This window comes from Cyprinodon tularosa, unplaced genomic scaffold (genome assembly GCF_016077235.1).
Source record: "Cyprinodon tularosa strain WSP-4 unplaced genomic scaffold, ASM1607723v1 ctg1310, whole genome shotgun sequence".
In the NCBI taxonomy this organism is placed as follows: Eukaryota; Metazoa; Chordata; class Actinopteri; order Cyprinodontiformes; family Cyprinodontidae; genus Cyprinodon; species Cyprinodon tularosa.
The window spans coordinates 368-72,456 of NW_024038127.1; the positions used below are offsets into that span (position 1 = coordinate 368).

The following is a 72,089-nucleotide window of genomic DNA, read 5'->3' on the forward strand; positions in this document are numbered from 1 at the left end:
CAATAAAGACACGATTTTGCAACAATATGTCTGAACCATTAAAAGCAAAAGTGAGACTATAAGAGCTTTTTGATTTACAACTTGTAGAACACAATCTGTGTACTTGTACTTAAAATTTGTACAGGTAAAAAAAACAACTAGTTTTGATTTTTTATTTTTTTTTTCATTCTACAATTACAAAATTTGTAATGTATTTACAATGGGTGCTTGAGGGTTCATGGGAGTTTGCCCAACCAGTCCACATGTGTTTTGTGGACTTGGAGAAGGCATTCGACCGTGTCCCCCGTCCTGCCCTGTGGGGGGTGCTCCAGGAGTATGGAGTCGGGGGCCCTTTACAGGTGCTGGTCATAAAATTAGAATATCATGAAAAAGTAGATTGATTTCAGTAATTCCATTTAAAAAGTGAAACTTGTATATTATATTCATACATTACATACAAACTCATATATTTCAGATGTTTATTTTGTTTAATTTTGATGATTACAAATGACAACAAATGAAAATCTCAAATTCATCATATCAGAAAATTAGAATATTGTGAAAAGGTTCAAAATTGATGGCCCCTGGTGCCACACTCTAATCAGCTAATTAACTCAAACCACCTGCAAAAGCCTTTAAATGGTCTTTCAGTCTAGTTCTATAGGCTACACAATCATGGGGAAGACTGCTGACTTGACAGTTGTCCAAAAGACGACCATCGACACCTTGCACAAGGAGGGCAAGACACAAAAGGTCATCGCTAAAGAGGCTGGCTGTTCACAGAGCTCAGTGTCCAAGCACATTAATAGAGAGGCGAAGGGAAGGAAAAGATGTGGTCGAAAAAAGTGTACAAGCAAGAGAGATAACCGCACCCTGGAGAGGATTGTGAAACAAAACCCATTCAAAAATGTGGGGGAGATTCACAAAGAGTGGACTGCAGCTGGAGTGAGTGCTTCAAGAACCACCACACACAGACGTATGAAAGACATGGGTTTCTGCTGTCGCATTCCTTGTGTCAAGCCACTCTTGAACCACAGACAGCGTCAGAAGCGTCTTGCCTGGGCTAAAGAGAAACAGGACTGGACTGCTGGTGAGTGGTCCAAAGTCATGTTCTCTGATGAAAGTAAATTTTGCATTTCCTTTGGAAATCAAGGTCCCAGAGTCTGGAGGAAAAGAAGAGAGGCACTTCATCCACGTTGCTTGAAGTCCAGTGTAAAGTTTCCACAGTCAGTGATGGTTTGGGGTGCCATGTCATCTGCTGGTGTTGGTCCATTGTGTTTTCTGAGGTCCAGGGTCAACGCAGCCACATACCAGGAAGTTTTAGAGCACTTCATGCTTCCTGCAGCTGACCAACTTTTTGGAGATGCAGATTTCATTTTCCAACAGGACTTGGCACCTGCACACAGTGCCAAAGCTACCAGTACCTGGTTGAAGGACCATGGTATCCCTGTTCTTAATTGGCCAGCAAACTCTCCTGACCTTAACCCCATAGAAAATCTATGGGGTATTGTGAAGAAGAAGATGCAATACACCAGACCCAACAATTCAGAAGAGCTAAAAGCCACTATTAGAGCAACCTGGGCTATCATAACACCTGAGCAGTGCCACAGACTGATCGACTCCATGCCACGCCGCATTGCTGCAGTAATACAGGCCAAAGGAGGCCCAACTAAATACTGAGTGCTGTACATGCTCATACTTTTCATGTTCATACTTTTCAGTTGGCCAACATTTCTATAAATCCTTTGTTTTTATTGGTCTTCAGTAATATTCTAATTTTCTGATATGATGAATTTGAGATTTTCATTTGTTGTCATTTGTAATCATCAAAATTAAACAAAATAAACATCTGAAATATATGAGTTTGTATGTAATGTATGAATATAATATACAAGTTTCACTTTTTAAATGGAATTACTGAAATCAATCTACTTTTTCATGATATTCTAATTTTATGACCAGCACCTGTACATTTTCTGACTAGTTTGTTTTGGAAGTTGGTTTGTTGGATTATTTTGGTTTGACAATGGATAATGTAGGTTCTTTCTTGTCTTTCCCAACTTTGGAAATGTTGGAAAAGCTTACAAAGGAGCAGATTCGTCAATTAGCTGAACACTTTAAAATTGATCATGAAGCTGCGAAAGGATTAAAGTTGCCTCAACTAAGAAGTTTCTTAAGAGACAAACTTGTAAAACTGAATGTCTTTACTGTTTCCCTTTCAGATGCTGCTGTGACAGATGTAACTTCTGATGGTTCATATTCTTTAACTGGTGCCTCAAAGTTGGAGGATGAATCATCAGGTCCAACAGTATCTCAAGCTTCTCAATTAAAGTTTCAATTTGAGAGAAGTGAGGTGAAAATGCAGATTGAGTTAAAAAAAATACAGCTAGCACATGAGCTTGAAGAGAGAAAACTTAGCTCATGAGTTGGAGGTGAAGAAAATATCTCTAGAAGCTGAGCGTTTGAAGTTGAGGTCTGAGGGCAGGTGAAGTGGTGGATCTTTCAAAAGGTCTCAAGGTGGTGATGGGTTTTCTGCATATAACTTGGTTAACATGTTGAAGCTGTTACCTAAGTTTAATGAGCAAGATCCAGATGTGTTTTTTCTCTATTTGAGGGCATGGCAGAGGACAATGACTGGAGTGATGTAGAATGCTCCATTCTGCTGCAAAGTGTGCTGGTGGGTAAGGCCAAAGAAGCTTATGAAGCTGTTTTTGAAGGCTTATGAATTGGTTCCTGAACATTAGAGGCAACAATTTAGGAACTGCAGAAAGGCTGAAAAACAGACAGATCTGGTCAGAGAACTAAACACCCAGTTTTATGCTGGTTATCAGCTGAACGTGTGAATGATTTTGAATCCCTCTGGGATTTGATGGTGTTGGAACAGTTCAAGAACATTATTCCAGATCGGGTTGCCACATATGTAAATGAACAAAAAGTAAAAACCGCTGCTAAAGCAGTCATCTTAGCAGATTAGTATATCCTGACCCATAAAGCTGTGAGGGATTATAATTTGAAAGGTGGCCATAGCTCTCGGGTAAAACTAGATTGGATCCTACTGGGAAATATAACGTAGAATATTGTCGCCAGAGGGGACACTGGAAAAACGAGTGTCCTCTGAATACCAAAACTAAATCAGGTAGGAGTAAACAAGAATATCGAAAACCTGTGGCTTTAGCCAGTGTTTCTCAAGGCTGATTTATACTTTGAAACCAGGTCCTCTGCTAAGACGTCCCCGCCCCCTCCGCTGCACCTCTACCAAATTTTAACTGACCGCAGACAGTGCAGCAGACAGGAGGCCGGCTTCTTTTGTTTTTATGACTGAAATTGGGGAAAACGACTCGTGAAGTTTGACCAGCTAGAAGATCGAGGTGCGCTTGAACGCCGGGACCCTTTTTCCACTTGGATCCGCTATTTTTCGCCCTCATGTCCCTCCATTGTCGGACTAAACTCGCCCCCACTTCCTCATCGGCTGTTTTTAGACCCATACCTTACTGGGCATAAATCGAAAATGTCCGAAAATGTTCTTGAGATTTTGAATCAATCTGGTGTAGTCCATCAACAAAGCAGTGCTTTTATGCTCAAAGCCAGGGGGCTCTAGAGCATTTTCACCAAACCCTGAAGACATTGCTGCGAGCATACTGCACAGAGTTGAGTAGAGAGTGGGAAGAAGGTCTGCCTTGGCTTCTTTTGGCAGCTCGTGAAGTTGTACAAGAAAGCACAGGGTTCAGTCCAAATGAATTAGTGTTTGGACATCATGTGCGTGGTCCTCTGGCTATTTAAAAGCTAACTTGGAGAGTTCTGATCCACCATCAAACTTGTTTGACTGCATTAATGGTTTTCGTCGCAGACTTTGCTTGGCTGGCAAATTAGCTTTGGAGAATCTTAAAAAAGCTCAAAGAAAGATGAAACAATGGTCTGACCAGAAAGCTGAAAGCGTTTCACCCAGGAGATGAGGTGATTGCCTTACTTCCCATTCAAGGTTCATCATTTCAGGCAAAGTTTTACGGTCCATATTCTCTGTTGCGACGTGTCTGCACAAGACTATATGGTTTCTACCCCAGACTGTAAATGACCAACTAAGCTTTGTCATGTAAACTTACTGAAACCTTATTTTGGGCATACTTTGGAAGATAAAGTTGTGAAGGCAGTTGCCTCTTCTGTGAAAGTAGACTTGAGCTGCACAGCAGGATTAGATGAGGATGTGCAGACTCCAGATGATGCCGTGTTCCAGCCTAGACCTAAGAACTCTGAGATTTTGGCTAATTTGCAAACATTATTGAGTCATTTGTCTTCAGAAAGAAGTGAGCACTTGAAGCCATTACTTTTGGACTGTCATGCTTTGTTCAGTGACACTCCAACATGTACTAACTTAATGGAGCATGACATTGATGTGGAAGATGCACAGCCCATCCGTCAGCATTTTTATTGCGATCCTCCAGAGAAAAGTACATTTTTTGAGTCAGAAATTCAGTACTTGCTGGACAATGGCCTGGCTAAAACATCTTGTTCCAGTTGGACTTCACCATGTTTGTTGGTTAAAAAACCTGATGCTACTTATAGATTCTGTACTGATTACAGGAAATTTAACAGCATTACAAAACCTGACTCCTACCCACTTCCTCGGATGGAAGATTGTGTTGATCGTGTTGGAACTGCGAAGTATGTGAGTAAAATTGATTTGCTCAAAGGTTACTATCAAGTACCCTTGTCTGCTCAGGCCCAAGAGGTATCTTCCTTTATTGTTTCATCTGGGTTATACTCTTATGCTTTAATGAGTTTTGGTCTTAGGAATGCACCTGCCACTATCCAGCAGTTGATGAATCAAATAGTGGCTCGGTTGGAAGGTTGTGCTGTCTACTTAGATGATGTAGTGGTCTTCAGTGACACATGGGCTAAACACATGCAATTTATTCGGAAATTGTTTCAGCATTTTCAGGATGCTCATTTAACTGTGAACTTCGCAAAATGTGAATTTGCGAAAGCTACAGTGACCCATTTGGGTAAAGTTGTTGGGCAAGGACAAGTAAAACCAGTAAGCGCTAAAGTCAAAGCCATTGATAGTTTCCCATCTCCTACCTCAAAAAAGGAGTTGATGAGGTTTTTTGGGTATGGTGGGTTACTATAGAAACTTTTGTGAGAATTTTTCTATGGTAGTGGCTCCATTAACTGACCGATTAAAGGCTAAGGTCCAGTTTACAAATTTTCCATTGATACAGGCATAAGTTCCTCTTAAGCACTGCACCTGTTTCGTCTGCTCCGAGATTAGAGCGGCCATTCAAAGTACGAGTTGATGCAAGTCAAGTGGGCGTTGGAGCCAATTTGTGGCAGACTGATGAAGGTGTTGACCATCCAGTGTGTTTCCTTTCTAAGAAGTTTAATATCAACGTAATTATTCGACTGTTGAGAAAGAGGCCTTGGCTCTTTCTCAATAGTCGAATAATTAAGTTGATGTTCTGGTATGTGGGTGGAGGTGCATTTCCTGTTGCGGTGTATTCAGATCATAACCCTTTGACCTTTTTGCACTCCTTACAGAGTCTAAATCAGCGGTTTATGCAGTGGGCTTTATTACTGCAACCTTACAACCTTCATATTTGGCACATTGGAGGCACTGAAAATGTGCTGGCTGATGCATTGTCTTGTGCCATTGATTGACAAGACTAACAGAAAAATGGCTACAGAGGTCCTAGTTTAGATCCTCTGTTTTAAGGGGGGGGGAGTGTTATGGCTGCAGTGGTTTTCTGCCCTTTTCCTTGCAGGGTTCTGGATGCAGGCCTTCTGCAGGTGTTCTGTTTTGCCCTAATTGGTGCTCATCTGCTTTAAAAGCTGTCATGCAAGCAACAGACACGAGGTTCACCCTCTTGCCTCCTCAGAACCCAGTTTGGTTTGTATTCTATGGTTGGGTTTTGTTATGTTAGCTTGCATTTGCTTGTTTCTGTTTTTGTTTCTTTAGTATAATTTAATAAATTCAATCTTTAGTTAATAAGAAAATCCTTGTGTGGTCTCTTTTAATGTTACCCCCACCAAACAGGCCTGGTGAACGTAACACCTCACAATGGGTAAAATAGTGTATTAATAAGCAACAGAGTGTATGTTGTAAATAGTGTGGAACTGAGTACCAAAACAAAGCTAAGAGAACTAGAACTAAGATCTAAATGCAGCGCGACATTGAACTTGTACTAAAATAAAGGAGGAAGAATGGTAAAGCTGAATACCAGTTTAATAAACCTTACTGGTCTGTATTGCACCAAGGACAAAGCACGTTAACCGAGCACAGTTAATTTTCAGCACAGTGGAACACAGATTGTAACCCACCCATAACTGGGTATTAATTACTTATCAAACGTAGCTGAGGGAACACCATTAGCTTTCACCCTCAGAATAGCAGTTCCAAAGATGGCGGCTCCCAGAACAACCTCGAGGGACGGGTTACTCACCCCACCATGAATTACCAGTTTTAGATAAATGGCAATAAAACTGCTCCAACGGTAAAATAGTCCCTTCCGGCTCACGAGCTTAGTTTGGATCTGCAGCTCCAACAACCAAGCAAAACGTTGAGTGTGGTCCGGTTCTGTTGCTCCAAAACCCAGGCAAAAACATACCAAAAAATGTTTAGCTCCAAATGAATAGCAAAAAAAAAAAAAAGTAGCAGTCACAGTAATATAGATCTGACCTCATCCATGAACGGCCACCGGCTGACTGCCAGTACGTAGCTGCAGGCAATTACACATCCCGTCTGGTTCTTTCCCATCCCAACAAAACCAATCACATTTCTTAAACTTGATTTTGCACTTGACTGACCAGAAAGGTACAGTAGCATAAATAAATAACAGTTGTTAACCAACACTACATTTTCTGTGTGTTTTCAAGCTGATAGAGAATGTCTGTATGCCCTATAGGGTTATGGATATTTGCAGTGTTTAAAACTGCTAGTGTGTGAGTTTAAAACATTAACCAAGCTAAGTAAAATGTGATTATTACTGTTTAAGGTAAAATGGTCTACAATGCACTGTATTTAAGAAAATGTTTACGGGGCGTAGGAGAAAAAAAATATTAATATAACCTGAAGGGTTACATAATGGGTTAGCTTCATCTGGATTATAGACAGATATAGCTGAGTATCATCAGCATAACAGTGGAAATTAATCCCATGCTGTCTAATTATTCTAGCCATTAGGGGCATATATAAAGTAGAGAGAATTGGTCCTAGCACTGATCCCTGTGGTACTCCACAGGTAACCTTTGAGCATGAGGAAGATTTATCATTAACACAAGCAAACTGAAATCGGTCAGATAAATAAGATTAAAACAGGTCTACTGCTGTTTTTGTAATTCCTACAAACTATTCAAGTCTTTCTTAAAGAAAATATTGATCAACTGTATCAAATGCAGCGCTGAGATCCAACAGGACGAGCACAGATAAGTTCATTATCTGAGGCCATGAGAATATCAGTTGTGACAATTCGTGATGGATCCTACCCTTACCCTAATGGATCTTGAAATAGTGGTCGTCATTGTTTTTGTGGCCATATTAGCCCCATGGGTGATAAATTGGTTTTAGCTTCAGACAAACCCTGATAGCCTATTTTATTGTATAGAGCCCACAAGCATTGTTGTGATGACTCAAAAATGTTCTTTCCCCACATATGTTAATGTTTATTGATCTTTTATTAGCAAACTCTGACAGAGCAAGATAGCAAGTCTTAAGCAAAATATCAAATAAAAAAATCAATATTAGTATGGTTTAATCATCTGACCCCTCCTTTATGTCTATTGGGGTTTCTTCAATTGATCTGGTCAAATTTCTTTTTCTTCGTTTCTTCGGAGCATCTTCATTTGGTTTGGTCAAATGTCTTTTTCTCCTGCAGTGAAAGCGAGCATCCTCCTCTGGAGTGATAGGGCTGAGTTACTTTGCTCCTCTGTAATGGGGAACCCAGACAAGAGTTCCCACATCAGCAAAAGCTTGCCTCTTTTAACATGTCCAGAATGGGACACTGCATTTCCATGTAAGGGACTGGAGGTGATCACCTCATCATCCAGGCCTTGCAGTCCTTCCTGCCTCCAGTACAGTCTAGACTTATGAACTACAGGCCCCAGCTAATCAGGGCTAAACCAATAGTCAAGGAAGTCGTAGCCCGTAACATCATCAATGACTCCTCACACCCCCACCATGGACTGTTCTCCCTGCTGCCTCTTGGAAGAGGCTTCGAAACATTTGATGCAGGTCCATCAGATTCTTCAACAGCTTCTTCACTGAGAAAAAAACCCCCGGAAATACTGCATATTTGCACCATATACAGTTGTGTTCGAAATAATAGCAGTGCCTTTAGAAAAATGAGTAAATGTCAAAATTCTTCAAAGAAATTGTACTTTAATGAACACAGATACATTGGGGACACAGTACATTCTATTCCAAAGCAAAACAATTGCACAAAGTCATCAAAACTTAAATAATAATAATAATATTTCAAATAAAGTAAGAAATGGCATGTTCAAAAGAATAGCAGTGTTGCCATCTTTCCTTGGAAACTCAAAAATGTACTGTACAAACAAAGAAATTCTTGATAAGTGAACCTAGCTGAGTATCCTAAACTAATATTTTGTTGCAAAACCACGGTTTCTGATGACTGCTTCACATCTGTGGTGCATGGAGTCAACCAACTTCTGGCATCGTTCCACAGGTATTGCAGCCCAGGATAATTGCACTGTATTCCACAATTCCTCAGCGTTTCTTGGTTTTGCCTCATGCACTGCACTTTTTATGTCAGCCCACAAGTTTTCAATGGGATTAAGGTCCGGGGATTGTGCTGGCCACTCCATCAGTTGAATCTTGTTCATCTGGAACCATGCTTTTGCTCGCTTGCTGGTGTGTTTGGGGTCATTATCCTGTTGAAAGGTCCACCTCAAAGGCATTTCCTCCTCAGCATATGGCAGCATGACCTCTTCCAGGATCCTGATGTACTGGAACTGATCCATGATCCCTTGTATGCGGTGAATCGGACCAACACCATAGTATGAAAAACATCCCCATATCATGATGCTTGCACCACCATGCTTAATGGTCTTCAGTGAGTACTGTGGCTTGAATTCTGTGTTTGCAGGGCGTCTGCCATACTGCCTGTGACCCTTAGACCCAAAAAGAACAATCTTGCTTTCATCTGTCCACAAGATATTATGCCATTTCTTTTCAGGCCAGTCAATGTGCTCTTTGGCAAATTGTAAACGCTTCTGCACATGTCTTTTTCTCAGCAGTGGGACTTTGCGGGGGCTTCTTGCTGGAAGGTTAACCTCAGTAAGACGTCTTCTGATTGTCACAGTACTCACTGTCAACTGAAGGTCTTGCTTGATCCTCTTGGATCCCATCATTGGCTGAGTTTTCGCCAGTTTGGCTATTCTTCTGTCCATTCGAGGGGTTGTCTTTCTTTTTCTTCCTCGTTTTTCAGTTTTTTGCTCCCATTTCAGGGCATTTGAGATCATTTTAGCTGAACAGCCAATGATTTTCTGCACCTCTTTGTATGTTTTCCCTTCTTTAATCAATTTTTTTATTAGGAAACGCTCATCTTCAGAACAGTGTCTTGAACGACCCATTTTCCTTGTTTTTTCAGGACAAATGCACAGCCAGCATGCCAGTTGTCTTGATCCTTAAATACGGATCACCTGTTAACACCCTTTTTTCCCAGAATACCCTCCCTAATTGATGCCCTCTCTAATTGAACTCACCACTGCTATTTTTTTGAACACACCCTTTTCAGTTAATCATTCAATTTCACAGAATCCACAGTATGCATGGCTGTCCTGTTGGGTTTGTTGGTTTTCTATACCTTTATTTTACCCCCCAGAAACTTATCTGGGGTATAGAGTTTGAAATGTTAATAAAACAAGTGATTTTCTTGCTGCTGTTGAGGCACTGCTATTATTTCGAACACAACTGTAGCTTAATGCTTTCAACTTCCATATCAATGTGTCTTTTTGCATCATGTTTTTTCTCCCTTGCTGTTTACATTTGATCACTGCTGCGCTTTATGGAATGGAAATGTTCATTTACTGTCTGGAAAGCTGTATTAAACAAAATTTTATTTTGTATACATTCTGTGTATAGAAAATGACAAACGTCTAAGTCTAAAAACTGAGTTCTTGTGTCACTCTGTTTTTATAACTGTACTAACTCCATTTTCTGTTTCAAACAGTTTTTACAGGGGAAAAAACAGTCCCTGCTGATTGCTTGATATTTAGCAAAAAATTAGGAAAGCTTTATTATTTAGGCCTGTTCTTCCTTTTTCTTACCTCAATGCTTATTTTTAATACGATAGAACAGAGAAATTTGATTAGAAAATAATTTAAAATCTGCTCAATCTGTGACACATTGAGCTGGGGTCTGTCTCTTCCAGGCAGAGGTGTACAGGAAGCTCTGCTGAGGGTAGGGTGTCTCATTACTTCCTCATTTGCCAGACAGTCACCGTGGTGTTGGATGTAAATGCTTTACAGACTTTAATAATTCTTTGTGAGGAAAACAAAATTAGGCCAGAAGGAACTTCATGTCTTCAGGTTGCTTGACAGGATCCATTCACTGCTCAACTGAAGGACAGAATTTGGTGCTTTTATGTGAGGTGTTGTTTATTTAACCACCAATAGAAAGTCTTTCTGCTGTTTGTCTTTCAGACCGCCTGCAGGATTATGTTGGGAAAGAGGAGGATTTCTCTGACCAGCAGCTCTGTGGACAGGAGAGGAATTCCAGTTTGGACCAAGAGGAACCAGAACCTCTGCAGATAAAAGAAGAGCAGCAAAAGCCAGAAGATCCCTGGAATAAAGAGGAAACCATGGAGCTCAACATAAGTGAGCAGGAAGAGCAGCTAAAGCCAGAAGATCCCTGGAATAAAGAGGAAACCATGGAGCTCAACATAAGTGAGCAGGAAGAGCAGCTTGTTCTGAAGCAAGAGACTGAAGATACAGGAGATACATTTTTCCCATGTTTGACATGTGGAGAAAACTTTCTTAAAAAAGAACATTTAATAGATCACATGAGAATTCACACAGGTAAGAACATTTATGAATGTCTGTCCTGTGGAAAAATGTGCATAAAGAAATGTAGACTTCAAAGGCACATCAGAATTCAAAGCCACCTACAAACATCTTAAAAGCATTCCTGCATTATCCTTTGTCAGCATTATTTTCTCTATATTTCATTTTGATTAAACAAAGAATCTCTCCACGGCCTCCTTTACTAAAACAGTGGTCGATTCATGACACTTGATCATCAGTGTGTAAGAGCTTAGAGTGCAACCGGTGAGGTAATGGTCAGCAGTTATGCTCTTCTTCTCGTAATACTGGTTCAGCAAAAAGTTAAAGGGTTATTCCACCTCTTTTCTTACAATCTTAAGTGTTGTTAATCTGCTCTTCTTTTAAAATTATAGCAATCAGGCGCCTCAAACCTGGTTTATATTATTCCAAGTACAGCTGGGGGGTAAATCAAATTCAATTATTTAATGTTTTTATAAAGTCCAGGATTTGAAATGTAGCTAAATTGTAAGATCGAGGAAGTCTCTTCTTCTGCATTTTTTACTTCTGCGTTTGCTTCTCTAAATTTTTCCTCCTTCCGCCTGATAGCATGCTGCACTGTTTACTCACACCATGGCCGCTGCTCAATCTGAACAGTTGGTACAGAGAAAAGGAACTCGTGTTCCGTCAATTATATGGAAAATGTTCGGCTTTGACAAGACAGATGTGGAGCAGACTACAGTTATTAAAACCAAGACTAGCAGAACAACTAACTCGTTTCAGCATCTCTGGCAAAGGCGCCCCACAGAACGGGAGCAGCAATCTCAGCTTTAGGAGTGCAGCGTCGGTAGCACGGGCAAAGATGACCAGGACAAGAAAACACCACAAACCATGGCTGCCTCGCTTTCTAAAGCGCTGCCATAAGACAAGTGTAGATCATGTCATCCAAAATATGACCTGCCGAGTCGAGTGACTACAAGGGCTGTATTAGAAGTTGCTTTGCTTTTTGCAACTACTACAGACCTTTGGTCCAGTGGATCTGTTCAGCCGTACACGAGTTTAACTGTGTATTATTTCGACATGAACTGGGCTCTCAGCAGCTGCTGTTTAACAAACCATCTACTTCCCAGAAGATCAATACAAGTTAACTGTTTGATAAATTGCATATTTCAGAAACTTAAGCTGTTTTTTCTTGCATTTGTACTGAATATATAGGTGTACATTTTTATTTTACTGCTAAAAAAATCAGTACAATTATTGTTGGGTGAACTTTGCACAATATATTTTGAATGAATTAAACCCATTTTAAAAAATATATGCATGTAGTTTTTAATACTTAAATTAAAATCGATTCAAAATGTAATCGTCCAAGATGATGATTTTATTTTTCGGCCATATAGCCCAGCCCTAATTCCAAGATAAATACAGAATTTTTAAACCTCCCTTTTTGTTTTGTGAAAGCTTTTTCTCCCTTGTGAAACTTCAATAAAGAGTCTTGGAAGGGCTATATATATATATATATATATATATATATATATATATATATATATATTTTTTTTTTTTTTTTTTTTTGCATCTGGTCCACATATTAAACCTTGCATTAGTCAGATATACGTGTATTTAAATTCAGTTCCTGCACCGTAAAGGGGAGGGACATTCAGTACTAATTCTTCAAGCTCATCAGGTAACCTCCTCTCATGTTGATATTTTAGCCAATCAAAACAGCTGCTGAGACATATCGGATTCTTGATTTGTTTTACGGTGTTAACTGATAATCAAATTATTAGCAAATCCTGTAGAGAGTAAAACACAAACATCTTTACCATCCATAAAGGCATAAATCGTGTCCTTTTTGTTAGGTTTAAACACCAAACACCTTATTCAGTAACCTGTACAAAGAAAGACACAGAGAATTTAGTATGATTTACTTGCAAGGAGAGTGATCAGAGACTGTTCAGTTACAATTCTCCAAAGCACTCTGAAACAGCTCTGCCCTCCAAGCATTTTATTAAGGAACGCCCTGGCTACAATGTTGGTTCCGACTGCTAAAAGGGAGGAGGGGGTGAAACCAGTCGGAACCAGAAGTTCTGCATAACATCATACAATATCATAAGATAAGGAGAGCTTTCACTCCTTATCCGGTGCTAGTGCGTGCAATTCTCCATTCTCCTTGACCTTGCTTCCTGCACACACTAATAACAAGCATTAGAAAGACAGCAAGCGAAACATTTCAACACTTTGTGTAATACAAGTATACAGGAATATGCAAATGTGTAAATATGAATGTATAAGTATAATATGATTAAAGTAGAATAACTTGTACAATTAATCCAACAGCATGGCATTGCAAAGAGCAGCCCACTGAGGCTGTAAAGCTGTTATAACTGTTCCATTGAGATCTCCTTGGCCATAAGGATTAACTCCACCATTTTGATCTCTACCTGTGTACTGGCTACCTATTTGTCCCCACAGAGTAGGACCAACAGCACAAAACAGTGCTTGTCCAAATTCTTGTCCATTTAGTTTGTAGGACATATAAATTCCTTCCATTCCTAAAATCCACTGTTCAACATCCTCCTGTGGACTAGTGAGACCTTCAACTGCACTTTTTGCTTCATTTAAAGTCCATGGCCTGAACACTAGCATTGTTCTGTCCTGTGCATTGTTGGATAGGGGATTTGGGACTTCTATCAAAGGCAATATTCTATCAAATTCCTCAGACAGTTCACTGAGTTCTGTAGCTAATTTTTTATAAGGAGACTGGTGGGTGGAGTCTTCAGTTTTCAGCCTTAGTCGGGTATCATAATCATGCTGGTATTTCTGTTCACATTTTACTTCTTGTTTTGCTGCTGTTGATGGTTCTGGAGCAGCAACAGCTCCAGTGTCATTACTTTGCGGCACGTCTCCTGACTTCAGGTTAGCTGGAGGGGTAGTAGGCCTTCTTTGAACAATTTCATTGTCCTCTGGACGGACAGGACTCAAATAAACTACTCCAACCGACAACAAGCAAGTAACAAGTAATCTCACGATATATGTTACAAGCTATATAAGTTAGTTATAAGTTAGGTCATCATGTTTATCATGGGAGGAGCAGAGAGGACGCTGGCGTTGGCTGTTCGCCGCTTCTCTGCAAATCCGTAAAAATCTGTCCTTCTCTGCAAAATCCATCCTACTGTACCGTATTCTGGGAACTCAGTTACTACAGTAAGAGACAGATTATTTTGTAGTACACACCGAATTTGTGTGGTACCCTGGACTTACCTGTCACTACGCTGGACACTGCTTGCTAAGTGAATCGTCCTTTTCTCTGGGCTTCAAATCCCCCAATCCTGCTGCTTCCTTTTTGTTTCCATCAAACTGGATTATTCCTATGGAGATGTCTAAGTGCTTCATGCCCTCCCTGGATTATCTCTGCATGCACATTGGCCTGTTAGCCCGTTGGCAACTTGTTTGGGTTGGCTACGCTAACAGAGTTAGCTGGAGCTACTCTTCTGTTTACAGAGTCCTATCAGCACCATCAGTCTTCATAAATCTTCCAGTGCCTCCGCCTTCCAGCGGAGGTCTGCGAATGGAACACCACCTCTGTTGAAGCTGTGGATCATCCTTCTGGGTATGGCTTTTTTCCACCACTGCTCACCTGGATCCTGGCTAACTGTTAGCACCGGCACGCCATCACGCCACTTGTTGCCCATCGACACCACGATACAACCACTTCGGATTCTCAACATTAACAGAGCTCCATTGGATCTTCCACGTCGACCCCGTTACATCCACCGGGGATCCGGGTGCCGCCTTGTAATGTCCAAACGCGGTGACCACAGCTCCATCGCATCCTTCTGGTCGGCATCACGTCCTGTCGCGCAACAGGTACGTCACCATCTGCGTCATCTGAGCGCCGCTATGCCTACCTCAGATATGGCTGAGTGGGACCGGCGAACTGGAAGACCTGGAGTGGATTTCAGCGTTCTCTGCACTCTGCATAAACTGGACTCAAATTCCCACATCACACTGTAACAGCTTAATGTGCAGTCACTGTCAAATAAATCCGGATTCATCCACGATCACATTCTGGAAAAAGAAATAGACATTCTCTGCCTCACAGAGACTTGGCAACAGCCGGATGTCTACAGCTCCCTGAATGAGGCCTGCCCACAAGGGTACTCATACCTGGACAAAGCCCGCACAACTTGGCGGGGTGGGGCCTTGCTGTTTTATATCGCAGCTACTTTGCAGTGTCCCTCCTGTCTGTTAGCCTGGGTGCCAGTCCGAACTTAGTCCCGCCCACAAGGTTTGAGTTCGGGGAAGTTCGGTCTGGCTCTGCTCCATAGTAGCGCGAGTATTATCGTCCACTGTCAGGCGATCCAATCAAATTGTCAGGGCGGGCTTTATACGATGATGGACAGATGATCAAGAGTAACGTAATCAACCACGTGACCAAAGCGCTTGGGTGACAACAATAATGGCTGCCGCTGGAGAGTTTGGGTGAGTAGATTCTGCTATTAGGTCTGTTCTAGAAGATATCGACAGCAAATTAATTTTGAAAGAGGAACAGAGAAACGCGATCAAGTCTCATCTTCTTATTCTAGGCGTGAAACTGCACGCTTTGATTTTTGTGGACAACAACTATGCCTCGCTTAACATACGTCACGCACTCCGTTGCTCTTATTGGTTGTAGGTCTATCCAATTGAGTGCAGAGGCATTTTTTTTCCTGGTTCGTTCGAAACACGCACCATAATCACAGCTCTATGGAGCAGTATCAGACTCATATTCTGACTAGAATTGAGTCGGACTACGTCAGGCTACCTGTCTGTACCTGGTACTTCCTCCTTTGAAAGCCTTGTTTTTAAATGCAATAATCCTTTCTCTGCTACAGTAGCTGTCATATATCGCCCCCCTAAACCACAACCAACTTTCATTTCTGACATTCATCAGTTCCTAATCTCTCTCCGCACTGCACACTCAAATATTCTTGTTATTGGTGATCTCAATATACACATGGACTCACACACTTCCCGTCTAGCTGCCGAATTCAAACAGGTTTTGGACTGTCTAAATCTTCAACAGCTCACAGATGGCCCCACCCACAGCAAAGGGCATACTCTGGATCTTGTTATAACTGACTCTCTTCCACTCACCAGCATCAACATATATGATGTTGGTGTCTCAGATCACCTGGCAGTTACATTTAGACTCCCAATAACCTTTTTCACCAAACCAAAACGCCATATCACTTTCAGAAACATCAAAAACATTGATTCCTCATCCTTCAGCTCACATCTTCAGCATCTTTCCCCCTCTCCACTCTCATCAGCCAGTGACTTAATGGACTTTTACAACACAAGCCTCAACTCCATCCTGGATACTCATGCTCCTGTAATAACCCGGACTGTCACATTCACATGTTCCGCTCCTTGGTTCACCAAAGAGCTAAGGCAAATGAAGAGGACTGGCCATGTCCTGGAGCGGGCATATAAAACATCTGGCCTGACGGTGCATAAATTGGCCTACCGGGAACATCGCAGAAATTATGCAACAGCCTTCTCCAAGGCCAGGTCCAATTACTACTCCTCGCTCATCAACAATAACCCAGGTAATTCCAGAAAACCCTTTTCCACAATCAGCCATATTCTTAAACCACAGGTCTCCTCCTTCTACAACCACACAGATATAAACTGCAACCGGTTTCTGGATTTCTTCATATCAAAAATAGACAGCATCCGCTCTTCACTTTCACCTTCAAACAGCACCACTATTGATACCCCTGAGACATCTCCCACACAACTCCTATCACACTTCTTTCTGCCAATGCAGCAGGAGGTCGAGAACATCATCCGCAAATCTAAACCATCCACCTGCTCTTTAGATCCCCTCCCATCCCCTCTGCTCAAAACTCACCATCAATCCATTAGTCGTCTCATAACCAAAATAATAGCCAGTTCCCTGGAAACGGGTACCGTCCCATCTACCCTTAAAACTGCCCTCATTAAACCCCTCCTAAGAAAAACCCACCTTGGACCCTGAACCTCTGTCAAACTACAGACCCATTTCAAACCTCCCATTCATCTCCAAACTCCTAGAAAAAGTTGTTTCCACCCAGCTCCACAACCATCTTAAATGCAATAATCTGTATGAAAAATTCCAATCTGGTTTTCACCCCTCCCACAGCACAGAAACAGCTCTCATCCGAGTCACCAGCGATCTGCTGATGGCCTCTGATTCCGGTTTCACGTCCCTCCTCATTCTTCTCGACCTCTCTGCTGCGTTTGACACAGTAGATCACCACATCCTCCTCCACCGCCTCCAGCATTTTACTGGTCTCTGGCACTGCCCTCCACTGGTTTCACTCCTACCTCACTGACAGGACCGAGTACGTGGCCCTGGGGGAGGCAACATCCAGACCTCACTCTGTCACCTGTGGGGTCCCCCAGGGCTCCGTGCTCGGCCCTACCCTGGCACCATCTACATGCTCCCCCTTAGTTGTGTCGTCGGCAGGCATGGGGTCAACTTCCATTGCTATGCTGACGACACACAACTTTACATTAAAATGACTCCTCCCAGCTCCCCCGCCAACTCTGTCACCCGCCTCAGCTCCTGCCTGGAGGATATAAAGGCATGGATGAGTCAAAACTTCCTGCAGCTTAATGCCTCAAAAACAGAGGCCATCCAAACTGATGGCTCTCAGAAAATTACTGGAAGGAAAACTCAATCAGTGATCTGCCTGCACTCAGTAAGCTCTGCCTCCGCCTCTGCCCTCAGCCTGCCGACAACCTCTGGACCCTCAAGGTTCCCCCCCTCTGCAGCTCAGCTCCATTTCCGAACAGGTACAGACCTGAACACTCACAACCAGCAAAAGACCTGGACCTCCACTAATCTCTCTGTCCTCCTCAGCAGTGAACCCACTCGTGACCAGACAAGCCCCCTCTTGGATCTGACCATACTTTGTACATTTATTATTAATAAATCTTTGAACTTTTTCATCTGCCTCCGAGTGTTCTGCATGTGGGTTAGACACATTAATCCGAACATGACAACAACAGCAGGCGTTAGTTTCGATTACGCAATCTCTTAGACATAGCATGAAGTTTTAAGATACGGAGCTTGTCTGGTTTCAGTATACGCTTTATAAAAGGTGTCGGGGTTACGAACTTCCACTTCTGTGCTTCTTAAATGAAAAACAGGAACTTCTGTGCTTCTCAAATGAAAAACAGGAAAGCATTCTTGCAAAACATTTGACCGTCTTATGACCTGCATACACTATTTCCAGTGAGAGTAACATAGAAAAACAAATGATTGAGAGCAATATAAAACATAAATGAATAAAATGATAAAAACAACAGAAATCATAATGACTCCAACAGTACTATGCACATGTGTTTTTAAGAATAGAGGCGCACTCCATTCCACGGGCAGAAGTGGATTCTGGGTTGCATTTCATTCTATCTACCTGTCTATGGAGGAGAATGTTAATGCAAGATGTTGAGTACCTTCTATCGGGATGAGAACTGGTCTGATCCAGTTCATCTGTAAATTGAGCCAAGTGGATGTAACCCCCTCGGGGTTGCATTTCATTCTGTCTACCTGTCTATGGAGGAGAATGTTACAAATGCAAGATGTTGAGTACCTTCTATCGGGATGAGAACTGGTCTGATCCAGTTCATCTGTAAATTGAGCCAAGTGGATGTAACCCCCCCTTTGCTTAGGAGGAGTTTGTTCCAAAGGGGCTGATGATGGGAGCTGACAGCAGATGGAATGTTCTGAGGAACACATCTGTTTGCTGTCAGATTATGGAGACGATTGATGTGTCACCTGCTGGGGAGCATGTCTGCCTGCTTTTCAGCCTCCCTGGACCTCTGCAGGTGAGCTATGGGCAGCAGCTGACCTGAACAGGCCAGAACCGGTTACCCAGTCTAAGTAAGACCCATTTTCTGATCTTACATCCTGAGAAATGTCGCTGACTTCCTGGTAGGGATGATTTTCTGAGTGGGGATTGGTCTTCTCTGAAAAGAGGTGGACCAAAATGGAGGTCTTTCCTGAAAAGATCTGAGGGGATTGTGGGGGCTTTCTACCTGGGCCTTCCTTTTCCACTAAGTGTAATAAGGAAGTTGTGGAAGGTAAGTCCCTGCCTAGTCATGCTGGTGAAGGCTTCAGGTCAGGTTTTCCTGGAGGATTTTCATGTTCAACTGGGGTTTGAGACTTCAAACCCCAACTTCTCTGTTCTGTGAAGTCCTCCAATCCTGGAAAGCTCTCCTTTCTTGGGGGCCAGTATCACGATTGCATGATCCATTTTTGTCGTGAAGATTGTGGAGGAAAAGATATTTTAGTGAGTGGTCTTCCTCCAGCTTGACAAAGAGAGGAATAGTGGTCTCGAACAGAGGGCTGGAGGCTCTCTATGAACACAGGCACGCTTCTTGAAGTAGTTTTCCAGATTAACTTTAACTGCTCCTGGGTAGAGGGATGGGGTAAGTCTGAAGAGAGCGTTCTACCTCTCTAAGGTAGTCTTCAATAGTGGATTCAGTGTTGCTGGGGTCAAAACACTCTATGTCGTGGGCGAGGGATTCAAGTTGTCACATTCATAATCCCGTTCTGGGATTGGAGCTGGGCTATCTGAATCCTCATCTGAGAGCTCTAGCCAGCTACTGTCGTGGTAGGGTGGAAAGCTCTGCTCTGACCTCCGTGAAGGCATGTGAGGCCGCTCATGGTGCACTGGTGGGCCTGTTACTCCGTAGCCATTAGGCCATGGCCTCGGCTCAGGGCGGTACCGCTCACCAGTGTCCCATTGTTGGCTGTACAGCTGCCTTTGTGGCAAGGGTGTGTCATAGCAGATCTCTTTGTGAAAAAAGAAAAGTTGGATGGTTTTAGATGGTTCATCCAATTGATTTGGCTCCATTGTGGCAATATATCCCAACACCTCTCTGATGCGATACTGGTCCCTGAGACACAAAGATAATGCTTTGCAAGGCGAGCCAACAGTTGATTCTCCCTTTCATTTGCTTTCCACCTGATCAGAGGATTCTCATTCAGCCCTGCAGGAGATTCAGCTTTGCATCTTCTGACTAAATCTTCAGCCCTTATTGCTGGAGTTTTTAGTCCGTGATCCTTTACTGTTGGTAAATAAACTGTCCCAAGGAGAGACTCCAAGGTACTGGATTTCTTTGGCTTCTTGGGCAAAGCTTCCTTTGTTTTTTCATCCGTATCATTGCCATTATTATCTTGCTGTTCAATTGGACAAAAAAAAAAAAAGATTGGGCATACTTTAGCTCTTAAATTAAGTAATTTTCTTTGTAATCCAATCTTTTAATCATGAATGAATGAATGCGTTGTTTCCACTGCACAAACTATATTTGCAGCAATGTCCATTACAACTTCTGGGTGTTTGCTGCTCAGCCCCCATTTCTGTATGGCCCCCGTCAACATATTAGCAATATTTGCAGCAGTGTGGCTCAAGGTAACTTCAGTGGCCTGTAGGACATGAGACATGAGGCGCCACTCATTGTCAATGTAGTGTTATACAGGACTGCATTGACAGTGATGTCCATGTGTCACAAGTTATGCTGACTCTGCTAACTGCATTTTCATTTGGATGTTCCCTTTCACTCGTGTGTACATCATGGGGATAACGGTGTCGGTCAGATGTTTGCGTTGCACCATGACATAGTGTGGTTGGAGCACATGAACGAGCTGCTTAAAGCCTTCATTTTCCACCACAGAGTAGGGCCGTAAATCTTTGCACTCAAAAGTTGCGATGACCTGAGTTATCTTAATGGCCCGCAGAGAATTTGCTGGTAACGCTATCGAATCCCTCCATTTTTTTTGTGTAGCTCTGGAGGCTTTGTTGTCAGATTTTAGCATAGCATGATATCTTGTCAGGTGATTTTGGAGATTTGTAATTTATTAACAGTAACTGACCTCCGCTTGACAGATCTTGCAGACCACTTTGGCTTTATCCACCACATTGTCTTTAGTTCTTTTAAATCCGAAATGGTTCCAGGCGTCAGACTTTAATTGGGACGGCTTGCTGAGTGGTGTGCTACTTGCGTCGGCCATTTTGCATTTGCCCACGCCTGCTCTTGTACATCAACGTCACTCTCTTCTCTAAAAAACTAATCGATCTCATTCCCTACACATCGATTTTGTAAAATTTTACTGGAATCGATCCAAAATGGATTACCGTATTTTCACGACCATAAGGCGCACCGCACCGTACTAAAAGGCGCACTCTCAGTTATGTGTCCCATTTCTGTATTTAACACACACATAAGTGGCAACGGACTATAGGGCGCGTTTTTTATATACAGGTACATGTCCTCTACTACCTTTAAATACCTCTACTGCGTATTTAAAAATACAGCGGGGGCAAAACTGAGTATGACTGTGCTTTATTCATGTATTTATTACAAAGTATTAATCAAACCCATCAAAGTCATCATCCTCTGTTTCTGAATTAAACAGCTGCGCTAAATCAGACATGCCAATTTCCCCTTCTTCGCTGTCAGTCACTTTCCGTGCCGGGCGGCTCCTCAGAAATAATGCCTGCTTTTGCGAAAGCTTGAACAACAGAGCCAGCAGACACGTTAGTCCAAGCATCTGCAATCCATCCGCAAACTGTGGCGTAACTTGCCCGGCGCTGCCTTCCACTTATCCTGAAACTGTGGTCTCCGTCGGTCATCCATCGCTCCCACGCCGCTCGCAGCCTTACTTTGAACGGCCGTTTCACACTGATGTCGAGCGTATGAAGTTCCTTTGTCAGACCTCCCGGGATAATGGCGAGCACAGCATCCATTTGATTCACCATGTTTTTCTCATCAGCTGTGAGATGAGCACGCATGGAGTCACAGATTAACTGCGATGGTGATGCGTGGAAAAAAACACCTGTTCTCCTCACATACACCTGCCTCAGCCACGCTTTCATCATCTCCTCATCCATCCAGCCCTTTTCATTTGCGTTAATATCATATGTCATCAGAGCGCTGTGTCTGTCTCGCTGTCAGCTCCCAGATCAGCTTCTCTGATTGGTTGATGCGGCGCGTCCAGCAGCAAAACTTCAATTTTTCCATCTCGAGCAGCAGCAGCGTGTTGGCGGTGCGTCAGATGCTTAAACGCTCCCGACGCAGCGCCTGCTGCTCAAAACGCACTGCGGGACCTTTTGCTGCGCCTATATGCGCGTCAACCATTGACTTTGCATGTAAACTCGCTGCTTCTGCTGCACTTGCTGGGTCCGGTTCACACCGATGTCGAGCGGTTGAACAGCGAGCACAGCGTTAATTTGTTTCCCCATGTTTTTCACATCATCTGTGAGATGGGCACGCATGGAGTTACATATTAACAGCGATGGTGATGAGTGGAAAAAAAACCACCTGGTCTCCTTACATTCAGCCACTCTTTCATCATCTCCTCAATGAGGTGGTCTCAAAAGTCGCAGTTACAACACACATAGGGCGCACCGCACCAAAGGGCGCACCGCACATTTTTAGGAAAAAAAAAGACGTTTAAGTGCGCCTTATAGTCGTGAAAATACGGTAAAATGATTTTTTTTTTAACCCACCCCTATTAAAGATAAAAGTGGAGGTCCAAATCTGTGACTGTACTATCAGGTTGCATGATGGGAGATGTAGTTCCAGTCTGATGGTGTATGTAGTTAGATTGACACAATGATGATTAAAGGATCCACTTGCCCCCCGAACTGAAGGACAGAGTTTGGTGCTTTTATGTGAGGTGTCCTTTCTTTAACTTGCAATAATAAGTCTGTCTGCTTTTTTTTGTCTTTCAGACCACCTGCAGGATTATGTTGAAAAAGAGGAGGATTTCTCTGACCAGCAGCTCTGTGGACAGGAGAGGAATTCCAGTTTGGACCAAGAGGAACCAGAACCTCTGCAGATAAAAGAAGAGCAGCAAGAACCAGAACATTCCTGGACTAAAGAGGAAACCATGGAGTCCCCCATTAGTGAGCATGAAGAGCAGCAACCTTTCCCATGTTTGACATGTGGAGAAACTTTTCTAAATAAAGAACATTTAATGGTTCACATAAGAACTCACAAAGGTCAGAAGATTCATGAATGTCTGTCCTGTGGAAAAATTTTCAAAAAGAAATCTGATCTTGATAAACACATGAGATTCCACACAGGTGAGAAGCGTTTTGAATGTCTGTCATGTGGAAAAATCTTCACCTCCAAGTCTGATCTTAATATTCACATGAGAATTCACAGAGGTGAGAAGCCTTTTGAATGTCTGTCCTGTGGAAAACGCTTTACTCAGAAATCAAGTCTTGATAGACACATGAGATTCCACACAGGTGAGAAGCCTTTTGAATGTCTGTCCTGTGGAAAAAGCTTTACTATGAAATCTAATCTTGATAGACACATGAGAATTCACACAGGTGAGAAACCTTTTTCCTGTACCATTTGTAACAAGAAGTTTACTGAAAAAAGTCATTTGACTAGACACATTAAAATTCACACAGGTGAGAAACCCTTTTTATGTCTGTCCTGTGGAAAACACTTCACTCAGAAATATAGTCTTGATGAACACATGAGATTCCACACAGGTGAGAAGCCTTTTGAATGTCTGTCCTGTGGAAAAAGCTTTACTATGAAATCTTATCTTGATAGACACATGAGAATTCACACAGGGGAGAAACCTTTTGAATGTCTGTCCTGTGGAAAAAGCTTTACTCAGAAATCTAGTCTTGATGAACACATGAGATTCCACACAGGTGAGAAGCCTTTTGAATGTCTGTCCTGTGGAAAAAGCTTTACTATGAAATCTTATCTTGATAGACACATGAGAATTCACACAGGGGAGAAGTGTTTTGAATGTCTGTCCTGTGGAAAACGCTTAATTCAGAAATCTCATCTTGATGAACACATGAGAATTCACACAGGTGAGAAACCCTTTTTATGTCTGTCCTGTGGAAAACGCTTCATTCAGAAATCTCATCTTGATGAACACATGAGAATTCACACAGGTGAGAAACCCTTTTTATGTCTGTCCTGTGGAAAACGCTTCTCTCGGAAATCTAGTCTTGATTCACACATCAATCACATACATTTGTGAGAACGGTTTTAAACAAGAAGTTAATTTGAGTCTTCAGGTGACATTTATTCATGCAGGATGTGGAATGATTTATATTTATATTTTTTTACACATTTGTTCCATATAAGTCACAGCAGTTAGACGCCGCAGGAAGGAACAGTAGAGGCGTTTTCTATGTTTGAATGGTGATAAAAAGAAACTACCTCATTACATGAGAAACCCACAGTTAATGATCTTTTGAGCAAAGTTTTGATGAACCGGTTAATTAATAAAGCTCATTTCACATAGAAACTAGAACAGATAAGGTGTTATAATGTAAACCTGGTAAATATTCAGGTCCTGGGCGAATATGTGGATGTGAACATCAGAAAGTTAATTATTTTGGGTCTGAGAAAGTTTAAATGGCCAAAAAAATTTCCTAACAAAAAGATGTTAACATTCACAAATGTTTTTACCTTTTCTGTTATGAGGGAATAAACATAATAAAGTGCAGCAACATTTCATCTAAAACATCTTGGTTACAGATGAAGCTAGTTTGCTGTCCATACAACAGGCAATCGAGAAGTTATAGATGTTTAAATTTAAAAAATCCAGACGGACCCCTGCTGTGCCATGCATGGTGTGGCACAACTTTTTTGATTGAAAAATTTTTGGAATAAAAAACAAGTTTTATTTTTGGGACTAAGAACCTTTTAGCTGAATGATGAGTTATTGGTTGGATATATTCCAGAAACAGACTTTTATTCTGATTAAAATAAAAGCAAAGGTTGGACAAACAATATGTCTTTTGATTATTTCATGTGTTTACTGATGAGTAAAGACGATGCTAACAGGATGGACTGCATGCTACGCTATGCTATGCTATACAGAAACATGTGTTGAGCTGTTGCTAAAGCTTAGACAAGCTTTATTCACTAAGGGTTAAACACTGATATAACATTAGTGTTCATGTGTTCCTCAGATGCTCATTACATTTTCATTAGAAAGTATGACCAAGAGTCATTTAGTGGAATCCTGATGTCTATTCGCTGCTAACTGTTTCAAAGAGGGTAAAGAATCATTTAACTAAAGTTAAAAAGCTCATTTGATCATATCCTAAATTCTTCCAGATAAACTTTGGTTTTCAAATTCAAAATCCATCCTTAAACTGTAATATAGTTTTCAACTATGTTTCCCTTCCCCTTTGTACTTAGTGGGTTAGTTTAGTTGAGTTTTACTAGTCTTAAGAGTGTTAAAGTGAAATATGTTTGACTTGGAGCTGAATGATTTTTCTTAATAAACTCTTATATTTTGAACAGAAGTTGTGGTGAATTTATTCCATGTTTGTGCAGAATTAACTGTTAGAGCTCAAATCACTCTTTCATCTATTGTTCTAACACACAGTTAGTAGGGCTGTGTGTCATAAACAGTATATAACAGCCAAAACAATATCTGATTAAATAAGCATCTTAAAGTATCAGAAATATAAAGTCCCAGCTGGCTGGGAATAGAAAAGAACATAAAATCACAACAGCTGAAAACAATAAATAAAAAACCTCATATTGAATCAGCAGAGATATCTAGAAGAGGGTCCAACGGGTCTCATCAGAAAGAACCAGAACGACATGCAGACAGCAGTGAGTGGGCGGAGCCAAGATGCCTGGACAGGTGAGGAACAGCCTTCTGGAAAAGAACTACAAAAATCCAAAGTTCCATAAATTTAGTGAACAACTGAAGCTTTCTGCTATGAAACCCCAAACATATGAAGGCGAGGCCATGTCAGGAAATAATGGACTTTGATCAAACTCTGTGAGGTGGGCTGTGCCTTTACGTTCTGTCACACAAAGGATTGTGGGTAACCGTATAGCGGCCCTCAGAGACGTCCCTATGCTAACTGCATTGGAACTAGGAAGCATCCAGCCTCCTGGTCCTAGCTCCTTCCTAACTGCCAGCACTGTTCAGGTAGGACTTATTATGGCGACTGCTGATGCACTGCCATAGGAGGAAGCAGGAGTACCCAGAGAGAACCCACACATGCACAGAGAGAACATGTGGGCTCCATACAGAAAGACCCCAGGCTGGGAATCAAACTCAGAACCTGCTGCAAGGCAGCAGAGCTACAGACTGCAGCCCATCCAACCTTCCTCCAATCCTCTTTCTGGATTTCCTAGAACCCTTCTCACCGTAGCTCCTTTCTTCTTCTTTTCAATTAGATTCTGAAAGTTCTGATTTCTTTTTTAAAACCTTAAAAGCTTAATTTGTAGATTTAATAACCGGATCACATTCTGTTGTTCTCCACGGTACAATCTTCTTCTTGTTGTTTTTCCTGCCTTCCTTCAGAATCTAATGATGAACAGCTTCTAGAACAGAATTCCAAAATGTTAAATTGAATGAACTGATATCAACACTCATGTCTGCTTCCTTCATTCTTTCTTCACTTCTTATCTTCTATTTCTCCCAGTCAGCTCTACTAAAAGACCAATAAACAATCCTCCAGGATCCTCCTGCTTATTGAAGCCGACTTCAATCAGATCAGGAAAGTCTTTCCTTCCAATAGTTGTGCCTTTAATAATCTTCCAGGATCAGAGTCCTGCCAATGAATCAGAAACTAATGTTAAATCAGTTACTGGTTATTGAGGATTATGCTTTATGAGAATCTCCAGTGTCTCATGCAGCTCTGCTGATTAATGTTAGTTTTTTCCTCTCACCATTTTCTATCAGGTTCAGTTGTTTTTGAACTTCCTGTTTTATTCTGAGCTCAAATTGCAACAGGAGGACTATTTCCTAAAACGGTGATTTGTAAAGGCAATAGATTGTCTTCAATTTCATTTAGGGGTATCAGTGTACAGAGGTCTGAACATTAATGCTCGCTGCACTTTTTCTACCTCATTTAGTAAAAAACAAACCAAATATTTCTCTTTTATGAAGCACTACTATGGGACGGTTTATGACCTGTAGTCCCAATCAAACACTGAACTTTCAGAAAATGAGACAAGAAATGTGAGAAAGATATAAAGGGTGTGAATATTTTCTCCTGCACTGAATAAATCATGTTTCACAGAAGCACATCAGCTCTTAGACCTTCTGTTCGATGCTTCTACCTTCTGCCAAAGTAGCCTTCATCATCCTCATCATCCTCGTCGATCAATGAGATATCAGGCAGAGAGGCGACCAGGTTGGTCTGCCTCCTGACACCAAGAACTCCTGCCTCCTCAGCGTATGAGTGAAGCTGAAGGGATGGAGGGAAAAGATGGGAAACATTTCAGGGAAAAAGAAAAGTTTCTTAGTAATACGCATGCATACAACCATGATGAGGTTAAATGAGAATGAAATGAAGGTTTCAGAAATCTATTGAAATAAAGACTAAAAATAATAAAAGAGCTCTGTGACAGAGAGAAACAAGAACTCCTTTATTTCTAAAGCACTTCACCATATTTATCACCAAGTGCTTTAAGGTTGGAAGCTCATTTCTATCAGAAGCTGCAACTGAATATCAACAAAGAAGAATTAGCAGCAATGTTGAAAGCAACCATCAGACTGAGAGGCAGCAATATAAAGAGAGGCTTAACATTAAAGGAATGAGCAGTGGACTCAGTGCAACACTTGCTAAAGGATTATATATTGCAAAGAACGGTGCAGAGCCGACATGGATAAACGGCCTAACATGATGAGAGCCGCATCTTTGACCTGCTGCACCGCCATGTTTAAAGAAAAACAACCATGGAGCTTGTTTGAATGTTTCTCTCCTTGTTCCTGTTTCCAACCATCCAAATAGGATGTCAATGTTTCCTAGTATTGCCATAAAAAGACTTTGTCTATTTCCTTTAAAGATGTTAAGTTATCAGTATAGTGGGCATTATAAGGTACATTTATAGGTTCTCTGTCTAATTTGAATTATAAAGCCCAAACAAGATGATTAAAAATAAATAAAAGTAATGGCTGACACTACATCACAACCATGAAAGTTTAGTTTTATTCAATTAAGGTTAAAATAGCTGCTCATCTTTTCCAAATCGTTCTTTCAACAAAGAACATCCATCAAAAATGAATGTAAAATAAAATATAGTGAAGATAAAGAGTGTCTGTGCTTTAAATGTGCACATCACAGACACCCTCACCTGGACTGGAAACACCACCTCACTGGTCCAAAGGGCCCAGAAGTGCTTGGACCTTCTGTGGAGGATGAGGAGAGCCCCTCCTTTATTATTTTCAGTTATGATAAATGATGCATTTAAAGAAGCAGAGAATGAAATGGGCTGTTCTCTTTATGCTCTTTAGAAAACCTTTAAGTTTAAACTGGATTAAAAACAGAATAATCAAAATAATGTGATAGTGTCTGATAGTATAGCAGCTTTATTAAGGATTGAATCAAATCATTGAAAAAGTAAAGATATTATTGATGGTATTTATCATCCTCTGAACAAACTACATGTAAAGAAAATAACAGTAGAATTTGTTTGGGTTCAGCTCATGTTGGAGAGGAGGGAAACAAAGAGGTTGATCTTTGAGCTAAACAGGAACTAAAATCTAAAAATGTTGATCTAGAAAATCCTTTAAGGTTGAATGTAAATAATAATAATAATGTTAGAAATATGTCAGGAAAACTGGGACATAAGTGATAAAGAGGGAAACTGATATAAAATTCAGAAAAATGTGGAGATAAAAGGAAAGCAGGAAGAAAGAGGAGAATAGAATCAATAATTTCATGATGCAGAATTGGTCAAACAGGTTTGAATAGTTCACTTCATTTATTATTGAATATATTTCCAGTGAAAAGGAATTAAAAGATCAAATATTGTTCATATTCACTAAATTATTACAGAGAAAATAGTTTGTTTGGTTTTTGCTGTAAATCTGCTGTTGACACTCCAGTCCAGCAGGTGGCGGTAATGCGCCTTTATAGTTGGTCTGCCAGCTGCTATAAAGAGAAGAACAACAGGCCTCGATGCGACCAGACTGGACAGAACAGCAGCTAGCAGCATTAGCTTAGCTTGTGTGTGGAGTCATTGTAGAGAGGCTGATAATCTGGGAGTGTTTGCAGTGAGAATGTCTTCAGTCCAGCTTCAAGGAGAGTTTATCACCGAGCAGTTAACTCCTGCTGAAGAAACATTCACGGAGTTTAAAGGGAGTTTGGTCAATTCGGAGGAAAAGATGGACGATCAACATCTACTGCTGGATTTCACCAGGATCCCCCAGATCATCTTACACCGGATAGGTAGGAAACACCTGATAGAAACGATTCCCTGATGATGCACACTGTGGATTTTAGCCTCATCTGATTGGAAAACTGCTTAGAGGAGATCAACATGCTAAGCTAAAGCTAACTTCCGGTTGATAGTGGGAGTCAATCAGAATCAGAATCAGAGAATCAGAAATACTTTAATAATCCCAGAGGGAAATTACTTTTGTTACACGCTCTAGTTACAGTTTTACATGATATATACACACATCCAACTATACAATATAATAAGATAAAAAATAAGAATAAAAAGAGATAAAATATATATACACATATAGCTCTTCTGTACATATATCTGTATGTATATCTATGTATATGTAAAAACTAAATCCAAATAAAGTGAAAAGTCCAATTAAAGTGAATAAATCCAAGTAAAGTGATATGTGGCGTGCAAAAATAGTGCATAAATGTCAATTACGGACGGGGGGGGGGGCTGAATCACTTGAGGGAGGCGTTATATAGGTTGATGACCACAGGTAGGAATGATTTCCTGTGGCGCTCTGTGGAGCATCTGGGTAGGAGGAGTCTTCTGCTGAAGGAGCTCGTCTGCTGGACCAGTGTGTTGTGGAGAGGATGTGAGTCATTGTCTAAGATAGACTGAAACCTGGACAGCATCCTCCTCTCTGCCACGGTGGTCAGGGTGTCCAGCTGCTCCCCCACAACATCACCGGCCCTCTTGATCAGTTTGTTCAGTCTGTTGTTTTCAGCGACCCTCAGCCCACTGCCCCAGCATGTGACAGCAAAGAAGAGCGTGCTAGCAACAACAGACTCATAAAACATCCTCAGCATGGTCCCACAGATGTTAAAGGACTTCAGCCTCCTCAGGAAGAATAGTCGGCTTTGGCCCTTTTTGTAGACCGCCTCGGTGTTTCTAGTCCAGTCCAACTTATTGTTAAAGTACACTCCCAGGTACTTATACTCCTCCACAGTGTCAACAGGAACCCCCTGGATGGAAACAGGGGTCACAGGTGTTTTTGTCCTCCTCAGATCCACTATGAGCTCCTTAGTCTTTGTCACATTGAGCTGCAGGTGGTTCAGCTCACTCCAAGTGACAAAGTTGCCCACCACGGTCCTGTATTCACTCTCCTCACCCTTTTCAATGCAGCCAACAATTGCTGAGTCATCAGAAAACTTCTGAAGGTGGCAGGACTCAGAGCAATAGCTGAAGTCCGGGGTGAAAAGGGTGAAGAGGAAGGGGGAGAGGACAGTCCCCTGAGGCGCCCCAGTGTTGCTGACCACCCTGTCAGACACACAGTTCTGTAGGCGTACATACTGTGGTCTGCCCGTCAGGTAATCAACAATCCAGGACACGATGGGGGCCTCCACCTGCATCGCAGTCATCTTCTCACCTAGTAGAGCCGGGCGGATGGTGTTGAAGGCGCTGGAGAAGTCAAAGAACATGATTCTCACAGTGCTCGCCGGCTTGTCCAGGTGATTGTAGACTCTGTTCAGCAGGAAGATAATGCTGTCCTCCACTCCCAGGCGGGGCTGGTAGGCGAACTGTAGTGGATCAGTGAAGGGCCTGACCATGGGCCTTAGCTGCTCCAGGACAAGCCTCTCAAAGGTCTTCATGATATGGGACGTCAGTGCTACCGGTCTGTAGTCCTGAGGGTCGCTAGGGCGCGAAGTCTTTGGCACCGGAACGAGGCAGGACGTCTTCCACAGCACGGGTACTCTCTGGAGGAGCATGCTCAGGCTGAAGACTAGGCTAAATATTCCACACAGCTGGTTGGAACAAGCTTTGAGCACCCAGGGGAGTACACCATCGGGGCCCGCAGCTTTGCCAGAGTGGAGTCTGGTTAGCTGTCTTCTCACTAGGTCAGGAGTGAAGGACACTGTAGAGGTGACTGTAGGGGGAGGGGTGAGGTCCTCATGTTCTGTAGGACAGGATGTGAAGCAGGGGGGAGGGGTGGAGACGGTGGATGTGGATTGCAGTGGTGAAGAGCAGACAGGGGGTCTGTATGGAGGAGGAGTGGAAGAAGGTGGAGTGCTCGTTGGAGGGAGGCCAGCAGTGGAGGGTTGTGGGGGATGGGCCGCAGTATCAAACCTATTAAAAAATAAGTTCAGTTCATTGGCCCGGTCCACGCACCCTTCCAACCCCACAACAGTGGACTTCTGGAACCCTGTGATGGTTTTCATCCCACTCCACACATCCCTCATGTTGTTGGTCATGAGTTTATTCTCCAGCTTTCTCCTGTATTTGTCCTTAGCCTCCTTGATTTTTCGTTTGAGTACCCCCTGCACTCTCCTCACCTCCTCACGGTTGCCATCTCTGAATGCTCTCTTCTTCTCATTCAGGATGGCCTTTATTTTCTTGGTGATCCAAGGTTTGTTGTTGGGGTAACAGGTGACAGTCCGAGCTGGAACATTGCAGTCCACACAGAAGTTTATATAATCCGTGATGCACTCTGTGAGCCCATCAATGTCCTCCCCGTGGGGCTCACAGAGTGCAGGCCAGTCGGTCACCTCAAAGCAGGCCTGCAGTGCCTCACAAGCCTCCTCCGACCACCTCCTCACAGTTCTTGTGGTCGTTGGCTTCCTCCTCACCAGAGGCACATAACAGGGTTTGAGATAAACCAGGTTGTGATCTGACCTGCCCAGAGGGGGGAGAGGAGAGGAGAGGAGATGTATGCATCCTTAATGTTAGCATACATCAGGTCCAGGGTCCTCACATCTCTGGTAGGGCAGCTCACATATTGTTTGAAGGTCGGTAGAACTTTGTTTATGGTGACATGGTTAAAGTCTCCCGACATGATGATGAGGGCATTGGGATGATGGGTCTGTAGTTCAGAGATGATATTATGGATGGTGCTGCAGGCAGATGTTGGGTTTGCAGAAGGAGGGATGTACAGGACAACAGCGATGACATGCGGGATCTCTCTGGGCAGCTGATATGGACGGAGTCCAATGGCCAGCAGTTCAACATCCGGGCAACAGAGCTGTTTTTTAATGGTGATGTGACCCGGGTAACACCATCTGCTGTTTACTAGAATGGCAAGCCCCCCTCCTTTTCGCTTACCACTCTTAGTGTCCCGGTCGGCCCGGATGGTATGAAAGCCATCCACGGAGACAATCAGGTCCGTAATGTCTTTGTGCAGCCATGTCTCCGTAAAGCACATCAAACTGCACTCCTGATACTCCGATTGACTCCGCGTTAGCGCCGTTAGCTCGTCCATCTTGTTGCTAAGAGACCGCACGTTTCCCATAACAACAGAGGGGAGACACTGCTTAAATCTTCTCCTTTCAATAAGTCCGTCCCGTCTCGACCCTCCTTTCATCCCACGATGTTGTTTTCCTCCTCTGCAACCACGGCATGTTTTCCTCCAGAGTTCGGGTGGTATTCCAGCTGGTCTGGCTAAAACGCCGGCCGGCATTAGAGCGATCAGCTGTTCTCTGGAGTAAACAAAGGCAGCGTGTCCCGGTGGGAGCGGCATGATAAAAACAGCACAAAAAAGCACAGAAACTCCCCGAAAAATACCTCATTATAGAGGATAGTACTTCAGAGTCACTTTGAAAAAATAAGAACAATCAAAAAAAGATAAAAATACGAAAGTTAAAAGCGTAACAGGAGCGGTGTAACTGCAGCATGCTGCTTTCGCGCATGCGCAATACTATGGGCTCTATGCACAGCTCCACTACTTCCTGAATTTAAGGCAGCTCCTTTGTTTCCTGTCTTTCATTACTGGACGAACTGATTAATCCAGGTGTGTCTGGCCAGTTACCTAGGTCATACACACCTGGATTAATCAGTGCATCCAATCATGAAAGACAGGAAACAAAGGAGCTGCCTTAAATTCAGGAAGTAGTGGAGCTGTGCATAGAGCCTATTAAAGGCTAAAGTGTGCATGATGTTTGGTCATTGCAGCTTTTCAGGCTAAAACTCTACTGTTCCATGTTGTTTGTGATGCTTAGATTCCAACATGGAGGCTGTTCTGATCCCTGATTCCTCAGATATCTATAGAATTGTTAGATGGTTTACCTGCTGCTGGACAATGGAGTCACAGTCTGCACATGGAGGAGGGAGGATTGGATTAAAGCTCCATCCATAGGCTGGAAAAAGCCTTTAAACAGGGTTTGCTTACTAAAACTATAGCTGCTAAACTGTTAGTTTGGGAAATAATAATAAATGACTTTGGTAACTCTGGTTTAGGAAAAGCAGCCCAGCTAATAGCTACAGTCATACCACAACCACATCAGCCAGAGATCGTCATTTAAACATCAGAAAATCATCATTGTTAGTAGAGATCCTCATTTGCTTGATATAATTTTGCTAGCTATAGCACAACTGTGCTTCTAGATTCAGGATGCTTAACTGTTCTACTACTATAGTTGTTTAAAAAATAAAAATAAATTCTGCAGTTTTAACATTTTCAAGCATCCAGAATCGAAGCCATGTTAATAATTACAGCCACTTTTTTCTCACCACCTTAAGTGTCTTTATTCCAAAAAGTTAATATCAACAATCCACCCGATTTGTTTTTTTGCCTCCAAGTTTGAAGATGTTTAAGGCTACATTCAAACTGCAGGCCTTGATGCTCAATTCCGATTATTTTACGAAATCCATTTTTTTTTTTTGCGTTGCCGTTCATATTTCCAAATATATGCGACTTGTTTGTGATCTCCTGTGTGAACTGCAGTCATACAACGCTAGTGTCCCGCATGCAGAGTAGAGGACGCAGTGACGTCACAGGCCAGCGTGCTCTGTGTTTACGGAAGTAAACATGGATAGTAGTGCCAGCGATTTTATTCCACCCATAAAAACACAATGTTGTCAATATGTTTAAACATAAATACTGCTCTCCGCATCATCATCCGCCATGGTTGTTGTTTTTCTTGCCACTTCTGTGTAGCAAGATGCATAATAGTGACCTTTGTCGAGTATTAATGACGTTCAGTTCGGATGAATGCGACCTGGCCGTTCAGACACAGGTCGCATTTGAAAAGATCAGAGTCGTATCGGATTCAGGACCATATTGCCAAGCTGCCGGGGTCGGATTGGAAAAAATTGGATCTGTGTTGTTCAGACAGCCATGAAAAGATCAGATCCAGGTCGCATATGGGATAAAAAAAAATGGGATTTTGGTGACTTCAGGCTGCAGTGTGAACGTAGCCTTAATGTCTTTAATCTGCTTTAAAACTAGAGCACTCACACTTAAACCTGGATTAGATTGTTCTAATCTAACAACAGAATCTTTCAAACATCCTTTATGAAAGCTGGATCTGCTTTGTGAAACTTGAACAAATAGACCTAGAAGGTCTTTAATTGCATCTGGGCTTCATTATAGTCGGTGTTGTAGATCAGCTGGTGGTGGCGGCTGGATTATGCAGATGTTTCTGTGGCTTTTCAAGATCTCTTCACAGAACCTGGAAATAAACAATCCGTGTTCAGCATTAATAGTTCATTCAGCACATTTAAAGGGGCGGGTTCAAGGTTAACAGACCAATCATAGCCATCAGCACAGAAGGAATAGCACCATATTTCTCCCAGTAGTAACAGTCACACAGCAGATTTATTTGAAAATATGCGAGAAGAAAAAATAATAAATTCTCTAGTGACGCAATATCCTGTCCCTGTCATGGTTTCAAATAAAAAATGTCCCAAAGTTGAGTTTGTTATGGTCGCCCCGGATGATATTTCATCGATTGATCATGTATAGACATTTGTGTTTACGATGGAAATAGACGTACAGATGCTTATTTTATCAATGAATGTAAAACCAGATGGAATTTATGCCAAGAAGGATGAGAGATATTAAAATTGGTTTAATGATTTAAGATTGGTTGTCTAAATGGAAATCAATGCTAAATGGCCATCCCAAATGATGTTTTAACACTTCAGATGTCAGTAAGACCTCAATAATTACATTGTTTGGAAAACTAACATTGAGTTTGTGTGCTGGGAAAATGAAAGATAAACACGTTCTGTTCAGACATAATCTAAGGCTTTAAGGATGAGAGTGGAGTTCCAAATCTGTGATTGTAATGTCAGAGCTGCGATGCATGCTGGGATATGTAGTTCCAGTCTGTTTGTATGTAGTTAGATCAACTCAAGAATGACTAAAGTGAAGTATCTTTTCTTCAACCTGTAATAGAAAGTCTTTCTGCTGTTTGTCTTTCAGACCGCCTTCAGGATTATGTTGGAAAAGAGGAGGATTTCTCTGACCAGCAGCTCTGTGGACAGGAGAGGAATTCCAGTTTGGATCAAGAGGAACCAGAAGCTCTACAGATAAAAGAAGAGCAGCAAAAGCAAGAACATCCCTGGACAAAAGAGGAAACCATGGAGCTCCCCATTGGTGAGCATGAAGAGCAGCTTGTTCTGAAGCAGCAGGCTGAAAATAAACGAGAAACTTTCCCCATGTTTGAGGTGTCCTTTCTTCAACCTACAAAAAAAAATCTTTCTGCTGTGTTTGTCTTTCAGACCGCCTGCAGGATTATGTTGGAAAAGAGGAGGATTTCTCTGACCAGCAGCTCTGTGGACAGGAGAGGAATTCCAGTTTGGACCAAGAGGAACCAGAAGCTCTGCAGATAAAAGAAGAACAGAAAGAACCAGAAGATCCCTGGACAAAAGAGGAAACCATGGAGCTCCCCATGGGTGAGCAGGAAGAGCAGCTTGTTCTGCAGCAACAGGCTAAAGATAAAGGAAAGAAACTGTCCCCATGTTTGACACGGAAAGAACACTTTCTAAAAAAGAAAAATTTTATGGTTCACGTGAAATCTCACACAGGTCAGAAGATTTATGAATGTTTGTCCTGTGGAAAAATTATCACATCAAAAACTAGTCTTGAAACGCACATGAGAATTCATACAGGAGAGAAGCCTTTTTCCTGCTCGATTTGTGGCAAAAGTTTTACTCTAAAACATCATTTGACTGGACACATGAGAATTCACTCAGGTGAGAAACCTTATTCCTGTACCATTTGTAACAAAAGTTTTAATGTGAAGACTACTTTGACTTTTCACATGAAAATTCACACAGGTTTTCCTGTAACATTTGTAACAAAATATTTACTAAAGAACATCATTTGTCTCGACACATGGGAATTCACACAGGAGAGAAACAGTTTTCCTGTACCCTTTGTATAAAAAAATTTAGTCGAGAACACCATTTGATTCGACACATGACAATTCACACATGTGAGAAACCTTATTCCTGTACCATTTGTAAGAAGAGTTTTATCCAAAAGGTTTATTTAACTACTCACATGAGAACTCACAAAGGTGAGAAGCTGTCTCCTGAATGATTAAGAGCAGTGGTTTTATATGAGAAGGTCATTTTAGTATTCAGATGACATTTATTCATGCATGAAGGATTTATGTATTTTTGTGACAAATAAGCCGCAACAGTTAGACGCAACAGGAATGAACAGTAGAGACGTTTTCCATGTTTGACTGGTGATAAAATGTTCATCTAGAAACTCCTTTACCTCATTACTCAGGGGTTAATTTTTATTTTTTTCTGGCAGTTTTGAGAAAGCCATTAATTAACAGCTCCGTTCACATAGAAACTAGAACAGATAAGGTGTTCTATTGTAAACCAGGTAAATATTCAGGTCCTGGACGAATATGTGGATGTGAACATTTTAAAGTTAATTATTTCTGTTCTCAGTAAATTTCATTTAAATGGCCGAAAAACGAATGTTGCCCTAACAACAATGATTTCTTACTTTTTCTGTAATGAAGGGAATAAACATAATAATGTGCAACAAAATTATCTTGGTTCAAGATGAAGCAAGTTTTGTGTTCATACAAGCAATTGAGAGGTTATAGTTGTTTAAATTGATGAAAAAATCCAGGTGGATCCCTACTGTGTCATTTTGGTATGGTGTGGCACAACTTTTTCTGAATGAATATACGTTTTTTATATAAATATAAGTTTTATTTTTGGATATAAAGTGAAAAGGCTGAATGATAATCTATTGGTTGGAAATATTCCAGAAACATACATTCAGATGAAAATATCCTCAGATGAAAATAAAGCAAAGGTAGGACAGATTTAATGAGCTTTGCTCAGTTTTGCTGATTATTCTGGGGGATTTTTTAAGAATTCAGCTGCAAATGATCAGAGTTTTGCTAATTCAGTGTCTTGTTGGCTTTCATTAGCAATGCATCAATCAGCCCTGCTACGTGTGTTGTTGAAACCAGGCCCACCAAAACTCCAACTTTATTTGGCTCAGTGTTAGAGCTATGGTCAATAGATATTAGAATGAAGTAGATCATCTATAGAGGAGTCTCAGATGAAGATTTGGGACATATAGAAGTGTGTGTCAGTCTCAGAGTTAGTAAGCTACAAGCTAATTAATGTTGTAAAGTAGCTCCAGCCGCCTTTAAAGGCTCTGGATTATGGGGTTAAACTACGGGACATCAAAGAACTCAGTTTAGAGGCTGGAGTCTGTAGTTCAGGTAAATTGAATTCCTAAAATGATGAAACATGTTTGTTTAAAAAGATAAACAAGACTGATGATGTTGCTGTTATTTTACTGATCAGTTTGAACCTGCTTTAACTCGGTAAAAAGCCTTTGTTTTAAAAATGTATTAAAGAAATCTGACTCTCCTCTAGAATTTTAAAGTTTCTGCTTTTTAGAGATTTTTGAAAGTATAATTTTCCTTTGAATTAATTCTAATAGTTTTGTTCTTGATTCTGTAGATTTTCTATTTTATACAACTGATTTTATGTTTATATTCTGCTGTGGATGTTTTTAATGATTGTAATCACTTCTAAACTGATGAATTAGCAGCAATAAAAACCTCATGGATTGAAACAATCTGCTTCCTTTTATGGTTTCATATTAATTACAATAATCTTCCATGTTTTCTCTGATGTTTTCATACAAACTAAAGCTCTAAAATAAATAGTTTAATGGCATTCACCTTCTGTCTTCTCCAGTCTTTCCTGTTGCTCCTCCGTCAGCATTAATCTGTTTGCTTTTTAGAGCCTGAGTTCAAATCTGGCCATTGGATAAATCCTCCTTTGCTTGTTGGAGAACTTAGATCAGGAAATAATGTAGGTACGTATTCTGGCCCAGTTGGTTTGGCACCTGATAAAACAAGTGTTTCAGTTGCTATAACTGTGTGAGTCCAGAGCCGCTACAACCAAGCAACTAGAGGAATGAAGGATCTAACTATGGCTGTGTTCACAATGCAGCCTGAAGGGACCCAAGTATGATTTTTAATTCATTTGTTGTTGTGTTGCCCATATGTGATCTGTATCTGATCTTTTCATGACAGTCTGAACAATAAAGATCAGATTTTTTTTCTAATGCAACCCAGGCCACTTGGCTATGTCCTGAATCCGATATGTATCTGATCTTTTTAAATGCGACCTGTGTCTAAACGGCCAGGTTACATTAATCCGACCGAGATAGATAGAAGGAACAGGGATAGGACAAAAGAGAAGAGGTTAGGAAGGAAAGGAAGATGATAGAAGAAAAGAGAAGGTGGGAAAAGCAGAAAGGTGGAAACTGAATAGAGGTTAGATGGAATGAAGGGAAGGGGAGAGAAAAGGATAGAAGACGAGACTGAATAAAATTATTTTATTTAAAAAGAAAGTCCTTCTCTATATATCTATATAGATATATAGATAACTAGATAGATATATTTATTAGGGAGATTCACTGAGCCTCGTGTGTTTTTTGGCTACATTTGGAGATAAAGGTTTGGCTCTTTATCTAAATACAAATAATCAAGTACATTGCATGTTTGACCACGTCTGCCATAAAACATATTTACATAAAATGATTAGATTTAAAAATAATAAAAACAAATTTTTATTATAATTTAGTTTAACTGCCATGTCCCCTTTGCTGTGTTCTTCTGAAATCAATCTATGATTATAATAATAAAAAAAGAATAATCAGTTTTAAGTTATTAATAAATAGTACAGTCTGTGTGGCTCAAAGTACTTTAATACTGAAATTAATTAAAAAAAACAAATTGAATCAGCAGAGATATCTGGAAGAGGGTCCAACGGGTCTCATCAGAAAGAACCAGAACGACATGCAGACTGCAGTGAGTGGGCGGAGCCAAGATACCTGGACAGGTGAGGAACAGTTTGGACAACATCCTGAGGTATTTATTTGCCCTTCTAATATTTAGTTTGGATTTCATGCGATGGATCATCATAACATGAACTCTTTATGGAGAAATATGCCCAGTGCAACCGGCTGCTTTCAGAGATAACCTAATGTCTAGATACCTGTTGCCTGAAGGCCTTTTAGGTTTGTTGGAGAACATTCTAGAAATAACCCGACAGGAAAACCAAGGAACAGAGCAGACATTGATGCATGTTGGTGGTAAACTTCAATATAGCAGTATCTGACCTCTAACATCAGGCAAGTGCAGTGTCTTGCCCAATGACACAGAGACATACAGAGCTGCAGCTTGAACAGACAAATCCCTCCTTCTGAGCCAGCTTATGCTACCGTAGGGATGACTGAAACTGCAAAAAAGGGGGCAAATATAAATTACAGGAACTTCTGATATTGGTTTGTGAAGATTTTTAAAAGCCATTTAACATTTCCTACCATTTTACAAACCTGCAGTACGACTGGATCCTTTGCAAATAATCTAATTTAAATGGAAGAAAGTTTGTGGCTTTAGCTTTACAAAAATGTGAAAATAGAACATGTAAAATTACACACAAGGATCGTTTTCAATTAGAAACTGTTCAGTATAATTTTTTCTAATTTTTCTTGGTCATTTGCAGAAAGGCGTGCTTCAGCACAAAAAAGGGAGTAAGGAGATACTTTTATTAAGATGAAATACAATTTTTTTTAGAGAACTCTGCAGATAAAAATCACAGTTTAATGACCACCTTTTCTTCCCTTGAAGAAAAGACTTAAATAAGCATCATGGATTCTATGGGATGATGAATATTTGGTCCTGGCAGGTTAGGTCAGAGAGGATCAGCATAAAGGAGTCGCTTCTAAGAGTCCACAGATATCCTGGATTATAGATATCCATAATAAAGGCTAGATGTCTCGTCCGCGCTGCTGGCCAATGGGGGTCGATGTCCGCACGTGGCGGCCATCTTGCCACAGGCAGCTCGCTCATTCGTAACATTGTGTTTTAAAGGCGCATGTACTTAAATAACCATAACTTTCTCAATTGTCTAACGATTCTTGAACTGTTTGGTGTTGGGAGCTGGAGAAAATACCATTTTTCTCCAGCAGAGTCCGCCGTGGATCCTCTGAGGGAGCCTCCTGCACAGGTGCAGCTCATCAAGACCATCAGAGGATCCACTACTTAAGCTGCCTTCAGACCTTACCTCAACGCCGCAGTGCTGTTCCAGTTGGTCAGCGCTAAAGCCTTGCTCTCAGTGATTTTTCCATGTCCTTAATCCCGAGTCAGATTCTAACGTTTGTCTCTGTGCCTCTAGGTGACTCGTGCTTCCTCCGTGAAAGCTCTGGAAGAGCTAACCTGCCGAGCCGACCCTCCGAGCCAAACCCTGAAGATTCTCAGTCAACCTCTAAGCAGCTCTGGGCAAGAGCTAGGAAACCCAAGCCAAGGTCTGTTCTAATAAGACGTGAGACGCTGAAGCAGCTAACGGACTCTGCTAACACATCCTTCTCCAGAACCAACAGTGACTCTCCCAAGGAGAACCTCAAGAACCCTCAAGGTACTATCTGAGCACCATTGGCAACCAAAACCCCGTCAACAGTCCTTAACTGTGTTGTCTCTCACGCAGACTCCGGTGAAACCAGATTCCAGGCCCAAACCAGTCATCTGCATATTACGTGCTTGTGCAAAATATACTTGTTAAACTTTTCATCCTGTGTCCGTCAGTGGTGTTCTGCATCTTTGGGTCTCCATTAGAGAACCGATCATGACATTTGGTTTGTTAAACAAAAGTCAGACATGTAGTTATGATACTGCGCACTTATGAATAATTATAACCATGGAATTTCATATGAAAAGAACATTGAATAGAACATACAGGTGCAATAAATATACACATGCACAAGGTATTTATGTTAAATCAATATATGCTATTAAAACTCAGTGTACTGAATGGCAACATATATATAGATATATCTATAGATATCTATATAGATATCTATATAGATATAGATACCTATATCTATATAGATACCTATATAGATACCTATATATATAGATACCTATATATATATACACTATATTGCCAAAAGTATTTGCTCACCTGCCTTGACTCACATATGAGCTTAAGTGACATCCCGTTCCTAATCCATAGGGTTCAATATGACGTCGGTCCACCCTTTGCAGCTAGAACAGCTTCAACTCTTCTGGGAAGGCTGTCCACAAGGTTTAGGAGTGTGTTTATGGGAATTTTTGACCATTCTTCCAGAAGCGCATTTGTGAGGTCGCACACTGATGTTGGACGAGAAGGCCTGGCTCTCAGTCTCCGCTCTAATTCATCCCAAAGGTGTTCTATCGGGTTGAGGTCAGGACTCTGTGCAGGCCAGTCAAGTTCATCCACACCAGACTCTGTCATCCATGTCTTTATGGACCTTGCTTTGTGCACTGGTGCACAGTCATGTTGGAAGAGGAAGGGGCCAGCTCCAAACTGTTCCCACAAAGTTGGGAGCATGGAATTGTCCAAAATGTCTTGGTATGCTGAAGCATTCAGAGTTCCTTTCCTTGGAACTAAGGGGCCAAGCCCAGCCCCTAAAAAACAACCCCACACCATAATCCCCCCTTCACCAAACTTTACACTTGGCACAATGCAGTCAGACAAGTACCGTTCTCCTGGCAACCGCCAAACCCAGACCCGTCCATCAGATTGCCAGATGGAGAAGCGCGATTCGTCACTCCAGAGAACGCGTCTCCACTGCTCTAGAGTCCAGTGGCGGCGTGCTTTACACCACCGCATCCGACGCTTTGCATTGCACTTGGTGATGTATGGCTTGGATGCAGCTGCTCGACCATGGAAACCCATTCCATGAAGCTCTCTGCGCACTGTTCTTGAGCTAATCTGAAGGCCACATGAAGTTTGGAGGTCTGTAGTGATTGACTCTGCAGAAAGTTGGCGACCTCTTCGCACTATGCGCTTCAGCATCCGCTGACCCCGCTCCGTCAGTTTACGTGGCCTACCACTTCGTGGCTGAGTTGCTGTCGTTCCCAAACACTTCCATTTTCTTATAATACAGCTGACAGTTGACTGTGGAATATTTAGGAGCGAGGAAATTTCACGACTGGATTTGTTGCACAGGTGGCATCCTATCACAGTTCCACGCTGGAATTCACTGAGCTCCTGAGAGCGACCCATTCTTTCACAAATGTTTGTAAAAACAGTCTGCATGCCTAGGTGCTTGAATTTATACACCTGTGGCCATGGAAGTGATTGGAACACCTGATTCCAATAATTTGGATGGGTGAGCAAATACTTTTGGCAATATAGTGTATATATACACTCACCGGCCACTCAGATTATTGTTATTAGCCAACTAATAACTACAACCACATCCACAAAGATTGTAATTTACACCAAAGATTAATTGTCATACAATCGTTATTGGTGTCAGTAAAACCTATATAATTGACTAATAATCTCAGCCTTGATAACTTGAGCAAGTAGTCGTGAGGCACAACTATGCTGCACGATTAAGTCATTTTTCGACCAGAAAATCTGCAATTTCGACATGTTCAAGCATCTAGAATTATAGCCACGTTCATAATGTTTGTAAGAAACCAAACTGTTTGTAAATCCGTCAAGAATTCAGTGAGGTAAGAGTATTTGTGTTCGTGCTGATCACTCACCTTACATTAGGTACCACAGAGCACAACAGAAAGCCTGCCTGAGGTAAGATGGCCGCCGGTGATGACGTTTGAGACTCCGCCGTAAGACATCTAGCCTTTATTATGGATATCTATGTTCTGTCCAGTCTGGTCGCCTCGAGGCCTGTTGTTCTTCTCTTTATAGCAGCTGGCAGACCAACTATAAAGGCACATTACCGCCACCTGCTGGACTGAAGTGTCGGCAGCAGATTTACAGCTAAAACCAAACAAACTATTTTTTCTGTAACAATTTAGACAGAAGATTTAAAGCAAAAAAAATATTTTCTCTCTTATTATTTATTAACTGTTTTTCAAATCGAATAATATTTGATATTTTGTTTAATTTATATTGGAATTCTTTTAAATAGTAAATTTTCCTTTAATCCATAGTTTCTCTAAACTGTCTCCCTTCAGTTTTATAACCAATAAAATCCATAAACACATGCTGTCCAGTTTCAGGCAGGTTGCTACTTTCACCTAAACCTGCTGCATGTTTACCAGTTATTTGAAGTGAACTATTCAAACCTGTTTGACCAATTCTGCATCATGAAATTATTGATTCTATTCTCCTCTTTCTTCCTGCTTTCCTTTTATCTCCACATTTTTCTGAATTTTATATCAGTTTCCCTCTTTATCACTTATGTCCCAGTTTTCCTGACATATTTCTAACATTATTATTATTATTTTACATTCAACCTTAAAGGATTTTCTAGATCAACATTTTTAGATTTTAGTTCCTGTTTAGCTCAAAGATCAACCTCTTTGTTTCCCTCCTCTCCAACATGAGCTGAACCCAAACTAATTCTACTGTTATTTTCTTTACATGTAGTTTGTTCAGAGGATGATAAATACCATCAATAATATCTTTACTTTTTCAATGATTTGATTCAATCCTTAATAAAGCTGCTATACTATCAGACACTATCACATTATTTTGATTATTCTGTTTTTAATCCAGTTTAAACTTAAAGGTTTTCTAAAGAGCATAAAGAGAACAGCCCATTTCATTCTCTGCTTCTTTAAATGCATCATTTATCATAATAATAAAGGACTTATTATTCTTCCTTGGAGTCCCATTTTCTAAACCATATTTCCCTGAATAATCTCACCAACTCTTCCCTGTATTACCTGCTCTGTTAAAAAGTGATCTAACCAGTTATAGATTCTATTTTCCTCAGTTTAATCATTAATCCTTCTTTCCACATCATATCATGAGCCTTTTCTGTATCTAGAAAGAACGCCAAAACACTTTCTTTATGAACTTTAGCTTTCATTCCCTCATGCTGTAAACATATTGCAGGGTCCATAGTGTTCCTCCCTCTCCTAAAACCACTTTGATGCTTAGATAAATATCCATTGGATTCAATAAAAAGGTTCGTCTTTCATGAAGCATTTTCTCCATGATTTTACTCCAGCATGATGTTGGACCAACCGGCCTATAATGTTCTGGTCTTCAACAATCCTTGCCAGGTTCTGGTGTTGGAACCACTGTAGCCTCTTTCCAACTCTGGGCTAGTTTTCCACATTCCCATATTCTGTTAAATAATCTAATAAAAGGATCTTTGATGCTCACTAAGTTTACTCATCATTATATAACATGTTTGATCGTTCTCAGATATTGACGTCTTAATTCTCCTCAGCAAACAGTTTGGAAAGGAAGTTTGCTGTGTGGGAAAATTATTCATAAACAGCGGTACCTAAATCTTTTATAAAAGTTTTATCAGATAATTATAACTTTCTGATTTACTCATCCTTTGCATATCTCTCTTTTACAGAGTGGACGACTCGTGGTTTACATGTGGATGTGTTCTTGAAGCTTTTCATATGAAACCCTTCACAGTCTGGAAGATGAAAGATGTCTAGATTGTTTCTTAGACTAGACTTAAACTTAGACAACTTTTACTGTCATTTTGTACACGCAGAGGGCCGGATCTATCAAAGGTTTGCGTGTATAAAAACGTGAGCTATTTCACTGCGCACGCTAAAAAATGTACAAACTGATCTATCAACAGCGTGCTAAAAGGATTTGGTCTTTAAAACGTGCTAAATAGCGCCTCTTATCCATTTAGTACTTTTTCTGCAATGAATATGCAATATGGGGCGTTTACACGCAAAAGTGCGTCTTGTGGGAGGAGAACATGTAAATATATTAATTTAGCACTCGCAAAGTGATTTATCAAACCTGAAAGCAATTTTGCTAACGGTATCTGACTCTATATCTAACACGTTTCAAAAGAAGGTGCAAATGGTCTGTATGCGTAATTGCGCACACATGGCAGCGGTTATTGTCGCAAGAAGGAGACATGGAAATGAAGCAAGGAGACGCAGAGAACGCATTTTTTCACTCCGTGTGAATATTTGTGGAATGAACGAGGAAACGATCATCAAAACATATCGTTTATCCAGCATTGCCATTTTGGAGCTGTTGGGGGAACTCCGAATGGATTTGGAGCCAGCCACAAGGAGGACCCACGCAATACACAAAACTCATTGCAACGTTGCACTTTTTTGCATCTGGGATCTCCCAATCTCGTTTTTCAGAAGTGCTGTCCGACGTTTTAAATACCATGTCGCCCTGACGCCCTACCGGAGAACCCCGACCTCTGCGCCTGTGGAGCAACATGCCAATGCTGCGGGGATGCGTTTTTTTTTTTTTTTTACTGCAGTGAAGTAGAAATGCAGCCAAATACCACCTTAGGGAATAAAGGTTGCCAAAGTGTGTATATATATATATATATATATTTATTTATTTTTTTGGAGGGGGTGGGGGTGTCACTGTAAGATTAAAATTTCTTAATGCACTAGTTTGCACAAACAACAAACTACTTTGCCGCAAACCACAAAAGGCGCAAAACCATAATTTAAATACGGTGTCTCCAACGGTTTTGCACCTGCCACCAGTTACGCAATCGCTCTTGTTAAATCATCCGCAAACCATGGTTCAGCCCCTCGCGCAAAATTCCAGTTTGCGAGCGCAAATTACTGCACGCAAAATTGAATCTTGATAAATCCGGCCCAGAGTGTATAAAAAAGGAATGTGTACAGCTCTCATGACATTCTTAAAGTTCAGCAATGATCAAATGTAAACAGTGAGGGATAAAAAAAGAAAACATGACTAAAAAACCACATTGATATGGAAGTTCAGAGCACTGAATGCATATGGTGCAATTTTGCAGCATTTTTGGTCTGATGTTATCAGTGTGATGCAGAGTCTGTGATTTAGAGTTTTTTCAACAGTCTGATGGTGGTGGAGAAGAAGCTGCTGCAGAATCTTCTGGACCTGCATTGAATGCTGTGAAGCCTCTTCCCAGAGAATAGTCCATGGTGGGGGGGTGGGGGGTCACTGATGATGTCACGAGCTCGGGACACGCAGTGCTGGGATGAAATGTCTTTAATGGAGGGAAGAGGAGCCCCCATGATCCTCTCTGCTGTTCTCACCTTCTTCCAGTCTGAGGCGCTGCAGCCTCCACCTCACACAGTGAGACAGCTGCTCAGAACGCTCTCTATGGTGCTTCTGGAGAAGGTGGGGAGGATGGGGGGGCAGGTGGGCTCTCCTCATCCTCCACAGGAAGTCCAAGCTCTTCTGGGCCCTTCTGACCAGTGAGGTGGTGTTTCCAGTCCAGGTGAGGGTGTCTGTGATGTGCCCCCCCCCCCCAGGAAGAACAAGATATTGATGAAACACGGTGAACTAATGATCACTTTCTCTACTGGAGGCTCTAGATGTGTTTATATGATTAAAATCTTTACAGAGATAAAATCCATATTAAAATGCTCCATTATGGTGACATGCTTACATTTTAAATCATTTTCATTTCCATGTTCTTCTTATTATTTTAAACATTTTGTTTACCAAACTTTATTGAATTTAAGTTCATATAAATGAATATTTTCATGTGAACGTTTCTCTAAATGGAAGCTGTCTTTCAGAATAAATAGGTTTAAAAATCAGAACATAAATGTTACATTTTAAAGATTTATATTCATATTAAAAACGTCACATTTTTCTTTCTGAATTTGCTGCTCTGTGATTGGCCTGTCATGATTGTAGTGAGACGTTTACAGCTGGTGTTAAAGTCGTCTTCATTTCTTGCCAGAACTTTAGAAAAAGAAAAGATTTTTGGTGATTGATACATTTTTTAACCCCTGTTCAGAAAAAGAAAATTAGATACAGAAAAATCCAACCTTTATAAAAGCTGAGTTACTTTATTGTTTTTAAGATTTTGAGTCTTTAGCTTTTGACTGTTCTAGAAAAATAATAATAGCATCACATTTTAAGCACAGACACTCTTTATCTTCACTATATTTTCTTTTACATTCATTTTTGATGGATGTTCTTTGTTGAAAGAATGATTTGGAAAAGATGAGCAGCTATTTTAACCTTAATTGAATAAAAATAAACTTTCATGGTTGTGATGTAGTGTCAGCCATTACTTTTATTTATTTTTAATCATCTTGTTTGGGCTTTATAATTCAAATTAGACAGAGAACCTATAAATGTACCTTATAATGCCCACTATACTGATAACTTAACATCTTTAAAGGAAATAGACAAAGTCTTTTTATGGCAATACTAGGAAACATTGACATCCTATTTGGATGGTTGGAAACAGGAACAAGGAGAGAAACATTCAAACAAGCTCCATGGTTGTTTTTCTTTAAACATGGCGGTGCAGCAGGTCAAAGATGCGGCTCTCATCATGTTAGGCCGTTTATCCATGTCGGCTCTGCACCGTTCTTTGCAATATATAATCCTTTAGCAAGTGTTGCACTGAGTCCACTGCTCATTCCTTTAATGTTAAGCCTCTCTTTATATTGCTGCCTCTCAATCTGATGGTTGCTTTCAACATTGCTGCTAATTCTTCTTTGTTGATATTCAGTTGCAGCTTCTGATAGAAATGAGCTTCCAACCTTAAAGCACTTGGTGATAAATATGGTGAAGTGCTTTAGAAATAAAGGAGTTCTTGTTTCTTTCTGTCACAGAGCTCTTTTATTAGTTTTAGTCTTTATTTCAATAGATTTCTGAAACCTTCATTTCATTCTCATTTAACCTCATCATGGTTGTATGCATGCGTATTACTAAGAAACTTTTCTTTTTCCCTGAAATGTTTCCCATCTTTTCCCTCCATCCCTTCAGCTTCACTCATACGCTGAGGAGGCAGGAGTTCTTGGTGTCAGGAGGCAGACCAACCTGGTCGCCTCTCTGCCTGATATCTCATTGATCGACGAGGATGATGAGGATGATGAAGGCTACTTTGGCAGAAGGTAGAAGCATCGAACAGAAGGTCTAAGAGCTGATGTGCTTCTGTGAAACATGATTTATTCAGTGCAGGAGAAAATATTCACACCCTTTATTTCTTTCTCACATTTCTTGTCTCATTTTCTGAAAGTTCAGTGTTTGATTGGGACTACAGGTCATAAACCGTCCCATAGTAGAGCTTCATAAAAGAGAAATATCTTGTTTGTTTTTTACTAAATGAGGTAGAAAAAGTGCAGCGAGCATTAATGTTCAGACCTCTGTACACTGATACCCCTAAATGAAACTGAAGACAATCTATTGCCTTTACAAATCACCGTTTCAGGAAATAGTCCTCCTGTTGCAATTTGAGCTCAGAATAAAACAGGAAGTTCAAAAACAACTGAACCAGATAGAAAATGGTGAGAGGAAAAAACTAACATTAATCAGCAGAGCTGCAAGTGACACTGAAGAGTTAGGCCATACGCTATCATGTCATCCTGTTCCCGTGTTCTGGTTCAGCTCCAAGTCAAACATATTTCAGTTTAACACTCTTAAGACTAGTAAAACTCAACTAAACTTAACTAAACTACTAAGTACAAAGAGGAAGGGAAACATGGTTGAAAACTATATTACAGTTTAAGGATGGATTTTGAATTTGAAAACCAAAGTTTATCTAGAAGAATTTGGGATATGATCAAATTAGTTTTTTAACTTTAGTTAAATGATTCTTTACCCTCTTTGAAATAGCTAGCAGTGAATAGACATCAGGATTCCACTAAATGACTCTTGGTCATACTTGCTAATGGAAATGTAATGAGCATCTGAGGAACACGTGAACACTAATGTTATATCAGTGTTTAACCCTTAGTGAATAAAGCTTGTCTAAGCTTCAACAGCTAAACACATGTTTCTGTATAGCATAGCATAGCATAGCATGCAGTCCATCCTGTTAGCATCGTCTTTACTCATCAGTAAACACATGAAATAATCAAACGACATATTGTTTGTCCTACCTTTGCTTTTATTTTAATCAGAATAAAAGTCTGTTTCTGGAATATATCCAACCAATAACTCATCATTCAGCTAAAAGGTTCTTAGTCCCAAAAATAAAACTTGTTTTTTATTCTAAATACTTTCAATCAAAAAAGTTGTGCCACACCATGCATGGCACAGCAGGGGTCCGTCTGGATTTTTTAAATTTAAACATCTATAACTTCTCGATTGCCTGTTGTATGGACAGCAAACTAGCTTCATCTGTAACCAAGATGTTTTAGATGAAATGTTGCTGCACTTTATTATGTTTATTCCCTTCATAACAGAAAAGGTAAAAACATTTGTGAATGTAAACATCTTTTTGTTAGGACGTTTTTTGGCCATTTAAATTTTCTCCGACCCAAACAATAAACTTTCCAATGTTCACATCCACATATTCACCCAGGACCTGAATATTAACAAAGTTTACAAAAAAAAATTACGGCAGAGCGAGCCAGCGCGGCAGGTGCAGTGTTGCCAACTCAGCGACTTTTCAGACACCTCCAGCGACTATTTTTCAAAAAAGCGACTAGCGACAAATCTGCCGACTTTTTACGGTGTCACTGGCGGCTTTTGGAGACTCTTACGTGAAAGCATGTATCGTTCCTACTCTGCCGTGGGGCGCCTCCCCCATCCCAACCCCGTTCTCCCGCAGGAGTCCCTCTCAGCGCTGCAGTCAGAGCCGCAGGATGTTTACCCTCAGCGTCCAGACTGCAAATGAAGCGCGCATGCGCCGGGATTGACGGCGCAAATTGATCACAATAATTAAAATAGCCTGCGCTTTGTACAGTGAAAAAAGTCGTAACATGCAACTTTTGTAAAAACAAATGAACATGGCACGGAACCACCATGTTTGTTTGGTTTTAAAGTGGGGAAACGTAATGTTAGTTTCTCAGGTAGCTCATCTGATGCTTTCCTTACCGTGTTAGTAGGTTACAGACAGTGATAAGGTTGGCTACTTATTTTACTTTTAATTTCATTTGAATTAGCTTAAGAAGCGTTTATATTTACTTTATAAATAAATTAACTTGCAAATTATGAGGGCAAGGCTTTTAAAGTTTAAATCTTCATGCAAAAATAAAGTAAAGAAGATCCTGCAATTTATGGAAGTAAAGCAGAATAAAATCCAGCAAGATCAGTAATATGTCAATTAATTATCTGCCACATTCCCATGTAAATATCTGTCTTTGGAGGATGTGTTTTTTAGCACCCCTAGTTCTCTCATTTTTATTCCAAATACAATTTATAATTTGAATCACAGGGCTATTTTTATCTCTATGGTTCAGTATTTTCTCAAGTAGCAACTTTAACTGTTATACTTTCCTGTCTTAAATAGGGATGGGGATCGAAACCCAGTTCCATCAAGGACCCGGTTCCACTTTTTTCAAAACCCGAAAATCAATAACGTTTGGGCTTATCGATACCACTATCGAGTCTGGTCGTTTTGTTTTTTTCTCCCGGAGGTCCTGTAACATAATTGTGTGTCCCTCGAGTCACGTCACAGCATTTAAATCTAATCAATCCCAATCACTGCAGCATGACCACCAATGTTTTGGAATGAAATTGTAAGCAAACAGACATTAAAAGTAAAAAGTGAAGTCTGGCTCTTAACTTTGCTCGCGACTCGAGAATGGCTGAACGGAAAAGACTCCTCCTCCTCCTGCCGCCGCACCACAGTTGGGCCCGTCTTAATCATCCACTCAGAGTACCACTGGTAAGCGCACACAGACTTTGTAGCTTGTCCGGTCAGTTAAAAATAGTAATTGTGAAATCTGTCTTGTAATCGGAAGCATACAAGCTAGTTAGCTTGAAAAGTAAATAAAGTTTCAGACGTGCTGCGTGATGATGTGTTCAGATTGGCTCAGTAAAACGACAATTAGGTTATCATGATGCGTTGAAGTGTAACGTAAAGAAAACGGGAAATTTAGTTTTTGGCGAGAAACATGAGTAATACAGTTGTATATTGCTCTAATTATTTTAGAATATATAATTAAACTACTGATGCCAACATTTATTAAAAATTACATTTAATTTAAAATACAATTATTTATTTGTTAAATATTTTCCTAATCACTAAAAACATGATGAAAAGTGACAGTAGACAATACATTAACCAACAATTGTGAAAATATATTCTAGTTAGTTTTATGTAATTTCGAAGTGGCCTATTACATTAGCCATGTTTATTGAAGGCTAGAATCCTTTTTGTTATGCTCACTTGTTAAGCAATAACAGCAATGCCATTTCTGTTAAAAAAAATTTGTTGCATCGTCTTTCCACCAAATAACAGAAAAGTATCGATAGTGGTATCAATAAAGACTCGGATCGATAAGGAGTATCGATAAAGGTATCGATATCAATAAATATTAACAATCCCCATCCCTAGTCTTAAAAGGCAAAACTCTTCTAGTCTAAAAATAAACTCATTTGTTGAAAAGGGGGGGGGGGCTATTGTTTGAACCCCTTAGGGGCTTTTAAAAACAAAAATGCCTGTCTTTTTTTGCGCTTTATGAAAGAAAGCACCCTATATTTTGTGGATGTACAGCTACATTTTTCATATAAGTTTGCGTAGTTTTAACACAAACATTTATTTTTCATATTGCACCAGTACAGTTAATGAGCAACCTGTACTTGTGTGCTTGTTTGTTCTGTTTAAAATGTTTATTTTGGAATAAAGAGGTTAATATAAAAAATATTTTTTGTCCGATTCATTGATTAATCGAAAAAATAATCGGTCGATTCATCGATGTGGTGTTAACCAGTGTTTATGTGATAAGACCTGCCATGTGTTATACCAAATGTGACCACTAGAGGGAACCTTACTCCCTTGGTATGTAAGGCAGAGCATTGTATCAGAACGTCAGTTATACAATACAGTTGCACAGAAACGTACGCCAGTTGTCCCGTGTTTTTCTTCAACGTTTATTAAATCACACAACATGGTGTCAGAAGTGTAGACTTTCACGACCTGCGGACAAGAGACAGCGTGAATGCCAGGATCCAGTTCCAGACGGCGACAGAGGGGACATCGAGCAAGAATGAGCGAGCGAGAGCAGCAGCAGGGGCACGTTGAAGCGCCAGGGGACCACCAGGAGGATGCTAACGTTACAGACCAGCATGTGGCTAACGCTGTGACGGAAGGCCAAGGAGCGGCTAGCATACCGAGTGGGCAAGGTCAGGCTGCTATCTCGAGTGCAACGTTTACCATAAAGACATCGGAACCGTTTGACTTTTCTAAACCGCACGAATGGGAGAAATGGATTCGTTGCTTCGAGAGATTCCGGCTGGCAAGTAACTTGAACAGTTCTTCTGAGGCTAATCAAGTTAACACGCTAGTTTACTGCATGGGTGATGAGGCGGACAACGTGCTAAGAGGGCTAGTGCTAACCCAGCAGCAGCGTTTGCAGTACAATGCAATGAAGGCGGGATTTGACGGTTACTTCGTCCCGAAGAAGAACGTTATTTATGAACGTGCAAAGTTTAACCAACCACTACAGCAACCTACCGAATCAGTCGACGCATTCCTCACAGCACTTCATGCCCTAGCAGAAAGCTGCAACTATGGTTCCCTACATGATGAACTGTTACGAGACAGATTGGTAGTGGGCATTAGAGACACAGCACTGTCTCAGAAAATGCATCTAGATAGCCAACTCACTCTCACCAAGGCGATCACCATGGCCAGGCAGTTGGAGGAAGTTCGGCGCCAACAGACGGACCTGAGGGGGGAAATGAGCACTGCTAGCAAAGTAGCTGTGGATGCACTGCACAAAGCAAAAGGAAAGCAGCGGAACGCGACGCAATTCAAGGCTAAAGGACTTAAACCGGGACATGCAAAAGCAAAAGCAACGACTTACACGGCGACGGGACACAAGGCATGCCACAAATGTGGAAAATCACCATCTCATCCTGCGGTTCAGTGCCCGGCACGGAACGCTGAATGCCACAGCTGCGGCAAAAGAGGGCACTACGGCAAGGTATGCAGACTCGTCAGCTCTGTGAATGAGTTAGCCGAGGACACAGATGGACTGTTTCTAGGTGAGGTGTCCTCGGGTGAAGATCCATGGATGGCTGACATAGGCTTACAGGGCAGCAAAGTGACTTTTAAAATAGACACGGGCGCCGATGTAACAGCCATACCAGAGACAGTATACAAAAGTACCATGCCCGGTGCCAAAGACATTAAAGCCGCCATGAAACAGCTGTATGGCCCTGGTGGTGCAAAGTTGAATGTGCTAGGGTCAGTCACCGAAACACTCACCTACAAGGACAGGAGCATCACAGAGAGGATCTACATCGTCAGAGACCTACACGTCGGGCTACTGAGCAGGCCAGCTTCAGTAAGGCTCAAACTGGTTGCGCGAATGGACATAATCGACCGGGAGACGGTGAGGACGACGTACCCAAAACTCTGCGATGGACTGGGGCTGGTGCAGAAGCCCTACACCATCAAACTCAAGCCGGACGCCAAACCCTTCTCTCTCAAAGTTCCACGGCGAGTACCACTACCTCTCATGGGTAAGGTGAAGCGGGAGCTGGAGAGGATGGAGAGCCTGGGCGTCATCAGCCGCATTGAGGCGCCAACCGAGTGGTGCTGCGGCATGGTGGTGGCTCCCAAGAAAAACAACGAGGTGAGGACATGTGTGGACATGTCACCAGTAAACGAGTCAGTGTGCAGGGAAAAGTTCATCTTGCCATCTGTGGAACACACCCTGGGCATGCTGACAGGGGCCAAGTACTTCTCCAAACTCGACGCAAACATGGGCTTTTGGCAGATACCACTCTCAAAAGACTCAGCACTGTACACCACCTTCATCACGCCATTCGGGCGGTACCACTTCAACAGGCTACCCTTCGGGATCAGCTCAGCATCGGAGCACTTCCAGAACAGGATGACATCTGAGGTCACGGCAGGCCTGGAAGGCGTTGTCTGCCACGTCGACGACATCCTCATCTGGGGGGACACGAAGGAGCAGCACGACAGCAGGGTGCATGCAGTCCTGGAGCAGGCAGAGAAGGCCGGTGTGACGCTGAACATGGCAAAGTGTGAGTTCGGGAGAGAAGAGGTAAAGTTCCTGGGGCACATCATCTCAGCTGAGGGGGTGAAACCAGACCCTGAGAAGACAAAGGCAGTTCAAGACATGAGGGAGCCGACGAACATCAGCGAGCTTCGCAGCTTCCTGGGGATGGTAAACCAGCTCGGGAAGTTCATCCCCAACCTCTCTGAGAAGGACAAGCCACTGAGAGCCCTGCTCTCAAAGAAGAACATGTGGTGCTGGGGGCACGACCAGCAACGTGCTTTCCGCAGCCTCAAACATGAACTCTCCTCAGCGCCAGTACTCCAGCTGTACGACCCAAACAGCCCACTCAAGATCTCGGCGGACGCCTCATCTTATGGGCTGGGAGCCGTGCTGCTACAGAAGAAAGCAGAAGCGTGGCTACCAGTCACGTATGCTTCCAAGTCGCTGACCGACACAGAACAGCGATACGCCCAGCTGGAGAAAGAGGCACTGGCACTGACATGGGCCTGCGAGAGGTTCAGCGACTTTATCCTCGGAGTGCACTTTGAACTCGAAACAGACCACATACCTCTAGTGAGCCTGCTGGGAGGCCAGGCTCTGGACGCACTGCCACCACGAATCCAGAGATTCAGGATGCGTCTGATGAGGTACTCCTACACGATCTTCCACACACCTGGGAAAAGCCTTACCTCAGCTGACACACTCTCACGCGCCCCACTGACAAATGCAGTGACAAGCAGCGACAACGACCTGATGGAGGACACCAACATCTACGTCGAAGCGGTGCTGGAGCACCTCCCGACCAGCGACAGGTACCTCACAGAGCTCCGCAAACAGCTGCAGGGCGACAGAGTCTGCGCGCAGGTGATGAAATATTGCGTGGAGGGCTGGCCGGACAGGAACCAGCTACAGGGGCCCGCCAAGCACTACTAGCACGAGAGGGCGTTCCTGACTGTGCAAAACGGACTACTCCTGAAGGGCACAAGGTTAGTCATTCCTGCAACAATGAGAGACACTGTATTAGACAAAATACACGAGGGGCACCAGGGCATAGTGAAGTGTAGGGAGAGGGCTACCCAAACAGTATGGTGGCCTGGGCTGAACAACCAGATTAAAGAGCTGGTACTCAAATGCAGAGAATGCATCAAGGAGAGGGCCAACCCAAAAGAGCCCCTGATGCCAACCCAACTACCTGATAGGCCATGGCAGAAAGTAGGTGCAGACCTTTTCGTGCTGAAGGACAAAACTTACCTGTTAGTAGTTGATTATTTCTCTCGCTATGTTGAGATTGCCCAACTCAGCCCCACACGATCTGTCAATGTGATCACACACCTCAAATCAATGTTTGCACGTCACGGCATTCCAGAGACTCTAATTAGTGACAATGGGCCACAATTTTCTGGGCATGAAATGAAAGCCTTTGCCAGTGATTATTGTTTTGAGCATGTAACCAGCAGCCCAAAGTACCCCCAGAGCAACGGCGAGGCTGAGCGTGCCGTCCAAACCGTGAAGAGCCTGCTTAAGAAAGCCGGCGATCCCTACCGCGCTCGGTTGGCCTACAGAGCGACACCCCTGAGCAACGGCTACAGCCCTGCCGAGCTGCTCATGGGACGGCGCCTGCGCACCACTCTGCCGGTCCTGCCAGAGAGGTTACAGCCAGCACTTCCAGACCTTCGTGACCTTTGGCGGAAAGAGAGGGAGAAGAGGCGAGCAGACGCACAACACTACAACAGCAGACACAGAGCACCTGGGTAAGCTGTCACCAGGTGACGACGTCTGGATCACAGACACAGCTGAGCCAGGTACAGTAACATCCGCACACGGCACCCCACGATCTTACCTGGTCGCTGGATCACAGGGGACACTGCGGCGGAACCGTTCTCACCTGATTCCTATGCCAGAGCAGAGGTCAGAGTGCGAGCAGCAGCCACTCAAGGTGGACAGAGGTGAAGAGACTCCTTCAGCAGTCAGACCGACTGTGAGCTCACCTCATATCACAAGAACCAGGTCTGGCAGGGAAATAAAGAGACCGGACAGACTTGACCTGTGAAAATAATAAGCGTGATTTAAAGGTGAAATGCTTAACTGTAAAATGTGAAATATACTTACCTGTGAAATGGAAAAGAGAATGTGAAATGTATACAACAAAAAAAAAAAAAAAAAAAGAGAGAAACACTTACCTGTTACAAAAAAAAAAGAGAAAACTATTTCCAGGTGAAAGAAAATAGAAAATGAATGAAAATGATGATTGTGTTTGGTTTAAAACACTGTTTATGTTTTGCCAGTTATGTGGCTGAATGCTAAATGTCTGGTGTTATAAGACGTTGGAAATGAAAGGAATCTTTTATCTTGAAAGGTTAAAGGAAAGAAACTCCTGTAAGTTGAACGAATATGTTGGTTAAAATGTTCTCAGGTTAACAGCAAACTTAAAAAAGAGTAATCATCTTCTCTTTAACTTCCAGTAAGGGGGATGTGGTGTTAACCAGTGTTTATGTGATAAGACCTGCCATGTGTTATACCAAATGTGACCACTAGAGGGAACCTTACTCCCTTGGTATGTAAGGCAGAGCATTGTATCAGAACGTCAGTTATACAATACAGTTGCACAGAAACGTACGCCAGTTGTCCCGTGTTTTTCTTCAACGTTTATTAAATCACACAACAATCGATTTTTAAAATAATCGTTAGTTGCAGCCCTAGAAATGAGCTTTATTAATTAACAGCTTTATCAAAACTTTGCTCAAAAGACCATTAAAAAGAAACATGAGTTTCTCATGTAATGAGGTGGAGTTTCTTTTTATCACCATTCAAACATAGAAAACGCCTCTACTGTTCATTCCTGTGGCGTCTAACTGCTGTGACTTCTATGGAACAAATGAGTAAAAAAAATATACATATAAATCATTCCACATCCTGCATGAATAATTGTCACCTGAAGATTAGATTGAACTTCTTGTTTAAAACCGTTCTCACAAATGTATGCGATTGATGTGTTCATCAAGACTAGATTTCCGAGTGAAGCGTTTTCCACAGGACAGACATAAAAAGGGTTTCTCACCTGTGTGAATTTTAATGTGCCTAGTCAAATGACCTTTTTTAGTAAACTTCTTGTTACAAATGGTACAGGAAAAAGGTTTCTCACCTGTGTGAATTCTGATGTGAGCATTAAGATCAGACTTGGAGGTGAAGCTTTTTCCACAAGATAGACAAACAAAAGGTTTCTCACCTGTGTGAATTCTCATGTGAGAAGTCAAATGACTCTTTCGAGTAAAATTCTTGTTACAAATTGTACAGGAGAAAGGTTTCTCACCTGTGTGAATTCTGATGTGAGTATTAAGATCGGACTTAGAGGTGAAGCATTTTCCACAAGACAGACAAACAAAAGGTTTCTCACCTGTGTGAATTCTCATGTGAGAGGTCAAATTACTCTTTTGAATAAATTTCTTGTTACAAATGGTACAGGAGAAAGGCTTCTCACCTGTGTGAATTCTAATGTGAGTGTTAAGATCAGACTTAGAGGTGAAGCGTTTTACACAAGACAGACATATAAAAGGCTTCTCACCTGTGTGAATTCTGATGTGAGTATTAAGATAAGACTTGGAGGTGAAGCCTCTTCCACAGGACAGACATTCAAAAGGTTTCTCACCTGTGTGAATTCTCATGTGAGAAGTCAAACTATTCTTTCGAGTAAATTTCTTGTTACAAATGGTACAGGAGAAAAGCCTCTTATCTGTGTGAATTCTGATGTGAGTACTAAGGACAGACTTTGAGGTGAAGCTTTTTCCACAGGACAGACATTCATAAATCTTCTGACCTCTGTAAGTTCTCATGTGAACCATTAAATGTTCTTTTTTCAGAAATGTTTCTCCACATGTCAAACATGGGGAAGGTTTCTCTCCTGTATCTTCCATCTCCTCCTGCAGAACAAGCTGCTCTTCGTGCTCGCTAATGGGGAGCTCCATGATTCCCTCCTTTGTCCAGGGATGTTCTGGTTCTTGCTGCTCTTCTTTTATCTGTAGAGGTTCTGGTTCCTGTTGGTCCAAACTGGAATTCCTCTCATGTCCACAGAGCTGCTGGTCAGAGAAATCCTGCTCTTTTCCAACATAATCCTGAAGGCGGTCTGAAAGACAAACACAGCAGAAAGACTTCTCTTTAATAATCCTTGTGTTGATCTAATTACATATAAACAGACTGAAACATCATCTCCCAGCATGCACTTCAGCTCTGACACCACAATCACAGGTTTGGACCTCCACTGTTATCTTTAAAGCTTGAGATTATGTTTAAAATGAACATTTTCATTTTTCCAGTACACAAACCCAATCTCAGTTTTCCAAATAATTTAATCATTGATGTTTTACTGCCATATGAAGTTACTGCCATATCTATAGCTAACTTTTAGCCTAATATTTGAGTGAACTTAAATTATTTTATCTGGAGTGACTGAGCCGACCACTACTGAGTGTTTTGAATGGCAAGTATGATGTCATCCATTTATTATACATACATAAATGCACACAAACATTTTCTTTTTCTTTTTATGCTCTAACAGTAAGAATTACTAGGAAATCAAATTAGAACTGTTGTTTTCTTTCTTATTGTTCTCTCAATATTTACTAGATACTATTTTTTTGTGTTTGAAAGAATTTATTTTTTCCAACGCTACTAGTTAACAATTCCAAGATCAGCAGGGATTATAACCCAAATTAGCCGCTGCATGCCTACTGTTCCCTACCAGGAAGGAAAATTGTCACTTAACGCTATAAAGTGAAATATTCCCAGCTAAAATCCTGCTTACAAATGTTATTAACGTGGTTGTAATTCTGGATGCTTGAACACAATAAAACTGCAGTATTTCTTATGGAAACTATTTCATCGTGTAGCACAGTGCATCACGGCTAAAGACCCGCTATGTTAGCCTCGTGAGACCATCCTAATTGGCGAGCTTTCAAGATTTCACTCGCAGATCAGTCTGGAGACTCTCCGTTAAAGATAATTTGGAGCCGTTCACCAAACGAACGTCCAATCAGCGTTGGCTTTGAGGCGGGTTGAGGTGTGACGCAACGAGAAGCGTGACAGTTCAGTCTAAAGAACATGGCGGCTTCAGCCGATGAAACTAGCGTTAGCGTGGCTATCGAGCAAGTTTTATCGGAATTACAGAGTATTTCTTCACTGAAAGAAGAGCAAAACACTGCTCTGGAGGCTTTTCTCAGAGGAAAAGATGTTTTTGCTCTTCTCCCGACTGGTTTGGGCAAGAGTTTGATCTATCAATTGGCTCCTCTTCGTCGTCGCTCTGTTAGTACGTCATATGCTTCGTTGATCTGATTGGTTTATTTGACCCGTCTATCACCAACATAGGCCAATCAGCTAAAAAGTATTTTCGCAGCTTCCCAAAATTAATTCAACGGAAGGTTTCCAGATGGATATGTGGAGCAAATCCAGCAAATCCATCTAGCGGAGTCAGCTTACCGCTGTGTCCGTTGCTAGCTAAAGCTATCTTGTACACGTTATCAAGGCTGAGACCACAATTCAATAGCAATGTTTTATGAACAACAAAGGATTTTAAAATCAAGTCTTACTTTCAAATTACGGGCTTTGGCTGAGGTTGTTGTGGTGTTATTGTAATAATTAGCAGGGGTGCTTTCCCAAAACCATAGTTGCTAAGTTAATGTAATGTAACAGTTTAGTAACTTTGATTTTAGTTAACATGCTTTCTCTTAAGTCCTAAACGTTGGTATGGAACAGCCCAGGTGAAAATGTGAAAACTAGTATTACAGTTTACTTCATTTATATCTTTTTCTTTTTTACAAGTGCATATTTAACCACTAAGCTTAAATAAATATTTAATAAATTGCCCAAAGCGTGTGTATGTTTATTGAGTCTACAGGGTTGTCAACTTCCACCCATTGAGCATGAGACTCCAACATCTCGATGTTTTCACACGCGCACACTCCATATTCCATATTTCCATGCTAAACAATGACGGACGTTAAAGGAGAATTCCGGTTTTTAACACTTTTAGCCCATTTTCTGTAGTGTCCAGGATGAAATCGAATGATCGACACCAAAATTTTGACAATTGGTCCTGTCTCTGCTTTTTGGCTCATGCAGAATCCCCCCCTGGCTGCTTCAGAATGGCTTCCATTGTGCATGTCCGATAATGTCCTTAAAACAACCTTAAACGTTCTTTTTTTAAAATATGCTACTCACCGGGTCGTCAGCGCTGTTCAATGACGTTCCAAAAAAAGTTTCGTAAAGAAAAAACGTTCCTGTAGTGTTTTATTTAGCATTTTGTAAATCCCATTGAGTTCTGTTGGAATAGTCAATATTCCGCTGCAACCGGAAACGGAAATGGGGCCTGTTTACACAGTTGTAGTCTTTTCGCTTCACTCTGTGTACTCCGACGTCGAGAATCAAGAATCCACCTTTCGTATTCCATTTTCAGAGTTTTTTAAAGTGTTTAACAGAGACGTTAGCACCTCGACGTCGGAGTACACAGAGTGAAGCAAAAAGACTACAACTGTGTAAACAGGCCCCGTTTCCGTTTCCGGTGGCAGGGGAATATTGACTATTCCAACAGAACTCAATGGGATTTACAAAATGCTAAATAAAACACTACAGGAACGTTTTTTCTTTACGAAACTTTTTTTGGAACGTCATTGAACAGCGCTGACGACCCGGTGAGTAGCATATTTTAAAAAAAGAACGTTTAAGGTTGTTTTAAGGACATTATCGGACATGCTCTATGGAAGCCATTCTGGAGCAGCCAGGGGGTGATTCTAAATGAGCCAAAAAGCAGAGACAGGACCAATTGTCAAAAGTTTGGTGTCTATCATTCGATTTCATCCTGGACACTATAGAAAATGGGCTAAAAGTGTTAAAAACCGGAATTCTCTTTTAAAACTCAACTCCATTCCGGTTATGTATTTATAAAAATACCATGCTGATAAAAACCCAGTATACATTCTTAACAAAATCTTAGTGCTAACACACATTTCAGGTTCATATCCAGTTCATATTTTGGAACTAGCCCACCTATGCACTGAGCCAAATATTGAAAAAAAGGCCATGATTTCTTGTCCTTTGATTTCTTATCCTATCTGGACTAATAATTCACTTTGTAAGTTATTGAGGATTTTAAGCAATCTAGCCCTTGAGTAAATATGAATAAAATATACAGCAGCAAGATGAAATTATCAATGTGGGGATTGAGTGTAGGATCAAATCAAACACATCAAATGGTTTTTTTTCTCTATACGTAGTGATTATTTTTAGTAAGCTTTTCTCCTTGTTTGCTCTAATTTAGCCACCTGATTTAGTCCCAGTTTAAGTCCATGGTCTGCTCACAAGTGAAATAACTATCGCTTAGTCTAGTTGAATAATTGCCCATTAAAATTTAGGACTAACAAAAAAAAAAAAAAATCTCAATTCTTAACACTTCCAGGTATGCATCACAAACCCATAGGAGGTCCACAAAAGAAAAGAACCATTTGGTAGATTTGGTATTAAAGCTACAGTGTGTAATAATTACAGGCATATAAAGTCAGAAATTTAATATATTATACATAACTATGTTATTTATCATCACCTATGAGCTCGGCCTTTTAACCATAATATTTGCGTTGCCTTAGAATTCGTTATTTATAATTACATAGGAGCGGGTCTCGCAGCCATGGAGGCTGACATCTTTGCGCTACGGCAAGCGCAGAGGCAACAAACTAGCGATTGCGAGATCTCCCATGACGCTCAAAAATAACTACGGCAAGTTGAGAGAGATTAACTGAGACGGTACTGAACAGTAGATGGCAGTATTATGCCTGAGAAGCGTTTAGTCTGCCTGAAACCAAAGAAGAAGAAGAAGCAGGTATACTGCGCCTCAGTAACAAGAAAGGTGAACAAGGCGGCAGGCGTGAGTGACTTTGCAAACTGTTTGGCACTGTGTGGCCAAACAGACGAATGGAGGATCATGCCTACTCTGTATCACAACGAAAAGCGGCGGACACCGAACCCCCGTCATCTAAGAAGCGGAAACACGACGAGAATAAACGCAAGCGTGACAAGAAACGGCAAAAAACACGGATCAACATTGGCACGGCATTTACACGATGGAAGTCACTGATGGAGGAAAAAGGTTTTCAAAGTGACGCTCAAGTTGCCAGTTTTCTCTTGGACAGGTAATTAATCCTACACACACAATTGTCTAATATCACTGCAGTTTTTGGAGTACAGGATGCTCAGACCTGTCTAAAACAATAACATGCTGCGTGATGATGCTGTTACTCTCCAGTATACTTATTCAGCAACGTCCCTGACGTTTCACAGGTAATGATTCAGTAATTTTCTGTAAAATAATTTTCTGGATATATACCTCGGTTACTTCTCTCCGGCTCCTTTGGAGATCTTCAAGCCTTTCCTCCTCTGCTCTCACCCCGCTGGCTCCCCTCTCTCGCCTGGCCCTAGCTGCACGGCCTCCCTGCCTTCGCCCTCGTCCTCTCCCTCGCGTTGTAACCCCCATGCCACCAAAATGACTTGGACTCTGTAAACGGGGGATATATATTCTTCCAGCGAACACAATCTCGCTGTTAAACTAATGACTACAATTACTTCGTCTGTTTATATCACCATGCAAAGCAGCTCACCAAGACGTCACAACGATGTAGAAAAAATAACGGGTATATTTATTATCTTAAGTCTACATGAAATCTATACCCTACACAGACTAATGAAATACTATCTGTAAAATTATCTATGTAAACAAACCTCATCACTTGAGAGGGTAGGTGATGTGGACGTCGTAGAAGAAATTTTGTCCCGTAACGCTCGCCGTACTGTTGGGGGGGAGAAGCGGTGGGGGGGAGATGTTCATGTTGCTGCGGTCTGTAGTCTGACCGCTAGATGTCGCTGAAAATTACACACTGTAGCTTTAAATGCTGACAGGGTCATCATAGTGGGGGATTTTATGATCCATGCTGACATTGAAGGTGGTAGATTAAGAGCAGCCTTTAATGCCATCTTAGACGCTATTGGCTTTGTTCAAAATGTGAATAGTCCCACACATTCTCAGCTTCATACTTTGGATCCTGCGCTTACATATGACATAGAATGTGAAGAAATAACAGCATTTCCTCACAACCCTGTCCTCTCTGACCACTTTTTAATAACCTTCAGGATTATTTTAGCAGAGTCCTCCTCCAACAAAGGAAGGTTTCACTTTAGCAGATCATTATCAGATGCTGCAGAGTGCAAAAGCTTAGTTTATTCCCCCTCACAGGTTGATGATATTGAGGATGGGGTTAGTTCTCTGCATACTGCCTTAGACAATGCAGCCCCTTTGAGAAGGAAAAACGTTAAAAATACAAAGCAGTTGCCAAACCCACTTAGAGCCATGGCTCTGTTGAACCACCCATTCCACCTGCTCTTAGCAGTAAAGATTTTATGTGATTCATATAAATAAGATTAATCTTATTAAAAATAAGATAATCAACACTCGATCTACGACTGGTTTATCTCTGGAAGGTGTGTCAGCATCTGAGGTAGAATCTGAACTTGGTTTAGACTGCTTTGATTGAGTTGAACTTTCAGAGTTAGCAAAACTACTGTCTGTGTGACACAGGGGTCAGTGCTAGGATCAATTCTCTTTACTATATATATGCTCACAATTTGTAGTTATTAGACAGCATGGGATTAATTTCCACAGTAATGCTGATGATAACCAGCTATATCTGTCCATAAATCCAGATGAGGCCAATCCATTATATAGATTACAGGCATGTCTCAAAGACATAAACACCTGGATGACTCTTGTCTTTCTTGTCCTGAATTCAGACAAAACAGAAGTTATAGTCTTTGGAACAGAGTCTTTGAAAAAGAAGCCCATTAATCGGTCACTTCATTTGGATGGGATGGGACGACCTGGATGACTGAGAATCTTCACCAGCATCTTAGTTTACTATATCTTGAAGATGAAGTAGGGCCCATACTTCTTTTTTTTTTGGCCCATATGCAACCTGGATCTGATCTTTTCATGATAGTCTGAACAACACAGATCCGAGTTTTTCCAATGCGACCCAGACTGCTTGGCTATGTGGTCCTGAATCCGATATGTGCGCCCTGTGTCTGAACGGCCAGGTTGCATTCATCTGACCTGGACACCATTAATACCCGACAACCGTCACTATCGGTCTCTGCCAGGTGACGTCAATTGTTTACCTCGGGCGCGGTGCATCGTGGGAAAACCACCATATTAAGTGGAAAGTCGAGATAACCCACACACGGCTGTTCTTTCCGCACAATTATTTACCAGAAATGACACGATCGTGTTGTGTGATGAGAGAGGCTGCCAGTCCCGGTGTCGTGCCAAGGTAGTTATCCCTGAAAAAATGTGTATCCCCTCGTTGGGAGCGCGCATGGAGTAGGAAGAACAACCCGAGTTAACTCCGCTTCAAATCCAACGTGCAGAACTTGAAATTTGAAAGGTTTTACGTGTATGAAAGTTGAGCTTTACTGTTTTATTCTTTACTTCACATTTTGTAGCAGAATATCGCCGGTGATATTGATCTAAAACTAATAATAAAACACAAACGTTTGCTTGAAAGCTGGTCGCTGACAGCAGTGTCTACTCCTCCCTCTGAAAGCAAACAGATCCTTGTTCTTTTCCACACGTTCATTAAAAAAATCTCTCATTGTTTCAGTGTCCAAATGTTCTCATCCCATTGAAAACTGTTGTAAACCATATACTTGTAATAAAAATGAAATAGAAAATGGAGTGCACGTGTAATCATTAAAGACTATATGCAGAAGGAAAATAATTGTTTCCTGGTTGAAATTTAGTACTTAAATCTATATTTGTGTTTATAGTAACGTACAATTTATCTATGTTGTACTATCCTTAATAAACAGTTTGTCTTCTAACATCAGCCGTTTTATTTCATCCCATATTGCCAGAACTGGCAATATGGGATGAAATAAAACCTGCTGTAATCTGTTCCCCCTGTCTAAATCAGGCAAAAAAGGCCCCAGCTTTTTTATTTTTGGCTTATAAACATCTTTTATGATGACAACTAACTCCTGAAACTTAGGAGTTGATTGACCTTTATTTCTTAAAGTTACAAGGGGGGAACAGATTATAGCAGGCCACCTGCTATAATCTGTTATGCTATGCTGCAGTTGTTTACACTACGCCTTTTCCACCAAAAATGGCGTCTTAGCAACAAATGTCACATGACTGGCGGAGACCGATTCTGGGTCCTGCTATGGAGTAGCGGCTTAAAAACAAAAACAATGGCAGACGATGATGCAGAGAGCAATATTTATGTTTAACCATCTTGAAAAGATGTCTGTGAAGTCACTGCGTCCTCTACAGAGCATGCGGGACACTGCATGACTGCAGTTCACACAGGAGATCAAATACAAGTCACATTTATTTGGAAATGTGAACGGGAACGTAAAAAAAAAAAAAATAGATTTAAAAAAAAATCTGAATTGAGCATCCAGGCCTGCAGTGTGAACCTTTGTTTCAGTTAAATCCTCTGAAAACCTCCAACCTTTCGCTGCAGCTGTAATCTAAGCCTTTCAATCTAACCCTGACAAGGGTTGCCTGTTCACACTATTTAAAAATCTCTTTCTAAGGTTTGGTGAAAAGTTGGCAGCCCTGCAAATGTACAGATAGTTTGCTTTCTTACAAACATTACTAACATGGCTGTAGTTCTGGATGCTTAATGTGGTAAAACTGCAGCATTTCTGTTTGGAAATTATTTAATCTAGAAGCACAGTTGTCCATCTCAGCTAAAGCTAGAATACTGGAGGATGAGACCTCAATTAAATCTCTAATTCAATAGCAATGTTTAAAAACAGCAATGATGATTTTCTGATGTTTAAATGACGATCTCTGGCTGATGTGGTTGTGGTGTGACTGTAGCTATTAGCTGGGCTGCTTTTCCTAAACCAGAGTTACCAAAGTCATTTATTATTATTTCCCAAACTAACAGTTTAGCAGCTATAGTTTTAGTAAGCAAACCCTGTTTAAAGGCTTTTTCCAGCCTACGGATGGAGCTTTAATCCAATCCTCCCTCCTCCATGTGCAGACTGTGACTCCATTGTCCAGCAGCAGATAAACCATCTAACAATTCTATAGATACACTATATTGCCAAAAGTATTTGCTCACCTGCCTTGACTCACATATGAGCTTAAGTGACATCCCGTTCCTAATCCATAGGGTTCAATATGACGTCGGTCCACCCTTTGCAGCTAGAACAGCTTCAACTCTTCTGGGAAGGCTGTCCACAAGGTTTAGGAGTGTGTTTATGGGAATTTTTGACCATTCTTCCAGAAGCGCATTTGTGAGGTCGCACACTGATGTTGGACGAGAAGGCCTGGCTCTCAGTCTCCGCTCTAATTCATCCCAAAGGTGTTCTATCGGGTTGAGGTCAGGACTCTGTGCAGGCCAGTCAAGTTCATCCACACCAGACTCTGTCATCCATGTCTTTATGGACCTTGCTTTGTGCACTGGTGCACAGTCATGTTGGAAGAGGAAGGGGCCAGCTCCAAACTGTTCCCACAAAGTTGGGAGCATGGAATTGTCCAAAATGTCTTGGTATGCTGAAGCATTCAGAGTTCCTTTCACTGGAACTAAGGGGCCAAGCCCAGCTCCTGAAAAACAACCCCACACCATAATCCCCCCTCCACCAAACTTTACACTTGGCACAATGCAGTCAGACAAGTACCGTTCTCCTGGCAACCGCCAAACCCAGACCCGTCCATCAGATTGCCAGATGGAGAAGCGCGATTCGTCACTCCAGAGAACGCGTCTCCACTGCTCTAGAGTCCAGTGGCGGCGTGCTTTACACCACCGCATCCGACGCTTTGCATTGCACTTGGTGATGTATGGCTTGGATGCAGCTGCTCGACCATGGAAACCCATTCCATGAAGCTCTCTGCGCACTGTTCTTGAGCTAATCTGAAGGCCACATGAAGTTTGGAGGTCTGTAGTGATTGACTCTGCAGAAAGTTGGCGACCTCTTCGCACTATGCGCTTCAGCATCCGCTGACCCCGCTCCGTCAGTTTACGTGGCCTACCACTTCGTGGCTGAGTTGCTGTCGTTCCCAAACACTTCCATTTACTTATAATACAGCTGACAGTTGACTGTGGAATATTTAGGAGCGAGGAAATTTCACGACTGGATTTGTTGCACAGGTGGCATCCTATCACAGTTCCACGCTGGAATTCACTGAGCTCCTGAGAGCGACCCATTCTTTCACAAATGTTTGTAAAAACAGTCTGCATGCCTAGGTGCTTGAATTTATACACCTGTGGCCATGGAAGTGATTGGAACCCCTGATTCCAATAATTTGGATGGGTGAGCAAATACTTTTGGCAATATAGTGTATATATATATATATATATATATATATTAGGGATGGGACGATTTATGAAAACCGTCAGAATCGTTCGGTTCGACTGTCTCGGTTCGGTTCGCGTGTGTTTCGTTCGGTTCATGCGCTGCTCCTTTTTCTCATAGAGGAAGCGATTACACTCCAGAGCAGAAGGTGGCAGTGCTGCGACCAAAGCCAACCACCAGTAGTAAACAAGAAGAAGAAGAAGCGAAGCAGCGTAGCCGGGTGTAGCAGGGAAAAAAATCAGTTGTTGTGGAGAATTGTGTCGGACTGGCGAGTGGGAAAGAACAGGAGTTGGAAGACGCGCCAGCAGCACTTTATAGGTCTGCTGTATGGGAGCGCTTTGCATTTAGAGTGACCTACGATGACGGCGGAAAGAAAGTTGTGGATAAAAGTGCAACAGTGTGCAAGCATTGTGCAACACGTTTTGTTTATGCTAACAGCAACATGATTTATATGTTAACCCCGAAATCCCTCATACTCCGTCAGCAGCCCCCGCTATGCTCCAGACCGGCTGCTCAAAGCAAAGCCTACAGCCCCCGCTGTGGCTTCGTCCGCTCCCCTCTGAGTTCCTTGGAGATTGTAGAGAGCATGTAACCTGACAACAGCCAGATGCATGTGGCGGAGCGAGACATGAGCGAGACATGCATCTGGCTGTTGTCAGGTTAGAGAGCACGCGCCAGATGATTAAATTCAAAGCAGCAAAATATACGGAAATGATCCAGGGTTTCCGCGGATCATTTAAAATAATTACAATCTATTATTTTTGGGGGGATTTTTTCATTAATTTAATAATTTTTTATGGAATTTCGGTGTAACAATCAACATGTATCGAATCGAACCGAAAACCGTGACCAGAAACCGTGAATCGAACCGAACCGTGGATATTGTGAATCGTTCCACCCCTAATATATACATATCATTCCAGATCCTACATGAATTACTCTCACCCAAAGACTCAAATTACTTTCTTGTTTAAAACCTTTATCACAAATGTATGCGAATATTGTGTGAATCAAGACTAGATTTCTGAGTAAAGCTTTTTCCACAGGACAGACATGGAAAAGGTTTCTCACCTGTGTGAATTCTCATGTGTGCATTAAAGCTACAGTGTGTAACTTTTAGCGACATCTAGCGGTCAGACTGCAGCAACAGGAACATCTCCCCCCACCGCTTCTCCCCCCCAACAGTACGGCGAGCGTTACGGGACAAAATGTCTTCCACGACGTCCGCATCACCTACCTTCTCAAGTGATGAGGTTTGTTTACATAGATAATTTTACAGATAGTATTTCATTAGTCTGTGTAGGGTATAGATTTAATGTAGACTTAAGATAATAAACATACCCGTTATTTTTTCTACATCGTTGTGACATTTTGGCGATCTCTCAATCACTAGTTTGTTGGCTCTGCGCTGCCGTAGCGCAAAGATGTCTGCCTCCATGGCTGCGAGACCCGCTCCTATGTAATTATACATAACGAATTCTAAGGCAACGCAAATATTAAGGTTAAGGGGCTGAGCTTGTAGATGATGATAAAATAACATAGTTATGTATAATATATTACATTTCTGACTGTATATCCCTGTAATTATTACACACTGTAGCTTTAAGGTCAGATTTTTGAGCGAAGCTTTTACCACAGGAAAGACATTCAAAAAGCTTTTCGCCTGTGTGATTTCTCATGTGAAAAGTCAAACTACATTTTCTAATAAACTTCTTGTCACAAATGGTACACGAAAAATTATTCTCCCCTGTGTGGATTCTCATGTGTGCATCAAGATTAGATTTCATAGTAAAGCGTTTTCCACAAGACAGACATTCAAAAGGCTTCTCACCTCTGTGAATTCTCATGTGAATAGTCAAATTCTCTTTTCAGCAAAATTCTTGTTACGAATGGTACAGGAAAAAGGCTTCTCACCTGTGTTGAATCTCATGTGTCTATAAAGACTAGATTTCTGAGTAAAGCTTTTTCCACAGGACAGACATTCAAAAGGTTTCTCACCTCTGTGAATTCTCATGTGTGTGTCAAGATGAGATTTCTGAGTAAAGCTTTTTCCACAAGACAGACATGAAAAAGGTTTCTCACCTGTGTGGATTCTCATGTGTCTATCAAGATGAGATTTCATAGTAAAGCGTTTTCCACAAGACAGACATTCAAAAGGCTTCTCACCTGTGTGAATTCTCATGTGAATATTAAGATCAGACTTGGAGCTGAAGCTTTTTCGACAGGAGAGACATTCAAAAGGCTTCTCACCAGTGTGAATTCTCATGTGTGTATCAAGATCAGATTTCATAGTAAAGCCTTTTCCACAAGACAGACATTCAAAAGGCTTCTCACCTGTGTGGAATCTCATGTGTGTATCAAGATTATATTTCCTAGTAAAGCGTTTTCCACAAGACAGACATTCAAAAGGCTTCTCACCTGTGTGAATTCTCATGTGTGCATCAAGATCAGATTTCAGAGTAAAGCGTTTTCCACAAGACAGACATTCAAAAGGCTTCTCACCTGTGTGGAATCTCATGTGTCTATCAAGATTAGATTTCACAGTAAAGCGTTTTCCACAAGACAGACATTCAAAAGGCTTCTCACCTGTGTGAATTCTCATGTGTGTGTCAAGATGAGATTTCATAGTAAAGCGTTTTCCACAGGACAGACATTCATAAATCCTCTGACCTTTGTGAGTTCTCATGTGAACCATTAAACGTTCTTTATGTAGAAAACTTTCTCCACATGTCAGACATGGGAAAGGTTGCTGCTCTTCGTGCTCACTAATGGGGAGCTCCATGGTTTCCTCTTTTGTCCAGGGATGTTCTGGTTCTTGCTGCTCTTCTTTTATCTGCAGAGGTTCCTGTTCCTCTTGGTCCAAACTGGAATTCCTCTCCTGTCCACAGAGCTGCTGGTCAGAGAAATCCTCCTCTTTTCCAACAAAATCCTGCAGGCGGTCTGAAAGACAAACACAGCAGACAGACTTATTATTGCAAGTTAAAGAAAGGACACCTCACATAAAAGCACCAAACTCTGTCCTTCAGTTTGGGGGGCAAGTGGATCCTTTAATCATCATTGTGTCAATCTAACTACATACAAACAGACTGGAACTACATCTCCCATCATGCAACCTGATAGTACAGTCACAGGTTTGGACCTCCACTTTTATCTTTAATAGGGGTGGCTTAAAAAAAAAATCGATTTAATCGATTTTGGATCGATTCCAGTAAAATTTTACAAAATCGCTGTGTAGGGAATGAGATTGATTAGTTTTATAGAGACATGAGTGACGTTGACGTACAAGAGCAGGCGTGGGCAAATGCAAAATGGCCGACGCAAGTAACACACCACTCAGCAAGCCGTCCCAATTAAAGTCTGACGCCTGGAACCATTTCGGATTTAAAAGAACTAAAGACAATGTGGTGGATAAAGCCAAAGTGGTCTGCAAGATCTGTCAAGCGGAGGTCAGTTACTGTTAATAAACTACAAATCTCCAAAATCACCTGACAAGATATCATGCTATGCTAAATGTTGTGACCAGATGGAACAGTGTATCGGACATGCTGGAGCGCTTTTTAGAGCAACAACCAGCCATCTCTGCTACTCTCCTTTCTCAAGACATGAGCAGGAACGAAAAAGATTTGTGCTCCCTAACAGAGGAGGATGTATCAACTGCTGAGGATTTGTTACATCCTGACAAACTGATGAAAGAAGTTACCATGGCAATGTCAGAGGACAAGCAACCAACTCTGTCCGTCATCGCCTCAATGCTCGCCCTGCTTCAGATGCCTTCACACCCAGTGAAGCAATATTAATTAGCTTGAAGCTGACTAACTCTTAGACTGACACACACTTGTATACAGGTGCTGGTCATAAAATTAGAATATCATGAAAAAGTAGATTGATTTCAGTAATTCCATTTAAAAAGTGAAACTTTTATATTATATTCATACATTACATACAAACTCATATATTTCAGATGTTTATTTTGTTTAATTTTGATGATTACAAATGACAACAAATGAAAATCTCAAATTCATCATATCAGAAAATTAGAATATTGTGAAAAGGTTCAAAATTGATGGCCCCTGGTGCCACACTCTAATCAGCTAATTAACTCAAACCACCTGCAAAAGCCTTTAAATGGTCTTTCAGTCTAGTTCTATAGGCTACACAATCATGGGGAAGACTGCTGACTTGACAGTTGTCCAAAAGACGACCATCGACACCTTGCACAAGGAGGGCAAGACACAAAAGGTCATCGCTAAAGAGGCTGGCTGTTCACAGAGCTCAGTGTCCAAGCACATTAATAGAGAGGCGAAGGGAAGGAAAAGATGTGGTCGAAAAAAGTGTACAAGCAAGAGAGATAACCGCACCCTGGAGAGGATTGTGAAACAAAACCCCTTCAAAAATGTGGGGGAGATTCACAAAGAGTGGACTGCAGCTGGA

At 41.5% G+C, this 72,089-nt stretch overlaps 2 protein-coding genes across 7 annotated transcripts; one reads left to right on the forward strand and one right to left on the reverse strand.

Annotated features, from left to right (window-relative positions):
- The first annotated feature begins 2,596 nt into the window (after nt 1-2,596).
- On the forward strand, nt 2,597-24,780 carry LOC119778305 (gastrula zinc finger protein XlCGF26.1-like). Its single transcript, XM_038277476.1, has 3 exons — nt 2,597-2,660; nt 10,609-11,010; nt 22,740-24,780. Exons 1-3 carry the CDS (start codon nt 2,597-2,599, stop codon nt 24,020-24,022), a joined length of 1,749 nt encoding a protein of 582 aa, XP_038133404.1. The 3' UTR covers nt 24,023-24,780.
- A 42,864-nt stretch (nt 24,781-67,644) lies between these two features.
- Nucleotides 67,645-71,466, reverse strand: LOC119778303 (gastrula zinc finger protein XlCGF8.2DB-like). 6 transcript variants are annotated; one of them, XR_005280040.1, is made up of 3 exons: nt 69,573-71,466; nt 68,570-68,729; nt 67,645-67,671 (listed from the first exon to the last, which is right to left on the reverse strand). XR_005280040.1 is itself a non-coding variant. In XM_038277471.1 (3 exons), the coding sequence occupies exons 1-3, from the start codon at nt 70,438-70,440 to the stop codon at nt 69,215-69,217; spliced, it is 1,059 nt and encodes a 352-aa protein (XP_038133399.1). In that variant the 5' UTR covers nt 70,441-71,464; the 3' UTR covers nt 69,137-69,214. The 6 variants fall into 6 exon arrangements, 5 of the variants coding, with proteins under 5 accessions (XP_038133401.1, XP_038133399.1, XP_038133400.1 ...); XM_038277471.1 differs by lacking the exons at nt 67,645-67,671; nt 68,570-68,729 and adding an exon at nt 69,137-69,489 and having other exon boundaries at nt 69,573-69,824; nt 69,909-71,464; XM_038277472.1 differs by lacking the exons at nt 67,645-67,671; nt 68,570-68,729 and adding an exon at nt 69,137-69,489 and having other exon boundaries at nt 69,573-69,722; nt 69,891-71,464.
- Nucleotides 71,467-72,089: the final 623 nt, after the last annotated feature.

Excerpts from the sequence above, each read along its gene's own strand:
- LOC119778305 (XM_038277476.1), top strand. The coding sequence starts at position 2,597 with ATGGCAGAGGACAATGACTGGAGTGATGTAGAATGCTCCATTCTGCTG. Across the intron at positions 2,661-10,608 it reads GCTGCAAAGTGTGCTGGTGG|AAAGTCTTTCTGCTGTTTGT; the intron begins GTAAGGCCAAAG and ends AACCACCAATAG. Across the intron at positions 11,011-22,739 it reads TCACATGAGAATTCACACAG|ACCACCTGCAGGATTATGTT; the intron begins GTAAGAACATTT and ends TTTGTCTTTCAG.
- LOC119778303 (XM_038277469.1), bottom strand. The coding sequence starts at position 70,440 with ATGGAGCTCCCCATTAGTGAGCACGAAGAGCAGCAACCTTTCCCATGT. Across the intron at positions 69,490-69,572 it reads ACACATGAGATTCAACACAG|GTGAGAAGCCTTTTGAATGT; the intron begins GTGAGAAGCCTT and ends GAATTCACAGAG.